General features: G+C 46.3%; 1 protein-coding gene and 1 long non-coding RNA gene across 2 annotated transcripts; both read left to right on the forward strand.

The window, feature by feature from the left end:
* The first annotated feature begins 2832 nt into the window (after window positions 1-2832).
* LOC123151487 (uncharacterized) lies at window positions 2833-9489 on the forward strand. The gene is made up of 3 exons (XM_044571183.1): window positions 2833-4227; window positions 4708-4815; window positions 9140-9489. The coding sequence occupies exons 1-2, from the start codon at window positions 2905-2907 to the stop codon at window positions 4810-4812; spliced, it is 1428 nt and encodes a 475-aa protein (XP_044427118.1). The 5' UTR covers window positions 2833-2904; the 3' UTR covers window positions 4813-4815; window positions 9140-9489.
* A 17551-nt stretch (window positions 9490-27040) lies between these two features.
* Window positions 27041-27838, forward strand: LOC123150493 (uncharacterized). The gene is made up of 3 exons (XR_006475121.1): window positions 27041-27142; window positions 27237-27295; window positions 27720-27838. It is a non-coding gene; the product is annotated as an uncharacterized lncRNA (long non-coding RNA).
* The last annotated feature ends 44251 nt before the right edge of the window (window positions 27839-72089 follow it).

A 72089-nucleotide genomic window follows, 5' to 3' on the forward strand; every position in this document is an offset into this window, starting at 1 on the left:
TTCCTGTCAGTTACACACAAACAGACACCACTGGAATCGTCTCGCATGCCAAGTATAAAGTTTGGTGAGTTTTCTTTCGTCAGGAGCTCAGCAATCACAGTAGTCTACCGAGTATCAACGTATATGAACTCAGGAAACCAAAAGAATCTTGTAAACACACCTACCTATTTGCCCAGTTTCGAGGGAAGGGGACTCCACGAGACAATATAAACCCATAAAACTCAAGTCATTGATGCCCCGCTCATTCTTTATATGCATCAAGATGCTCTTGAGATGTAGATGTTAGTTTATTTTGCACTGAAATATGTCAAAACACTGAAATGCTGAAAGAAAAATACATGATCTGCAATGAAACTTTTGATCCATATTTCATAGCATTCACAACTGCCTAAATAATATGGAATTGCCATTGGCCGCAAATTACAAAGTCTGCGCTAAATAAGCAAACCTTATACAATTCTAGTGCGCTACCATAATTTTTAGACTGCGGAATTCTACAAAATAAATGAATTTGGAACTGCCTAGTGGTCTACAATCCCAGTAATCAAGCAATCCATGCACACTTTGTATAATAAATGGATTTTGCTTGAATAACAAACTAACTTGTTGTACAGTTCTACAAGCAGACAAGATAACAAACCTATAAGAGAAGATATGGAACCATGGAAGTACAGGGAGATTGAAAACACAAGCCTGGCGTGTTCTTCACAGCAGATAATGTTGATTATTTCTTATAAACCGTACTTACTATGTTCAACTGAACTGAAGTATACTAATTAAATTTGGACTAACCATGCTGTCCTAATACATCAACCAGGAAACAATTTCAAAATATACAAATAAGATCATGATGAGTAGTTTATTTGTTAATCGCAATGGACACAAATTTCAAATTGGCTTCAAGAAATAACATCATTAGTACATCTATGACTTACGAACATCAGAGCAAATATTTTTATGATACCAGCCTGAACTTCAAACAAAATTGTCCTGACGAACAACTATCCAACTGTACCACCCTGCACATCAAGAAAAAAAACATCACATACTCACTGCATTCCTAGATTTAGAGTGTTTTTGTGGCTCTATTATGTGAAACACCTTCACTGACAGAAAGTAGTGGTGCCAGTTGTTTAAGGAGAATAATAATCCACACACCATAGCCAGGACATATTTTTTTCTTTCACATTTGCATACAAAGGAAAAAGCTCTGTAGAAAGATATTACCTGCACTTGGAAAGGAATCGATTGCAGTAGCGGTTGCATAAGAAATGATGCACTGATTTCTCTAAAACCTTTCCTGCTTATTCACACTTACAAAATTCAAATAAAGACCATCAAAAACAATTCGAACAGTCTGGTCAGTTCTAGAGGATTTTCCATATGTGACACTCTCCTGAATGTTGAATCTCAGCAATGTTGTAGAGGAGTAGACCAGTCTAATTAATTAGATTTACATGTTTGTAAGTCTCGATCCTAGAAACTTGCAAACCTACGGTTCAACAAAGGCTGCAATTTACTTTTTACTGAAAGATATGTTACCTATTGATCTCTCTCTATCTTATGGCTGAGATGAACATAATTGTGGAAAGAAGCCTCCACTGAAATTTTAGTCTCCACTGTGCGCCACCAACCAATTTCCGAACTAAGGAGGCGGAGGGGGAGTTGCATTACCAGATTTTGAAGCCTAGGACGGTGTGGTAGTGTGAAGCTGCTGCCCCGGCAGCAACTGCAAAATAAGGTACAATTATACACACCCAGCACATAACTTGGGATCAAAATTGTGAGAGTAGCGTATGATATAACAGCTATACACACACAAATAGTCATGGAGTAGCAGCTTAGGACATGCAGAGATAAGATGTGCAACTGAACATGGAGAAAGAAGGTTCCAGCGGTGGTGGAACTCACCTGCGATGCCGTTCTTGTCGCCTTTGCCATCACGTCGCCTCCTGGTTGTCCACTCGTGGGCTTCATGGGGGACCCTCGGTCGTGGCACCGGGCCTCGATGGAGTGCGGCAGGCTGCTGGCGGCAGAGCGGCTGACGCAGGGCGCCATGGCGCTGCGCAGGGACCCGACGACGCCCGACTTCCTGCTGCTCCCGCCGATCTTCTGGTTCCCGGCGCTCTCCTCAGCCTCGCGAATTGCAGGGGCGCCCGCCTCCTCCTCCTCCTCCAACCACCTCCCGCTCCACCGAAAGAGATCGCCGAGCGGAACACCTTCATTGCCGCGCGCCTCGCAGCCTACTCCCTGCCATGTCCGACCTCCCCGTCTACTGTTGCGACCCCTCGACGCTCACCAGCCCCGCGCCGGGCCAACCTCCGCAGCGTCTATCTCGGGGTGGATTAGGAAGCACGCCGAAGAGGAAGGGAAGGGAGGGCCGGCGGCGCAACGTTGCTACGGATCCGCATTTCTCAATCCAGGGAAAGATCGAAGGGGAATCGTGCCCAAAAATCACGGGGTTGTGGGGCGGGGCCGCCGGGATCAGGGACGTGGAGTGCTAGAAGAATCGCAGATAACGCGTCTGCTCGGCAGAACATTTCATCTCAGACGTTCATCTAGACGGCAGACCGTTCGCCTAATATAGGCAGTAGGATGTGCTTAGATTGATCTGATCTGACGGTACAGGTTATTCTGTGTATAGTTTGTTGTGTGGTTTTGGGAGAAGTCATGTTTGCTTTTTTAATAGTAGTATAGATTATGGGCCGGTGTCCTGCTGCGCTATACCCTTGATCAGTGCGACCCATGCACTCAGATGGGCGACAGGCCTGGGCCGTATCCGCTGGGATAAAACTCGAAATTTTCAGACGACGCGAGACCCATGGCCCCGTTCATTCGCCTTCCCCCACTGCACTACCCAGGTCTCGAGCTCTCCCTCAGAAAAAAAAACCTAGGTCTCGAGCGATGGCGCCGCCGCCGCCGCCGCCGGCGGAATGCCCAAGTCGAACCACCGTGCTCGATCTCGACGACGACCTCCTCCGCGAGGTGTTCCTTCGCCTCCCCGGCCTCCCGAGCCTCGTCCGCGCCGCCCTCTCCTGCCGCACCTTCCTCTCCGCGGTCCGTTCCTCCCCCGCCTTCCGCCACAGCTTCCGGGCTCTCCACCCGTCTCCCTTCGTCGGCCTCTTCGTCCAGCGCAGAGGCTTGAAGCCTGAGGCCTCCTCTTTCAAGGCCCACCACAGCCGCCCGGACCCGGACTTCGAGGCCGCTGCCCGCGGCGGCGATTTCTCCCTCAGCGGCCTCCCACTCCCAGGCGCCGACGGCAGCCAACACGGCTACAAGGAGGATGAGGGCATCGATGAAGAAGATAGCAACAACCAGGAGGAGCAGTGCGAGGAGGACGACGACGAGGATGAGGAGTACGAGGAGGAGGAGGAGGCCTCCCACGTGTGGGAGATTGAGCGATGTTGCGACGGCTACGTGGTCGTCTTCAACCAGAGGGCCAAGCAGATAGCTGCCTACAACCCTCTCACCCGGGCATTGCATCTCTACCCCTCGCCGCCCCGCCTCTTCTCCGATGCCATTAACTTCGAGTTCCACATTATCTCCTCCCAAGAGGACCCCGGCGCACCACCCCGCGTGCTGTGTTTTGATTTCAACTTGTTTCAGGAGAAGGCGGTCGTCCGCCTCATCTCGTCGGACAACAGCATCAAGTCCAAGTGCCGGAAGTTCCCTGGCACCGGGAGCGAGGTCACTGGCAAGATGGTGAATGGGTCTGTCTATTGGACGCACGCGGGGAAACCCTACATCACCGTGCTCGACACCGCGACACTGAAGTTCACAAAAATGGATCTACCGCCAATCTTGGCAGACCAGGAAGGCCGTAAGTGTGCTTTTGTGTTTGGTAATACCAAGGATGGGAGGCCCTGTATCGTTTCCCCAGATTTGTGGGGTGCTTGCTCGCTTGATGTCTTTTTCTGGAGACCCGAGGATGAGTATTATGACGATGGTCGCAATTACTGGCTGTACCAGACATTTCCTTTGAAAACAATTCGCCAGTTCGTTAAGTTCTCGAAAGGAGACGATGGATTTTTCATTGTGCGGCTTATGGATGTTATAGATGGAATCCTGTACCTGCGTACCGAGTATGACGGGTGTACCGAGGCTCCTCAGTTTTTGCTATCCTTTTGCCTCGAAACAGCAGAGCTGAAAATGATATGTGAAGATTATCACAAGCCTGTCCGTCCCTACATCATGGCCTGGCCTCCTTCTTTGGTACAAAATGATGAGGTAAGCGCATGTATATACAGTTTCTTTCCATGAGAGCACTGATTTAGTGAATTGTTGTGGAAATCGGCTATCCACTCTTACTGTACATGATTTCCATTTTGCAAATCTGATTCATTTGAAAATTGAAATTACTCAACCATATAAAGTCTAATACTCTTTGACAGTGCTATATCTGATATGGACAGTTCACAGTTCTATGCTCATAGTGTGCACATATGATATATCATACCCTTGTGGCACTGTATGTGGCTTGTTATGTTATTCTTTGCTTTCCCGCAAGAAAATGTTATTCATCGTTACTATTCTCATAAGCATATGTTCTTATACTTGATGTTGGGCTCAACATTCTGTTGGGTGCTTACCGCAGTGTATTTTCCATTGAGGTAACATCGGTGGATCTGTGTAATTTAATTTGAAGTAGAGAGACTGTAGTATTTGTGCTGTTCACAATACTTATATAGTAATCTGTAAATTCTTTAGGGTCCCTGTTCAAAAGATCAAGCTTTGTCTACCGCAAGCTCTGAAGGATGTGATGTGAAGGCTGGAGGTGGCCAAACATTGCCTGCATCTGTTGCGAAAGCATAATAGGTAACGCCATGGACTGAAGGTTATATATAAACTAGTTGAATGCCCGTGCGTTGCTACATGTAATAACACATATATTTTTTGTCTCGATGCTGATAATATAGGTGAATTAATCAAACAGATAATTAAATGACATAAGTAGACGATGGGAGCCACCCTCATAAGTTACATTCTTCCTCGTTTCTCCACTCAAATAGATATCTCAACATAGTTTCACCTATTTTTATGATTGTTCACGATGGATTGTGCAAACAAATTACTGCAGCATGTAGTTGCAATTAACATATAACGCCCCTGTAGACATAATGGGTCAGAGAAGGTCTACAAAATAGGGAATTCCTAATCCAGCAAAAAAAAACCAAAATTTCATCTACTGTGCAAGGATACTATTTCCCATTTCCGACCAGAAAATTATTGATATTTTAACCTTGTGAGATTTGTCATAATATGAGTTAGACAACACAATTTTAAAGAAGCATCTTTGCGTCGGTTAGCTAGAATAAACCAGTGTCGCTCGAATTTACTCGCTGCTGCTACTTTTCTAATTCTTTCTCACGCCGCTGCCTTTTTCTTCATCTACCCTATCAAGTCGCCTAAGTCTCCCTGCCTAGCAACCAGCCAGTGCCACCCATGATTGGCGGATGTTGACGTGGGCCGCTTGGCTGCCCCTTGCCCGAGTCACTGCTTTAGCTGGCGTCGTCCATCCCTTCAAACCTATCACCATCTCCGACGCCTTTGACCTTCCGCTTAGCCGCACTCTAATCTGTAAACCCACTATCTTTTTTTTTTCGTCCACCATATTGAAGCCCACCTCTCCCTGCCTAACCGCCCGCCACCGCCACCTGCAGTTGACAAGTGCTCACGCACTCCACCTAGCCCTTTGCCTGCTCGAGTCACCATCGCCGGCACCTGCCACCGCCACCCACAGTTGACGAATGTTGACACACGCCACCTCGCCCTTCCCCTATTCAAGTCACCGCCTCCATCACCGTCGTCAGCATGCCATCCCTCTAAACCCTACCATATACAGTGCCACTAACCTCCCGCACCCCTCACTCGAATCCTTTTATCCCGTGCCTCTCATGTGTCACAAGTGACATGGAAGGCGGCAATTTTTTTTTACCTCTAGCAAGGTCATGATGAATCGTTGTATGCCGCAGCCTACCGTCTCAGGATCAGTGCTAAGTGTGCATTGCACACACAAAAATACTAAAAATGTCCATTCCTGTACGAAAAATACAAATAAATGTTCTCACTGAGATCAAAGCATGTTTCAGATTCATCTTGATAAACATCAGTGTGTCGAAGCCTACTAAGCACCAAACATATCGTGATAAACCATGTTAACAACCGAGGCTTTTATTTAGAGAGCTAAAGATACAAAGTTTACACACAGTAATCTTTACTCAAGAAATCTTGAACTGACTATCGAGGATTTATTTAGCTGCATCCCATGCAGTCAGAAACTACAGATTGCCAAACAGCTTTTGCTTGTACTAATGTTCAACTACAGTATGATAAACCACAACTTTGACTATTGTATGATAAGCGACACTGCAACAGTAACTAACCATCCTCCATCGCCTCATATTTCTCACAACACCATCCAATCCTTGATGCACAAAACCAACCTTCATTGTTCTGCTCAGAGGAGAAGGAGACCGAAAAGGATATCCCAATTTTATTGTAGTAAGAAAACGAAACTAAGTAACAAAAGCAAACCTTCTCCCATTCACTTTAGTTAAATCCAAATGGCCATGTTGTGCTTGGAGGTCAAGCTAGAGAAGATATCAATATGATATTGAACGGACATGATGGAGAAAAGGTCTTCAAACTAAAGATAGCACACAAACAAAGATAAGCATCAGGTTGGCCTTCACACAGAGCATTGTCAGATTATGTGTTTAATCTACAGATGTCTGCTGCAACAATTCGAAGTCATATAGGAAAAAAATACATAAAACCAGATCGAGGGAAAAAAGCGAACACATCTTCAAATTAGAAAAAAAACATTATCTACAGATAATTTCTAGCATGATACACGGTCAAACCATAAATTAGATCACCAAACTACAATCCATATGCTACGTATTTTAGAACAACCTCTTACTTATATTTATAAGTGCATTAATATTCCAAATTGTGAACCTACTTTAGAGCTCTTGCAACACAGTTCGTAGTTGTAAGTATGTTATGGGCAATATGATTCTCCCCATTCCTTATGTAGCAAAAATCACGTGGTAGAGTCTTGCAGTGTCTTGGGCAAGAAGATTAACTTCCGGACAAGAAAATGATGATAGTATGTGTCAAATTCTTGCTAGTATAAAGAAGAGCAAGGACGTTACCTTGGTGTTTTTTTTTCAGGAATGTTACTTTGGTTTACACAAGCAAGTAATCATACGCGAGCCTCGCTGTATAAGTTAAGCTTGTTTAAATGTATGAACTTCATCATGAAACTATTATCAAGAAGTAATGATCATATTATGTCGATATATCTGTAAAAAAGCAAAGTTAACTACTACAGCATGACAACGGGCCGTTTAAACCTCCTCTGACTGAATTATATTATGAACTTAAATCACTAACGATAGTCAGCATAAAATTGCGCGTCATTGATCATGTTCAGAAAGAGGTTGCCTAAAATAATAGTGCAGATTTTTGGAAGCAAAATAAGTTAGGTTGCCTAAGATAGTAAGACCACTTACATCAAAATGCCCCTGGCAGATGCCTCATAGACCAGTCACCAGTATCATATTAGGGACCAGCCACATTACACATACCTAAGGTAGTAGGTAGATCAAAGTGAGCACACATATTCAGAATGGAAGAATATCTCGAAAATTCAGAACGTAAGAAGATCTCCAAGAATAGATAAGCTGATGTTCAAGTGTCCAGCTTAAGATATGTTTACTTGCCACTGTGCTTTCCTAGCCAATCCAAGCAGATGGGGTGGAACGGGAGTTTGAAGATCGCAACCTGAACGAAATAACTAAGAAAATCAGGTGAATAAACCCAACACATAATACATGATTAAAAACATCAATTACGTACAATGTTTGTGGCAAGTTAAAACCACAATTAGCAAACCTTGATCCCTAATGTGATGATCAGAAGGGAGCGGCAACCAGGCTGTTAAGGAGAAGTTGACACCATCGCCCCGGTGGGAAGATGACCGAGAGTGACGAGCCCCGGGCAACACGGGGACTCGACGACAGTGGCCGCTCTATGCGTGTACCTTATCGTGGTGCTGCTCCTCCATCGCTGTGGTCCTGTCCCCCCCCCCTCCCTGCCCCCCCAAGGCTTCTACGCTGCATAACTACACCCTCCTGGCCAAATCTGATCTGAGGGCGAACAGCATGCCGCGTGCACTCTGTCAGGGACAAGGAGCCTCTCCACGTGGTTGGGTTTTCTCCTATCTCTTTCTCTTCCATCACCGGCGCAAGGGACAATACGACCAAATTCTACCTTGGTTGGTCAATCACCACAGTAGTTGGGCTCCATCCCTTTGCACACCGACCTCGGACAGCGCCACGAGCGCCTCTTCCTCTGCAGCTGCTTAGGCCAGCACCACCGCCGTGCTCCTTCTCTGGATGGAAGGGACGGAACGGGAAGCAACCCCTCCTCTGGATCTAGATCAAGCGAGGGTGGGAAAAGGAAAGGAAGATATGGATACCTACAAACAAAAAATCTGGATGGGAGCGATCGTGGGAAGGATATATAGAGAAACTCGAAATACGAGGAGAGGAGTTTCCTTTTATTTCCTCCGTGTGAAGGTGGGATGAAACGATGCAAACGTACCACCCGATCATCACCAACAATAGGAAAGTTGTGAATGTGATGCGGAATGACGACGCAAAACGTTATGAATATAGATTGATTAGATTACATAGTTACATTAGGAAAGTGTGGTGAGGGATTGATGATTTTTTTCCACTGTTATTTGCCCACCGGTTTTGCAGCGGAGATGAAAAAAATCGGTGGGGAGGCTAACGAGACGAAATGACAACGGACTCTCCCATTAGGAGTAGAGATTCAGAAGGTGGATGGTTTGCATTTGTTACGATAGTATAATTGTTGATTCCGTTGGCCTGCTAGTTTTCTATGACCTTGCATCTCCAAACTTTGAAGAATGCACCTGAGATGATCTTTTTGTGTCTTTGCCTTTTAACAATTGGATGGTACATTTTGGATGCATGAAAGCCAGCCATTCTTAGATTTTTAATTAGCCTCATATTTACATGTGTTACGATCAGATGGTAGACTTGACTTAGACTTGCAATGCGCTATACTGATGAATGATGTGCACTTGTTTATCTTGTTTTTGTAGGATTACTTGGAGACCTGGTGAGATGGATGGTGGTGCTGTCTTTTGCCGATGCCGATACATGATGATTCAAGGCCTGTGTCTTGAGAGCCTGATGGCCTTGTATCAACTTAATGCGCCTTTTGCGTATGCAGTATTCTGGAACTTTACACCTACTTGAACCTCCTTGAACCATTATTCTGGTTGTCGATTGCTTGTCACTTAAGATGGTTAATGATCAGGTTATGAACAGCATGGTAATTCGAAGTTGTAAGCCTTGTTGCTGCTGGTTTGGTGCATACTGTATTGCTGGGTTGATAACTTGATATCTGTCTAGTATTACAGCTGCTAGTTAATTCTTGTTTAGGATTTTTTTTGCCAACGATCTGCATGCATGGATCTTGTGTGGTTATTTTGCCTGCTGCTCCCTGGTGCTGTCTATCCTCAGCCTTGCAAATCAATGCAGCGAAAAAGCCCAAGCTGAGCCTAACTGCCTAAGCCTCGTATTGTGTAGCACTATCAAGCTGCGCTAGTCTGCTTCGACTCAAATCCACCCCCGTCGACTGATTTTCTCATATGATAGGTATGGTTGGCGTCGACTGATTTTCTCATATGATAGGTATGGTTGGCGGCTTATTGCAATGATCTCAGCATCATGTGCTAAGTATTCTTTTCAAAAGCGATGTTCAAGTGTTCAGTTCAATAAATATAATACATTCAGTTCAACGATCTTCATCCTCTGCGACATCACCGTTGACCTCGGACTTCACAGCCAATCCAGAAGACGTTGTAGCGGACGGTGGAAGCCATGATCCGTTGACGGTTAGCGCCGCGCTGGGCGTTGACATGTGGTCGGCCGAGACAGATTGCCTAGGGCTTGCAGATCAGCACAGAGTACCTGTTTGTTTTCTCTCAAACTGGCGTGTATAGAACACACACACACACACACACACACACACACACGCACGCACGCATGCACACGTGCGCGCGCGCGCACACACACACACGATCTAATCCGGTTGCTGCCTGACAATTCCTATTTGGTATGCAGGGAGAACATATGAATTGATGGAGACTTATGATTCCTCGAAAAGGAGGGAATGACGTCCATGAGGCCGCTTAAAAAAAAGAGAAAAAAGGAAGAAAAATGAGAGAAAAAGGGAGATATGGTGCACACTACTATCCTATTATCATACTTGTCCTTCAAAGTAGCACTGTGCATTCTATATAGTCTCCATGAATTTCACTTTCATATACTAGTGACATTTTTACATTATTAGAACTTGACTTGTCTATTCTGATAATGAGCTTCACGACGAAGCAAGGCGGTAGCGGCTCACAACATCACGCCGAGATGGAAGTCGCACGCGGATTTGTAGATGGTTTAGGAGAGTTCCTATATGCCGTGTTCAGTGGCACCCTCTTCGTCGATGTCCAACTGCGAATCGCGCGACCACCCATGGCTCCCGCCGCTACGGGATAGGGTGCCCCAGTTGCCAGCCTGCTTATGGCGCCACGGCTCGACAGACTGGCCGCTGGAGTTGCCGGCCTCCACGTTGTGCCGGCCGTGCTTGCACAGCGGCGGCCACCACGTCCGCAACCTTCTCCCAACATGGTTGTGCTCGCTAGAGCTACGAGAAAATGCTGGCAGAGGGGAGGAGGAAAGCAGCAGAGGGGAAGAGGAACACGACGGATCTGATGTGAGACGGTAACCCTAAATCGCCGAACAGCCTCTTATACATATATGTTTTTTCTGCAGGCCCGGAGCGTGGAAAAGAAGAAGGCCCAAAACCTGATGGGCTGTCGAAACGGACGCACTTCGTGGGCCGGCCCACCATGCAGCACAGGCGACAGCGAAAAATGTGTATATTGTGTAAAAAGCCTCCTAAAGTTGCTTAGGACAGGATTCGAACTCGTCCCATTTACCCAGAGAACAAGTTGATTGAACCACTAGGTCAAGTAGGCGTTACTGACAAATTCCGGTGCGAAATGTTTTAAAATAAGGTAGCTGCGCTGTTTATTGCGCATAGATGGAAAAAGATGATATTCTCGGAAAAAGTATAAACACAATTTGAAACTTCATAGATTTCAAAAACAAATCACGAATTTTAAAAATTTCAGGTAATAAAAAAGGTGCACGAATTAGAAAAAGTTCATCAATTTAAAAAAAAAAACAATTTTCAAAAAAAGTTCACAAATTTGAAAATACTCATCAATTTCTCAAAACTTCATCAGTTTTGAGAAATTCCATCCATTTTAAAAAATCATAATCATGAAAAAAGTTCATCAAATTGGAAAAAAAGTTCATTGATTTGAAAAAGTTCATCAAATTCAAAAAAAAGTTCATCGATTTAAGAAAAAAGTTCATTGACTTAAAAAAAGTTCACTAATTTCGAAAAAAGTTCATCAAATTTCAAAAAAAGTTCATCAAATTTGAAAATAGTTCATCGAGTTTGAACAAATTCATCGGATTTGAAAAAGTTCACCGAATTTGAAAAAAGTTCATCAAACTTGGAATAAAGTTCATCTAATTTCAATGAAGTTCATAAATTTTGAAATAGATTCAACGAATTTGAAAACAATTCACCGAATCTGAAAAAAGTTCATTGAATTTGAAAAACTTCATCGAACTTGGAGAAAAGTTATTCAGGTTTGGAAAAGTTCATAGAAGTCGAAAAAAAGTTCATCGAATTTGATTTTTTATGGAATTAGGAAAAAACAAATTTCATTCAATTTGCTAAAGAAATCATGCATTTTTAAAAAAAGAAAAAGGAAAAGGAAAAAGAAAAACTAAAAATGAAAAAGTGAAAAGAAATAAGAGAAGAGTAAAAAGATGTAATTAATAACAGTTGGTTGGTTGGCAACCAGAATCCAAAATCTTCCCCGCCACCACGCTTATGCAGCCGCCTTTATGACTGTCAATTCAGACAAAAAACTATCAAAGATTTATTAATCATTATAGTTCCCACAAATACATAAATACGCACCAATCGTTTTATGATCGAAGTGATTGTGTACTCCAAGCATTCATAAATGGAATACTTTCTGTTGTAAGCAAACAAAGAAAGTCACTAATTATTTACTTTCATAACATGAGTCGATTCGATGGTATTCTGATGACCCAACATCTTAGTAAGTTTCACCCCGACTTAAAAGTGGATACTGTAATGCGAAATGGTATTATGTACGAGGTTGCTGTTTCTAGACGTGTTCAAGATGGTAGGAATAAATCACGCCTCCGTTTCAAAATGCGGTGTTCGTTGTTGATTCTCCCTGATTCATTAGCAAACTTAGCTAAACAATTGTGTTAGGAATAAGAAAGCGATGTTGGCGGAAGAAATACGAAGAAACCTATCACACTTTTGTAGTATAGACGCGGTGCACCTAATTTTATAGGCATCAGAATGGGTTTATCTTGGAAGATCTTGACTTCTCCGTGCCTTCTGCCTCCGACACATCATATCTCCTATGCTGACCTCGTACTTTTGATCACTTCTTCCTTACGAAATGTATCTATTACGAATTGTGTCTATAAGCTTTTTCTCTATTGATATTCATTTTTTCATCTATCTCATGAAATTTCCCTTCTATTAAGTGATAAAGAGCAATTGACGAAGTCAGCAGGAAGTTCGTCAGATGACGGTATGGATCAAAGGAATCCTCCTATCTAGTGGGCCAAACCAAACTGATAATTCGAAGAGACTTGCAAAGATAACTGTCTGTGTCAAAACCGGCGGATCTCGGGTAGGGGGTCCCGAACTGTGCGTCTAAGGCGGATGGTAACAGGAGGCAGGGGACACGATGTTTTACCCAGGTTCGGGCCCTCTTGATGGAGGTAAAACCCTACGTCCTGCTTGATTATTCTTGATAATATGAGTAGTACAAGAGTAGATCTACCACGAGATCAGAGAGGCTAAACCCTAGAAGCTAGCCTATGGTATGATTGTATGTTGTCCTACGGACTAAAACCCTCCGGTTTATATAGACACTGGAGGAGGCTAGGGTTACACAAGGTCGGTTACAAAGGAGGAGATACGCATATCCGTATTGCCTAGCTTGCCTTCCATGCCAAGTAGAGTCCCATCCGGACACGGGATGAAGTCTTCAATCTCGTATCTTCATAGTCCAACAGTCCGTCCAAAGGATATAGTCCGGCTGTCCGGAGACCTCCTAATCCAGGACTCCCTTAGTAGCCCCTGAACCAGGCTTCAATGACGATGAGTCCGGCGCGCAGTGTTGTCTTCGGCATTGCAAGGCGGGTTCCTCCTCCGAATACACCACGGAAGAGTTTGAATACAAGGATAGTGTCCGACCCTGCAAAATAAGTTCCACATACCATCGTAGAGAGAATAATATTTCCACAAATCTAATCCGCTGACACGTTTTGGCAGCATGACATCACGCCACGGCCCGGTAATTATTTGAACCGTTTTTCTTTAACCAGCCCCGCACATAACGCGAGGCGGTTTCTTGACACGTTTTGTCAAAGCAGAGATCGCGTTCCCCTTATCACGGGATTCTCATCAATACGAACGTGGGTAACCCAACCGTGCCTGTTGGTATGACTCCTAAATCTTAGGTAAGTCTCAAACGACCACGAGGAGGACGCCTGATATTCCTCCCCTTTATAAAGGGACAAGGCTTTTTCTTTTTTCCCTCTCGTGCTCAATCGAATCCTTCCCCCGCCTCGAGTTCTAACACCCAGAGCCCAGGTCAGGTGTTTCGGACCTTCAATCATGTCCGGATCCAGCCTTCAAGGCCGGTGGATGCCTTCCTCCGTCACGGAGGAGGACATCAAGAAGTTGAGGGAGGCCACATATCTGACCGCCGGAATTTTGCATAGGCGGCCCGCCCGAGGGCAGGTCGTCCCTACTCCTGAACCCAACGTGAGCGTTGTGTTCGTCTCCCACTTCCTCTGAGGACTAGGCCTCGCTCTGGATCCCTTTGTTAGGGGTCTTATGTTCTATTACGGGATGTACTTTCACGATCTGGCCCCGGATTCCCTTCTTCACATCTCGTCATTTATTATCGTTTGTGAGGCCTTCCTCCGCATTACCCCTCACTTCGGCCTGTGGCTCAAGACCTTCGATGTGAAGCCGAAGATGGTCGAGGGGCAGTACGCAGCGTGCGGAGGTGCTGTAATAAGCAAAATTGCTGACGCTCCATGGCCAAAGGGTTCCTTTCCAGAGGTGTCCGGATTGTGGCAACAGGAGTGGTTTTACGTCACAGCTCCTCGAAGTGCCAAGTGGGTAGCTGCCCCCACCTTTCGCTCGGGCCCTCCACCACAACTGATGTCATGGATCAGCAGGGGGCTGAGCTGGGGTCCAGCCAAGGACGTGCCATTGCTGTAGAGCCGTATCCGAGATCTCTTCAAGGGAGATTTCAGTCTGGTTATGGTAATGCAAGTTATGCTGGTTCGTCGAATCCAGCCTTTCAAACACCGACCCCTCCGCATGTGGGAATTCAACCCGGAAGGACTGCGCGCCATTCAGAATTTCCTTGGCATGACGCACGAGGAGATGTACAAATCGTTCTTCGGACCCCAAATAGAGTGTCCGGACACTATCGAGGACGTGGGCCTGAGCTGCAACCGCCCCGCTGACCAAGTAAGTAATCCCATGGCCGAACACATTGTCCTTTTATTTATCATGACATCATTCTAAAGAATCGCTCTTTGACCAGGACTGGATAACAAAGGCGAAGATGATCCGGTGTTCGGTCCCCCTTCCCGAAGGCTTGGACAATCCGGTGCTGGAAAAGATGCTCGAGTTAGCACCTTGTCTAGTGCCCTCAAAGGAAGATGAAGGGGGGAATAAAGAGGGCGAAAGCGGGCCTCCATTGCTATCTATTCCAATCGAGGGAATGAGTGCCTCCGCGAGGGAGGATAACCAAGGGGAAGAATCTGACATTCTCTCTCCCCGGGGAAGGAAGAGGACTACCTCTGAAGATCCGGAAACTAAGGATTCCAAACGGGAGAAGAAATCTCCGCCAGAGGGTCCTGCCTCGGAGGGTATTCTTGCCGCACAATGTCCGCGCGGGGATCAGCCCTCTACCGAGCTGTAAGTAATCAAAAAGTACTTAATAGTGAAGATATCCTACCTTACTTCCGAAGGCAATAACCGATGCTTGTAAATTGTAGTCTGGATTGCATCCCTTCTCGACAGAGTTCATCTTCGGGGGATCTTCTTCCGGAGATGATGGAGAGCGAAACGCCTCCCCCGGACTCCCCAGCTCAAGAAGCGGGCGACCTTGAAGTGTTGTCGCGAAGGGTATCTCCGGATCCAATATCGCTAGAGGATAACCCTTTGGCTGCCCGGCATCCCCAGTATCCGGCTCCTGAGGAGAGCGACAACAAGGGTCCATACTGTGTGCGGTCGGACGCACTGAAGGATCTTCTGGGGAAAGCTGTCGTCTCAGAAGCACATCGTACGCTAATGGGTATGGTAATTGAATGGATTTCATCCGCCGAAAGCGGTTTGCACGAAGCTTTTATGAGTCTGCTGAAAGGCTTTGAGGTGCGTAAAATAATGTATGCCTTTAATAGTACCGCATACGTTAGGTATGCTCATGCAGATAGTAGCCCCTGAGACTGGTTGTCGTCGAAAACGGCGGCAAACAGAGGATCATAGTCCTAGGTAATAACCAGACCGCCTTTATGTGCAGGTGGTTGAAGCTCCAGTGGCTAGCCGAACTGATGGGTTTGCCAAACAAAAGCGGCAACTGGATGCGGCAGATGCCGACATCGTGCTTGTCAACAAGAGGCTTGACGAGGCACATGGTGAGTGATTTTTCTGGTGATCATCACATAATAAGTGTATCATGATGCCAGTATCTTTAATATGTTGTGACTGCAGATGGAGCTGCCATCGTGGAGACCCTTCGGGCGGAGCTTGCCCGAGCCAAGGAGCAAGCAAGGAGTAGTAATGCGGCCGCTTTACGGACGGCCGAAGAGTTAAGGGCCGAATAGGCCGCTCATTGCGAGAGCAAAGAAAGAATAGCCAAGATGGCTGTAGAGTTAAAAGATGTTGCTGACCGTTACCGGCTTCTTTAAGAAGAAAACCGGGCGAAGACGATGGACCTGGAAAAGGCCCGGGTGGCTGTCAAGGAAGCCCGCTCCAAAATTAGAGCGACGAAGGAGGAGCTGCATCAAGCTGCGGATATTGTATCTGGGAAGCCCTTCTTGTTGGGGACTAAGTTCGGGGATCCAAAGTATGCGCCTCTGGACCGGCTATGGAGTTCTGCGGACGCCTACGTGGATTTGGCTGCCAGTGCTGCTGATGCAGCCGAGTACTTCAAGGATCGGAAATATCACGAAGTGGAAAAACTGTTTTGGTCACAGTTTCATGCTCCAGCCCGTCCGCTGCTGTTGAATGAGCAAATGGCCGAGTGGGCCGAGCTCCATAGATTATGCGGACTTGCTATGAGGTCCGTTGTGGATCATTTGTGGCCGGGAGGGCCAAGGCCGAATAACTACTTTAGCTTAGTGCAACAGTTCCTTGGTGATGTGCCACGCATCGATGCTGTAAAGAGGTCGGCGTGCATAGAAGGCTCACGGATGGCCCTTGCCCGTGTCAAAACATACTGGGCGGAGATGGATGCCACCACTGTTCCGACACAGGGTTCGGCCATAGGCCGAGTGTCTGCCGAGCACTACTTTGAAGAAGTTCTTGAAGTGCTCGAAGAATATTATGTTTGAGTGACATGTATTCCCATTGTAAAAACAATGTTTTATTGAGTTTATCAAGGCTGTATTTATACTTTTGCCCGAAAGTACTATGACGCCTCCTGTGCGGCCGTTTACGTATATATGTATATAACCTGAAAGATGGCAGTCGTCGGCTTTAGCCCCCACGCATATAATGCGGGGGTGTTCGTAGAAGACGCATGTTCATACTTGATCCAACGTCTTGGTCCATTAAGGAGGTGATAGCGCAGCGAACTAGGCAACCAGACTATAATGCTTTAACACTTTCACTTAGCCAGAGAAGTTTGACAGTGGGCCTACTATATAGCCCCTGGTGGCTCCGCACTCATCCGAATTCGGGGTGCGTACATGCCTGGCCAGGAAACGGCCCTTCGTTAAGGCAGAGGAATCCCGAAGATTCCGCTAGGTCATCGAGTGGTTGACCAGTCTCATGCTATATCATGACAGTCAGTTTTCGGCTTTCTCTACTAAGGTGCTCGTCCGGATGAACCAGGGCACAATCGCAGTAGTTTTCCTGGTGCCGCCTTAGCCGATAGAGCGGAACGTAAGGCAACAAAACACAGGAGCCGGGCAAACCCAACATTTGACCAAAGACATGATTCGGAGCTGATGCATATAAGGCTAAAATCGCGACGCCAAACACTCCCTAAGGTATTCGGTCTTTATGGTGTAAACCGGGCTTAAGCAGTGCCCTTTGTAATAAGCCCCTAGTGTCCAGGTACGTGCAGTATTCTGACGTGGACACATGCCAATACGTCAACATCCTTCTCAATTGTACTGAGAATCCGGGGGATGTGTATCAACAAGAGATAGTAAAAAAAGATTTACGCAGGGTCTTAATCTAAAAAGAATCCTTGGAACGGGTCCCTGCTGCACGTCTGCGCCTGTGTCTCCGTTGTGCCATATCTTGGACGGGTGCAGCACGATGGTCATCTATAAAAGAGAGGAACTTAGTTGAAAAGTTGTCGTGCAAAAAGGTAGGTTATACTAAAGAAACCATGTATAGTTCAAGATGAGTAAAGTTGATCCTAATTGCCACTTGTTTGCGCGCGTTGAGCCCCTTGTGTTGTAATAGGGGTATAGCCATCAAACCTGTATCAATTACATATAGCTGCGCCAGACTTGTCTAACCGCGTCCGTGGTCTTAACGACCTGTCAGGTGCTTTAGTTGGTGAGGCCGATTAGTGGGAGGATGCCAAGGCAGCCGCACGGTCTTCCACGCGCAAGGAGCGCTCCATATTTCCATTTACTGTAATGATGCCACATGGACCGGGCATCTTAAGCATGAGAGAAGCGTAATGCGGTATTGCGTTAAAGCGAGCGAAATCTTCGCGCCCGAGTAGTGCTTGATAGCCACTTTGGAACGGAGCGATGTGGAAGGTTAACTTTTCGCTGCGGAAGTTATCGGGAAAGCCAAATATAACCTCTAGTAGCAGGGAGCCCGTGCAATGGGCTTCTGGGCCTCGCGTTACTCCTTTAAAGGTAGTATTGCTATGGCTGATTTTTGTTGGGTCTATCCCCATTTTGTGAACTGTATCATGATATATCAGGTTTAAACTGCTGTCGCCGTCCATCAGGACTCGTGCGAAGTGGTATCCATCAATTATTGGGTCTAATACCAAGGCAGCCCATCCTGCACGTCGGATACTTGCCGAGTAATCCTGATGGTCAAAGGTGATGGGTTAGGATGACCAGTGGCAGAACTCCGCGGTGATAGGCCCTGGGGCATGTGTCTCTAGGAGTGCTGCTTTGTTTCTCCCCTTTGTCACGTGTAACACGTTTACTGTTTTGACTTTTGGTGGGAATTTCTTTTGTTCCCCAGTGCTTTGCTTGCGAGGCTCATTGAGGGAGTCCTGGATTAGGGGGTCTCTGGACAGCCGGACTATATCCTTTGGCCGGACTGTTGGACTATGAAGATACGAGATTGAAGACTTCGTCCCGTGTCCGGATGGGACTCTACTTGGCGTGGAAGGCAAGCTAGGCAATACGGATATGCATATCTCCTCCTTTGTAACCGACCTTGTGTAACCCTAGCCTCCTCCGGTGTCTATATAAACCGGAGGGTTTTAGTCCGTAGGACAACATACAATCATACCATAGGCTAGCTTCTAGGGTTTAGCCTCTCTGATCTCGTGGTAGATCTACTCTTGTACTACTCATATTATCAAGAACAATCAAGCAGGACGTAGGGTTTTACCTCCATCAAGAGGGCCCGAACCTGGGTAAAACATCGTGTCGCCTGCCTCCTGTTATCATCCGCCTTAGACGCACAGTTCGGGACCCCCTACCCGAGATCCGCCGGTTTTAACACCGACATTGGTGCTTTCATTGAGAGTTCCTCTATGTCGTCACCGTTAGGCTTGATGGCTCCTCCGATCATCGGTAGCAATGCAGTCCAGGGTGAGACTTTTCTCCCCGGGCAGATCTTTGTATTCGGTGGCTTCGCACTGCGGGCCAACTCGCTTGGCCATCTGGAGCAGATCGAGAGTTACGCCCCTGGCCACCAGGTCAGGTTTGGAAGCTTAAACTATACGGTCGACATCCGCGGAGACTTGATCTTCGACGCATTTGAGCCCCTGTCGAGTGCGCCACACGGTCACGATGAGCATGATTTAGCTCTACCATCGGACAGTGTTCAGGATACCGCACTGGCAACCGCTCCGACCTTCAATTCGGAGCCAATTGCGCCATGCATGGGCGGGTGGATAGACCCCGCCATGGAGGCTGCATTCTCAATGGCGATCGAGCCAAATATCGACCTTACCCTTCACGAGAGCCGTGACACCAAATTGCCAGATTCTTCCCCGGCCACGGACTCCGAACCGCCTGCGCCCGTGCCTATCGAATCCGACTGGGCGCCGATCATGGAGTTTACCTCCGCGGATATCTTTTAGCACTCGCCCTTCGGCAACATACTGAACTCATTAAGGTCTCTCTCCCTGTCAGGAGAGTCCTGGCCGAACTATGTTTGGCAGGATTGGGATGCGGATGACGAAGAAATTCGCCGCCGACCCACCACCCACTTAGTAGCCATTGTCGACAATTTAACCGACATGCTCGACTTCGACTCCGAAGACATCGACGGTATGGACGACGATGCAGGAGACGAACAGGAACCACTGCCCATAGGGCTCTGGATGCCCACGTCATCACATGATGTATACATGGTGGACACACCCAAAGAAAGCGACAACAAGGAACGGAAGGACGCAGCGAAGGATCGATCCCTCGAGAAGCAGTCAAAGCGGCGGCGTAATCGCCGCTCCAAATCCCGCCTTGGCAGAAACAGAGATCATATAGACCCAGCGATAGAGCAGGGTGAACCAGCGGACGACGAACACGACATTGGACCAACGTCCGATCACGGCAACACGGAGAATCAAACCAAACAACCTGACTCCGTCGAAGATAACAGTCCGGACGACATCACACCGGACAGGCACCCGGAGCAACAGAATGCCCATCAAAGGCTTGTTGCCACTGCGAGGAGTCTAAAAAAGCAGAAGCAAGGGCTCAGGACTGCACAAGACACACTCAAAATCAGATGGAGTGAAGTTCTCAACACTGCAGCGAAGTACGGCGGTAATCGCCACACCAAGAGCTACCCGAAGCGAAAGTTGCTACCTGAATTTGACGAGGAGGCCTTAGATCCCCCGCAATTAAAAACAAAATGGCCATCCGGTCGGATAGACGACCTCATGGCCAACATAGAGCAGCAAACGACGCCGCACATAAGCCAGTACCCGATCCATCTACGGGCCACGCAAGCGCGCTCTAGCATGCAATGCAACACAACAAACATCCCAACACCACGGTACACCCAAATACAGGGGTGCCGCACACCCCTATGTTTCACCGATGAGGTGCTGGACCATGAATTTCTAGAGGGATTCAAACCCGTAAACATAGAGGCGTACGACGGAACGACAGACCCTGGGGTTTGGATTGAAGACTACATCCTCCATATCCATATGGCACGAGGAGATGATCTCCATGCCATCAAGTACTTACCCCTCAAGCTCAAAGGGCCAGCTCGGCACTGGCTTAAAAGCCTCCCTGAAAACTCCATTGGAAGCTGGGAAGAGCTCGAAGACGCTTTTCGGGCAAATTTTCAAGGGACTTATGTCCGACCACCGGATGCAGACGATTTGAGTCATATAACTCAACAGCCCGGAGAGTCAGCCCGAAAGCTTTGAAACAAGTGCCTCACTAAAAAGAACCAAATAGTGGACTGCCCGGACGCCGAAGCCTTAGCAGCTTTTAAGCATAACTTTCGAGATGAATGGCTTGCCAGACACCTCGGCCAAGAAAAGCCGAGAACAATGGCAGCATTAACAAGCCTCATGACCCGCTTTTGTGCAGGCGAGGATAGATGGTTAGCCCGATGCAGCACCAACGACCCAAGTTCATCCGAAGTCAGGGACGAAAACGGGAAACCACGACACAGCAAAAACAAGCGCCGGAATAAAGAAGACAACCCAAAGAGCACGGCGGTAAACACCGGATTTAGAAGCTCTCAGCCAGGTCAACAAAAGCTGCCCTCCAAAGGCAATAGAGACGAACTATCCAGCCTAAACAAGATTCTGGATAAAATATGTCAGATTCACAGCACCCCCGATAAACCTGCAAATCATACCCATAGAGAATGTTGGGTCTTCAAGCAGTCCGGCAAGCTCAACGCCGAACATAAGGGGAAGGATACACCAAGCGAAGTCGAGGACGAGCCTCGCAAGCAAAGCACTGGGGAACAGAAGAAATTCCCACCAGAAGTCAAAACAGTAAACGTGTTACACGTGACAAAGGGGAGATACAAAGCGGCACTCCTAGAGACACATGGCCCAGGGCCTATCACCGTGGAGTGCTACCACTGGTCGTCCCAACCGATCACCTTTGACCATCAGGATTACTCGGCAAGTATCCAACGTGCAGGATGGGCTGCCTTGGTATTAGACCCAATAGTTGACGGATACCACTTCACACGAGTCCTGATGGACAGCGGCAGCAGTTTAAACCTGATATATCAGGACACAGTTCGCAAAATGGGGATAGACCCAACAAGAATCAGCCATAGCGATACTACCTTTAAAGGAGTAACGCCAGGCCCAGAAGCCCATTGCACGGGCTCCCTTCTACTAGATGTTATATTCGTCTTTCCCGATAACTTCCGCAGTGAAAAGTTAACGTTCCACTTCGCTCCGTTCCGAAGTGGCTATCAAGCACTACTCGGACGTGAAGCTTTCACTCGCTTTAACGCAATACCACATTACGCTTCTCTCATGCTTAAGATGCCCGGTCCACGCGACATCATTACAGTAAAAGGAAATATTGAGCGCTCCTTGCACGCGGAAGACCGTGCGGCTGCCTTGGCATCCGCACACTAAATGACCTCACCAACTAAAGCATCTGACAGGTCGTTAAGACCACGGACGCGGTTAGACGAGTCCGGCGCAACTATATGTAATTAATATAGGTTTGATGGCTATACCCCTATTACAACACAAGGGGCTCAAAGCGCGCAAACAAGTGATAATTAGGCTCAACTTTACTCATCTTGAACTATACATGGTTTCTTTAGTATAACCTACCTTTTTGCATGACAACTTTTCAACTAAGTTCCTATCTTTTACAGATGACCATCGTGCTACACCCGTCCAGGATACGGCACAACGGAGACACAGGCGCAGACGTGCAGCAGGGACCTGTTCCAAGGATTCTTTTTAGATTAAGACCCTGCGTAAACCTATTTACTGTCTCTTGTTGATACATATCCCCCGGATTCTCAGTACAATTGAGAAGGATGCTGACGTATTGGCATGTGGCCACGTCAGAATATTGCACGTACCTGGACACTAGGGGCTTATTACAAAGGGCATTGCTTAAGCCCAGTTTACACCATAAAGACCGAATACCTTAGGGAGTGTTTGGCGTCGCGAGTTTGGCCTTATATGCATCAGCTATGAATCATTTCTTTGGTCAAATGTTGGGTTTGCCCGGCTCCTGTGTTTTGCTGCCTTACGTTCCGCTCTATCGGCTAAGGCAGCACCATGAGAACTACTGCGATTGTGCCCTGGTTCATCCGGTCGAGCACCTCACTGACTGTCATGATATAGCGTGAGACTGGTCAACCACTCGATGACCTAGCGGAATCTTCGGGATTCCTCCGCCTTAACGAAGGGCCGTTTCCCGGCCAGGCATGTAAGCACCCCGAATTCGGATGAGTGCGGAGCCACCAGGGGCTATATAGCAGCCCCACTGTCAAACTCCTCTGGCTAAATGAAAGTGTTGAAGCATTATAGTCCGGTTGCCTAGTTCGCTGCGCTATCACCTCTTTAATGGACCAAGACATTGGATCAAGTGTGAACATGTGACTTCTGCGAACACCCCCGCATTATATGCGTGGGGGCTGAAGCCGACGACTGCCATCTTTCAGGTTATATACATATATACATAAACGGCCGCATATGAGGCATCATAGTACTTTCGGGCAAAAGTATAAATACAACCTTGATAAACTCAATAAAACATTGTTTTTACAATGGGAATACATGTCACTTAAACATAATATTCTTCGAGCACTGAGCCTCTATCGAACGAGCGCCTTCAAGAACTTCTTCAAAGTAGTGCTCGGCAGCCACTCGACCTATGGCCGAACCCTGTGCCGCAACAGTGGTGGCATCCATCTCCGCCCAGTATGTTTTGACATGGGCAAGGGCTGTCCGCGAGCCTTCACTAGTAGAAAAAAGGTCAAATGAGAAGAACATTAGTGCCGGTTTGAATTTGAGCTGGCACTAATGTGACCATTAGTGCCGGTTCCAACGGCTAGGCGGGCGGACATCATTAGTACAGGTTTATGGGCAACCTTTAGTACCGGTTCATGCCACGAACCGGTACTAATGAGGCCAGTGCGGCTGTGGTCAGGCTAGGGCCCCCACGAAGACCTTTAGTACCGGTTCATGGCATGAACCGGTACTAGAGTTTCTTAGTAAGCTGATTTTTAGTCCCACCTCGCCAATGGAGAGGCAGTATGAGCGGTTTATAAGCCGTGAGTGCAGAGACAATAACGAAGAGGCGCAATGCTCACCTGCACGTTGATTAGCTTCAAGCCTTTCGGAATAGCATAGATTGCACTGAGCTATGTGCAGTGCAGTCTACACTATTCCAAAAGGCTTGAAGCAAATTAACCAGCATTGCGCCTCTTTTTTATTTTTAATAACTTAGTTGAACTCCGGACTTCTTGTCTGTTCAGTATGCAGCATTCAAAGCCACATCATCAATTTCCAACATGTTCTGACATCATTTGCTGTTTTTCAGTCATTTACCTAATTGTTTAGAGAGCTAAATGACCGTGAAATTGAAAATCACTACAAAATAAACTGTGAAAATGTTGAAACTTGGCATGGTATCATCATTTCACCCGCATAGCATCTGCGAAAGAGTAGAGAGGGCCACGGCAAAAACTGGACGCATTCGTGTACAAACTGGACAATCTCTTTCGGAGTATCAGGGTTTCGGACGAGAACTCATCTGTTACACATGCACTTCAATGTTTTTTAAACTTATTTGAACTCCAGACTTATTTTGCGTTGAGTATGCAGCATTCAAAGTGACGTCATCAATTTCCAACATATTCTGACATCATTTGCTGTTTTTCAGTCATTTACCTAATTGTTTAGAAAGCTAAATGACCGTGAAATTGAAAATCACTAGAAAATGAACTGTGAAAATGTTGAAACTTGGCATGGTATGATCATTTCACCCGCATAGCATGTGCGAAAGAGTAGAGAGGGTCATGGCAAAAACTGGACGCACTTCGTGTACAAACCGGACAATCTCTTTCGGAGTATCAGGGTTTCGGACGAGAACTCATCTGTTACACGGGCACTTCAATATTTTTTAAACTTATTTGAACTCCGGACTTTTTTTGCGTTCAGTATGCAGCATTCAAAGTGATGTCGTCAATTTCCAACATGTTTTGACATCATTTGCTGTTTTTCAGTCATTTACCTAATTGTTTAGAGAGCTAAATGACCGTGAAATTGAAAATCACTACAAAATGAACTGTGAAAATGTTGAAACTTGGCATGGTATCATCGTTTCACCCGCATAGCATGTGCGAAAGAGTAGACAGGGTCACGGCAAAAACTGGACGCACTTCGTGTACAAACTGGACAATCTCTTTCGGAGTATCAGGGTTTCGGACGAGAACTCATCTGTTACACGGACACTTCAATGTTTTTGAAACTTATTTGAACTCCGGACTTCTTTTGCGTTCAGTATGCAGCATTCAAAGCGATGTCATCAATTTCCAACATGTTTTGACATCATTTGGTGTTTTTCAGTCATTTACCTAATTTTTTAGAGTGCTAAATGACCGTGAAATTGAAAATCACTACAAAATAAACTATGAAAATGTTGAAACTTGGCATGGTATCATCATTTCACCCGCATAGCATGTGCGAAACAGTAGAGAGGGTCACGGCAAAAACTGGACGCACTTCGTGTACAAACTGGACAATCTCTTCCGGAGTATCAGGGTTTCGGACGAGAACTCATCTGTTACACGGGCACTTCAATGTTTTTTAAACTTATTTGAACTCCGGACTTCTTTTGCGTTCAATATGCAGCATTCAAAGCGACGTCATCAATTTCCAACATGTTCTGGCATCATTTGCTATTTTTCAGTCATTTACCTAATTGTTTAGAGAGCTAAATGACTGTGAAATTGAAAATCACTACGAAATGAACTGTGAAAATGTTGAAACTTGGCATGGTATCGTCATTTCATCCGCATAGCATGTGCGACAGAGTAGAGAGGCTCACGGCAAAAACTGGACGCAATTCGTGTACAAACTGGACAATCTCTTTCGGAGTATCAGGGTTTCGGACGAGAACTCATCTATTACACGAGCACTTCAATATTTTTTAAACTTATTTGAACTCCGGACTTCTTTTGCGTTCAGTATGCAACATTCAAAGCGACGTCATCAATTTCCAACATGTTCTGACATCATTTGCTGTTTTCAGTCATCTATACCTATACTAATTAGCGACTCCCTAGAAATTACCACGTTAATTAGAAATTACCGTCCGTTCATATATGTGGGGCCGAATTATAATGGTTTAGATTAACCCTTATAATTCTTCGTTAAAATTTGTTTAGTTCCACAAGAAAAAAAGTCCATAGACCTTTCACGGTTATAAGATGCAAAATATGAGCTGCTGATATGGTGGGTCCACATGAGCCTCCACGATTCAATATTTTTTTCTTTAAACGTCCTAGGTCTTTTCAATCTGATCGTACTTAGATCCCCTAGCAGTCCACGTTGCCCCTACTCTCACGTTTCCTTCCAGGAAACACCTCCTCCTTTCTCTATCCTTATTTGTGCTGCTCCGCCGCATCTCCTAGGGGCGATGGTTTCACCATGATGGCTAGGTCTCCTACAAAGCATTGGCAAGGTTCCTGATCAAGGTACTCACAATCTAGCCTCTCCATCTATCACCATAGCATGAGCAGTTGATTGGTCTAACAGGATTTCCCCGTACACTAATTTAAGTTTGATCACCTTGCCAATAGCTTTCTCTCACATTAGCTCTGGCCATCATTCCATTCTTTTGTACGTGTCTCCTTTTCATGCGAGGCTGCAATCTCAGCAAAGGCTCAGCTCCTAGATAGCTTTTGTTGTAAACCAAGGTATTTGATTGCAATTGTTTTGTCTCAGAATAGGATAATAAGTTTGTTATTACAGTAAGATTATATTTTAATAGTTATTAACTAACGAATTTTTCTGCAGTCTACCTACGATCCAATCTTTTAGCTTTAATCTTGACTGCCATCTATGAATTTTTGATATGTGTTGATGGCAATCCAATAGAAATTGTTTCTACCAACTCTGTTGCAGCTTTTCAATCACTAATCTTGAATTGAAGGCCTTTGTTGATTAATCTCTATCAACTTTGTTGCTTACTTTGGGCATTCACTACAGACTGAACTTGAATTAAAAATCTGTTGATTAATCCGCAGGTGCTTGGATGTCAGTCTGTCTATAACGTAGATGTTTGAATGATATGAAGAATGACATGGCACCCTGAGTGATCTGATGTTGTGTGTTGGAATGGTGACATGTGGTTGTGGGGTTCAGGGTCAAGGATGGTTATCAGAATTACATGAAGGTGTCTTCCTGGAGCTGAATGCCTACTTATTTTCCGCCATATAACGAGCTACAACTGTCAGGTTTACTCTATCCAAATTGCATGTTTTCCAGTTTACATTTTAGACTCCACATTTTCTTGACGTCCTGGAAGTCAGTCATGTCATTTCTAAGGTTTCCCCCTCATGCTCTCTGTTGATTCTTCTTAATTTCTTATTTGATATAGAATTAACCTCTGAAGTATTTACTTATTCATCTATTTTTGTAGGCTTACTCCCAGCTTTCTTATTCACCGAGGAATTTGGCTCATGACTAAAGAGGAGAAAGGTAAATTTTCCAAAACCACATACAATACTAATATGAAGCTTTGTAGTCGAGTTTAAGGTCTTATTTTCAGCTCAAGCAATCTTTGAGTTATTGCCTAGAAATATTTTATCGATTGCGTGTTTTCAATTTCACATGCATGCTTCCATACCTATTAAAAGAAAGTGGTCCCAAGAAATTCAGTAGCTACTCATGGGATTATTTATGTTGTTCGAATTTCAGTCTGATCGGACCCTCTCTTGATGTCTTGGGAGTTTGTTAACTGTTCGCAGATGCTAGGTCAATAACATGGCTAATCAAAACCTTGCTGCCTTCATGCTTTGTGATGATCCAATTCTCCTTTGTTACTGCCGAAGTTTTTATGTTTGATAGCTTTTCCCCTGCAAATAGTCATCTTACAGAGGGTCTATGTTCATTTCATTTGTAGGATCCCGGTTGTCCTCAGTTTGCAATTTTACTCGGTCACCAATATGCTGGAATTCAAATATTTGAAAGAGATAGGGATACATGATGTGGTTTAGAACAATGGTAGGTTGTGAACATGAGCCCGATTTAGTCTACTATTTGTTCAACTCTGTAATATATTCTTAGAACTAGAAGTATTATCTATTATGTATCTATTTTTTTAGTCCTACTCTTATCTTTTATTTGGTTTTTACCATGAAGTTTTTCTCATGACTAACTTTACAAAAGGTAAATCCTTTAAAACCACGCATAGTATAAATATGTAGGTTAGTTCAGTTTGTGGGGAGTAGGGTGTTTTGGTGCCCAGGCTCATCTGCACTCGGTTAGAAAAAAATTCGTAAAAAATTCAAAACAAATTCAAAAAATTTCAAATAAAATTTGTATGGTATACAATTTGATGCCCGAGGCCCGCTCCAAATTTCAAGTCATTTGGACATATGAGCAGCTCTCAGCAAAAAAGACAAATCTCGCCAAAACAGTATATCTTATCTTATCTATACTAATTGGAGGCACCATACGAGACTACACGTTAATACTTAATAAGTAAACAAATTGACCGTCTGATCTGCTGATTAATTATCTACAGCCGTCTGATGTGTCTCAAGAGTCCTTGGTTATTGTCCCACGTCCACCTCTTTAGAAAAATGTAAAAAAATCGTCTGATGTATCTCAAGAGTCCTTGGTTATTGTCCCACGTGCACTTCTTTAGGAAAAGGTAAAAATCTTTCCTTGCAGATTTCTTCTCCAACGAGGCACACAATCACAGAGCCCTAGCACTCCTCCTCCTCCTCCTCCTCATCTGGTCCTCTTCCTCTCTCCCATGTAAAGTGAGCCAACCAGCTATTCCCAATATCTTTCCTCTATGACCATTGAATCTCAATGATATAAGTCCCCAACCACGATCCAATCTATGTGGGTTTGGGATGAGGTCCTCCAATCACTCAGCTTCTAGGCCCCGATGAGTTGTAATTCACGTTGGTTGATGCAGCGGAGAAGGAGGTGCATCAAAGGTATTTGACACAGATCAGCTAGCCGCCATTGTTGGTCCCTTTTGACAGAAAACTTCTCTGGCCTAATTTCCTGTAGATCGCCCCTCCTACTGTCGTCATGCCTCCCTGTACAGTCTAGCCTAATTTCCTGTAGATCGCCCCTCCTACTGTCGTCATGCCTCCCTGTACAGTCTAGCCTCTCCCAATCCGACTAACCTCTCCCCATGTGACGTCGGTCTATCACACGGCAGGCCGAAGTTGTCTTCTCCTCCTCGGCCTGCAGGATTCCGAGTTAAGCAGCAGTCCCGGAGGAACTGAGCATGGTTCTGGTGGCTTTTGATATTATCCCATTGGCCCCTTAAGATTATGTTATACTCCCTCCATCTCAAAATATTTGTCTTAGATTTGTCGGAATACGGATGTATCAAGTCACGTTTTAGTATTAGATACATCCATATCTAGACGAATCTAAGACAAAATTTTGGGACGGAGGGAGTAGTTCTGAAGTGACAAGGGCGAGGTGAAGTAACATGCGTTCCCCAAGGTTAGGTTGCCTCTCCATGTCCCTGACTCCCTGCGCATATGAACACAGCTATTATCTGATTCCTGTGATCTAAGAAAGGATGAAGTTGATGGTTCCTACCTGACATACTGCTCTAATTATGTTTTCGTTTGATATGTATTTTGTATGAAATTACAGTATTTGATGCAATGTGTTATCTCTTCAAATTTAAGAAGCATGGAAGAATCTGAATATCACATGTTGTGGTTTGTTCATTTCGAAGCACTCTGCCGTTATATTCAGCATCTGCTAATAGTCCATGTTGCTTTCGGCATATACAGTTTGGCTTATAGTTTATAGCAACCCAAATTAAGGATTTTGTGTTCATCTCTGCTGTGCTTAATGATGGTCGGTATTTAGTTTCTCTAGCGGAAGTTTGCGATGCTGTAGTACTAGGAATGATTATCCTGATGTGAGAGTGTCTTTCTTGATGGAAGCAAGATGTGATACTTTAATTAGTATTTCATGCAGAGAAGATATGTATACAATTAAGGTATATGACTTGATACTTACTGTGCTTGGAGATTAAGGTTCCACAAGACTAATTGATCTGTTAAATTGTTTTCAGTTTAGGTGTACAAGGTGGAAACTTGATGACAACGATAATGTCTATTTCAGTTTTTTCTGTGAATAGAAGAAAGAAAATCCTCAGTTTGACCCTCATTCAAAATTAGGAATTGGAGCAACACCTATCAGGGAATTTGAATTAAACCAAAAGGTACCATATATGTATAGACTATGCTACTTCTAATTTTTGCTAAGTCCACCATGTTTTAGTTTATTGTTGGAAATATCAGGATCGCCCTCAGTTTCTATTATTTATTAAAATAAAATTGCAGACATTGTTCATAGCGTCATGACTCGGACAAACTACAGTCTGTACTGGATATTTTGTTTTTCTAATAGTACAAGTCAAACCTGCAGTAGCATAAGTATTTTTGATTACTAATGGTTCAATAATTCAGTTTTAGTATAAGTTCAAATCCGCATTCCACAGTATATATACAAAGATACTGAGAGAAATCAATTCATCATGCAGAACTGCTCTATTATCCCTCCGATGTTGCAAGCAGGACACACATACCCCAAGCCAAAATCTTACATGTTCATCAAAGCTGAACCACCGATCAGTACACATCCCAGTAAGCTAATTTAGTTGGTTTTGTGATGGGGTGAGCATAGATGCCACTTCAGGATTTCAGATCTTTCAGCTGTTCTTTTGGTTTATACCTAGCGTTTACTTATTGTTTTGTGTGCTATTCTCACTGCTAGAGGGGTTGTCGAATTAATTTGTAATGTGTTTGTATCATAAATCTACTGCAGATTTTCAATCTGAGAGTTAAAACAAATAATAATTGATTATTTTCTATCTTCCCAACGTAATATGAATATTTGGTCTAATAAGTAACACACATGCTCAATCTAAAATTTTCAGCGTGAATGCCAAGCAACAAAAGTTTGCACTATTCAGAGAATAGCATTATGGTAATTGTGGGAACGGATGAAGGCAAGGTATTCCCGTCAAGAGATGGATGACTACATATAAAGCAAGGTATGCTAGGATGATGCATTGCTTAATGCCTAATCGCCTAACTATTATTCATGTGCTCAGTTATGTTAGTATACTTATACAACAGTTAACAAACAAAAGTAGTCTAGCAACGTATCTCTGTTTAATTTTGACTCTAGACTTCTCAATTTGAGGTGTTGTTACCGAAAAAATAAGACTGATTTTGGTTCACTGCCATGGACGTAGTTTTTCCGTTAGTGGGTTTCATTCATTTCATTCGTTGCCACGACAAGAGTGGGAGGACCTCATGTTCTATATCTTGCACAACATCAAGGAAGTTGAGGAAGTGTGGATGAGGTAATACCACTACACCATTCCTTTATGTCTTCCACATTATCATGTTTCATGTTCACTTAGTCCCGTTCTAACACCGCTTATCTTTTTTTATTGATTTCGTTCAAGAGGAATGGACGGGAGTGAATCCTCCTACTGAGGCGGAGGCACTTACTCTTCTCCGTCATGGAAACCCTGGACGTAAAAATTTTGTTGCTTGGTTCATGGAGAAAGTAATTTTCCACACTCCCCTATTAAATACCTACTTCAACATTTATTAGTTAACCAAACTAATGCACGCAACAATTTCCATTATACTTGTAGGGAAAAGATCTGAACATATCTATGGATGATGAATTGAGATGGGTTTCCATGGGTTTTGACCCTGCCGTCATGACATGTAAAAAGTATGATGTGAATGGGTATCCCTTCCATACAGAGGAGCACCAAAACAGCCGCCCCGATCCCAAAATTATAAATACTGAAGTGTACACCCCCGGTCAAAATTCAGTAGACTACTATGGAAGGGTACAAAATATATACGAGGTTAAATTCCGCCAGGGGCGTGAGACCCTAAGTCTGCCTGTGTTCAAATGCCGATGGTTCGATCCGCGGGAGGGGGTAAAACATACGCCTTCCATTGGTTTGGTCGAAGTTAAACCATCAACCATCTATGCCGGAGCCGATCTCTTCATTGCGGCTACCCAAGCTACACAAGTATATTATCTGCCTTACCCATGCCAGAAAGTGTATCTAAAGGGTTGTGAAGTTGTGTTCAAGGTGTCGCCACATGGTAAGCTACCAGACCCGAATGAAGACGATTACTATAACATTAACCCCATGACATACGAGGGAGTGTTCTATCAAGAGCAACCTGATGATGATGATGATGTGGTTAGAAACGATGACGCTAGACCATTGGGTGATGATGATGTGGACCCAAACGTCCACGATGCACGGAATGATGGTGAGACCATTGTCAATGAAAATGACATACTTATGCTAGAAAAGTTAAACGAAGACGCTGACGACGAGGAAGAGCCTCCACCTCCGTCGGACAACGAAGATGATATGATTGATAGTGATGATGAGACGGACCGAGAAAGAGGTTACAACAGTGATGATTCATATGGGTTCTAGCAGATGTACGTTTCAAGTATTTTTTTCTATAGTTTAGGAATATGCCTTTTTATGCATTTTTAATGTGTTTATTATCATGCCTTTTCCTTCATTTCATTAATTTACTAATTGCTTTTTCTCTTTTCAATGCAGGTTCGTGGAACATGGGCAAGGGGAAGGCCGACGACGTGGGTTTCCTACGCAAGGTCGTCGGCCTGCCTAGTCGGAGTGGTCGAGCACGTAATCCTCCCCCTCGGCTACTTGACGATGACTCCTCACAGGGAGGTCGAGGGAGAGGTGCCCCTAGAGGAGGAGGGGGCGGGGGGAGAGCCTCTAGAGGACGAGGTGCTGGGGGGAGAGCCACTACAGGGGGTCGCGGCCAGAAAGAGCGCACCCTCACCAACTTAGGGGTGTTGTCTTCGAGGCCCTCCTCTAGTGAGGTACCCTCCTCTAGTGAGGCAGGCGAGGAGGAGGAGGAGGAGGAGGAGGAGGAGGTGGTGGAGGAGGAGGCAGGCGAGGAGGAGGAGGAGGAGGAGGTTGGGGAGGAGGTTGGGGAGGGGGAGGCAGGCGAGGAGGAGGGTGGTGGCGGGGATGATGGTGGTGACAGGAAGGGGGTTGACACAAAGGGGTGGCTGCGTGGCAACTCAAAGCTACCAAAGCAGGTTCCTGCTACTGAGGAGCAGAAGTGGCTCATTGAGCCCACGGGAAAAGAGTAAGTGGTTCATTATGTTGCTTGTCACATGCTTATTCCGGTTGTTATTTATTTTTCTTGTCACATGCTAATAGTTCATTCTTTTGCAGCAACTGGATATATTCTAAAGGGGTCCGTATTCCCAACGGCCTCATCACCGTCTTGCTGAAGTTATATTGGCCGGGGTTGTACCGTCCTGATCCAGTCAGGCAGCCGGACCGTCGGGTTTTGGCCACGAGCTGGGACCACTGGGAAGAGGCCCGCCACGCGGACCATGAGACCCATGCCAAGGCCGTGATCACTACTTTCTGGGTGAGTTCTCTTCAGAAGCACAAGTCCATTCTAGTTTCATGAATGATTTAACTCATGGCTTCTCCCATTCTTGTTTCATGCATGATTGTAGAAATTCTATCGAGTTCTTCCGGAGCACAGGGCTAGAGCGGACCAGATCATGTTGCGCCAATGCAAGAAGAAGGCCCGCCAGATGCAGTACGAGGTGCGCTATGTGGCCATCTCCACATACTACCACGACTATCTTGGTGTGAAGATGACCACGACTAACTGTATCATGATATATCAGGTTTAAACTGCTGTCGCCGTCCATCAGGACTCGTGCGAAGTGGTATCCATCAATTATTGGGTCTAATACCAAGGCAGCCCATCCTGCACGTCGGATACTTGCCGAGTAATCCTGATGGTCAAAGGTGATGGGTTAGGATGACCAGTGGCAGAACTCCGCGGTGATAGGCCCTGGGGCATGTGTCTCTAGGAGTGCTGCTTTGTTTCTCCCCTTTGTCACGTGTAACACGTTTACTGTTTTGACTTTTGGTGGGAATTTCTTTTGTTCCCCAGTGCTTTGCTTGCGAGGCTCATTGAGGGAGTCCTGGATTAGGGGGTCTCTGGACAGCCGGACTATATCCTTTGGCCGGACTGTTGGACTATGAAGATACAAGATTGAAGACTTCGTCCCGTGTCCGGATGGGACTCTACTTGGCGTGGAAGGCAAGCTAGGCAATACGGATATGCATATCTCCTCCTTTGTAACCGACCTTGTGTAACCCTAGCCTCCTCCGGTGTCTATATAAACCGGAGGGTTTTAGTCCGTAGGACAACATACAATCATACCATAGGCTAGCTTCTAGGGTTTAGCCTCTCTGATCTCGTGGTAGATCTACTCTTGTACTACTCATATTATCAAGAACAATCAAGCAGGACGTAGGGTTTTACCTCCATCAAGAGGGCCCGAACCTGGGTAAAACATCGTGTCGCCTGCCTCCTGTTACCATCCGCCTTAGACGCACAGTTCGGGACCCCCTACCCGAGATCCGCCGGTTTTAACACCGACATTGGTGCTTTCATTGAGAGTTCCTCTATGTCGTCACCGTTAGGCTTGATGGCTCCTCCGATCATCGGTAGCAATGCAGTCCAGGGTGAGACTTTTCTCCCCGGGCAGATCTTTGTATTCGGTGGCTTCGCACTGCGGGCCAACTCGCTTGGCCATCTGAAGCAGATCGAGAGTTACGCCCCTGGCCACCAGGTCAGGTTTGGAAGCTTAAACTATACGGTCGACATCCGCGGAGACTTGATCTTCGACGCATTTGAGCCCCTGTCGAGTGCGCCACACGGTCACGATGAGCATGATTTAGCTCTACCATCGGACAGTGTTCAGGATACCGCACTGGCAACCGCTCCGACCTTCAATTCGGAGCCAATTGCGCCATGCATGGGCGGGTGGATAGACCCCGCCATGGAGGCTGCATTCTCAATGGCGATCGAGCCAAATATCGACCTTACCCTTCACGAGAGCCGTGACACCAAATTGCCAGATTCTTCCCCGGCCACGGACTCCGAACCGCCTGCGCCCGTGCCTATCGAATCCGACTGGGCGCCGATCATGGAGTTTACCTCCGCGGATATCTTTTAGCACTCGCCCTTCGGCAACATACTGAACTCATTAAGGTCTCTCTCCCTGTCAGGAGAGTCCTGGCCGAACTATGTTTGGCAGGATTGGGATGCGGATGACGAAGAAATTCGCCGCCGACCCACCACCCACTTAGTAGCCATTGTCGACAATTTAACCGACATGCTCGACTTCGACTCCGAAGACATCGACGGTATGGACGACGATGCAGGAGACGAACAGGAACCACTGCCCATAGGGCTCTGGATGCCCACGTCATCACATGATGTATACATGGTGGACACACCCAAAGAAAGCGACAACAAGGAACGGAAGGACGCAGCGAAGGATCGATCCCTCGAGAAGCAGTCAAAGCGGCGGCGTAATCGCCGCTCCAAATCCCGCCTTGGCAGAAACAGAGATCATATAGACCCAGCGATAGAGCAGGGTGAACCAGCGGACGACGAACACGACATTGGACCACCGTCCGATCACGGCAACACGGAGAATCAAACCAAACAACCTGACTCCGTCGAAGATAACAGTCCGGACGACATCACACCGGACAGGCACCCGGAGCAACAGAATGCCCATCAAAGGCTTGTTGCCACTGCGAGGAGTCTAAAAAAGCAGAAGCAAGGGCTCAGGACTGCACAAGACACACTCAAAATCAGATGGAGTGAAGTTCTCAACACTGCAGCGAAGTACGGCGGTAATCGCCACACCAAGAGCTACCCGAAGCGAAAGTTGCTACCTGAATTTGACGAGGAGGCCTTAGATCCCCCGCAATTAAAAACAAAATGGCCATCCGGTCGGATAGACGACCTCATGGCCAACATAGAGCAGCAAACGACGCCGCACATAAGCCAGTACCCGATCCATCTACGGGCCACGCAAGCGCGCTCTAGCATGCAATGCAACACAACAAACATCCCAACACCACGGTACACCCAAATACAGGGGTGCCGCACACCCCCTATGTTTCACCGATGAGGTGCTGGACCATGAATTTCTAGAGGGATTCAAACCCGTAAACATAGAGGCGTACGACGGAACGACAGACCCTGGGGTTTGGATTGAAGACTACATCCTCCATATCCATATGGCACGAGGAGATGATCTCCATGCCATCAAGTACTTACCCCTCAAGCTCAAAGGGCCAGCTCGGCACTGGCTTAAAAGCCTCCCTGAAAACTCCATTGGAAGCTGGGAAGAGCTCGAAGACGCTTTTCGGGCAAATTTTCAAGGGACTTATGTCCGACCACCGGATGCAGACGATTTGAGTCATATAACTCAACAGCCCGGAGAGTCAGCCCGAAAGCTTTGAAACAGGTGCCTCACTAAAAAGAACCAAATAGTGGACTGCCCGGACGCCGAAGCCTTAGCAGCTTTTAAGCATAACTTTCGAGATGAATGGCTTGCCAGACACCTCGGCCAAGAAAAGCCGAGAACAATGGCAGCATTAACAAGCCTCATGACCCGCTTTTGTGCAGGCGAGGATAGATGGTTAGCCCGATGCAGCACCAACGACCCAAGTTCATCCGAAGTCAGGGACGAAAACGGGAAACCACGACACAGCAAAAACAAGCGCCGGAATAAAGAAGACAACCCAAAGAGCACGGCGGTAAACACCGGATTTAGAAGCTCTCAGCCAGGTCAACAAAAGCTGCCCTCCAAAGGCAATAGAGACGAACTATCCAGCCTAAACAAGATTCTGGATAAAATATGTCAGATTCACAGCACCCCCGATAAACCTGCAAATCATACCCATAGAGAATGTTGGGTCTTCAAGCAGTCCGGCAAGCTCAACGCCGAACATAAGGGGAAGGATACACCAAGCGAAGTCGAGGACGAGCCTCGCAAGCAAAGCACTGGGGAACAGAAGAAATTCCCACCAGAAGTCAAAACAGTAAACGTGTTACACGTGACAAAGGGGAGATACAAAGCGGCACTCCTAGAGACACATGGCCCAGGGCCTATCACCGTGGAGTGCTACCACTGGTCGTCCCAACCGATCACCTTTGACCATCAGGATTACTCGGCAAGTATCCAACGTGCAGGATGGGCTGCCTTGGTATTAGACCCAATAGTTGACGGATACCACTTCACACGAGTCCTGATGGACAGCGGCAGCAGTTTAAACCTGATATATCAGGACACAGTTCGCAAAATGGGGATAGACCCAACAAGAATCAGCCATAGCGATACTACCTTTAAAGGAGTAACGCCAGGCCCAGAAGCCCATTGCACGGGCTCCCTTCTACTAGATGTTATATTCGTCTTTCCCGATAACTTCCGCAGTGAAAAGTTAACGTTCCACTTCGCTCCGTTCCGAAGTGGCTATCAAGCACTACTCGGACGTGAAGCTTTCACTCGCTTTAACGCAATACCACATTACGCTTCTCTCATGCTTAAGATGCCCGGTCCACGCGACATCATTACAGTAAAAGGAAATATTGAGCGCTCCTTGCACGCGGAAGACCGTGCGGCTGCCTTGGCATCCGCACACTAAATGACCTCACCAACTAAAGCATCTGACAGGTCGTTAAGACCACGGACGCGGTTAGACGAGTCCGGCGCAACTATATGTAATTAATATAGGTTTGATGGCTATACCCCTATTACAACACAAGGGGCTCAAAGCGCGCAAACAAGTGATAATTAGGCTCAACTTTACTCATCTTGAACTATACATGGTTTCTTTAGTATAACCTACCTTTTTGCATGACAACTTTTCAACTAAGTTCCTATCTTTTACAGATGACCATCGTGCTACACCCGTCCAGGATACGGCACAACGGAGACACAGGCGCAGACGTGCAGCAGGGACCTGTTCCAAGGATTCTTTTTAGATTAAGACCCTGCGTAAACCTATTTACTGTCTCTTGTTGATACATATCCCCCGGATTCTCAGTACAATTGAGAAGGATGCTGACGTATTGGCATGTGGCCACGTCAGAATATTGCACGTACCTGGACACTAGGGGCTTATTACAAAGGGCATTGCTTAAGCCCAGTTTACACCATAAAGACCGAATACCTTAGGGAGTGTTTGGCGTCGCGAGTTTGGCCTTATATGCATCAGCTATGAATCATTTCTTTGGTCAAATGTTGGGTTTGCCCGGCTCCTGTGTTTTGCTGCCTTACGTTCCGCTCTATCGGCTAAGGCAGCACCATGAGAACTACTGCGATTGTGCCCTGGTTCATCCGGTCGAGCACCTCACTGACTGTCATGATATAGCGTGAGACTGGTCAACCACTCGATGACCTAGCGGAATCTTCGGGATTCCTCCGCCTTAACGAAGGGCCGTTTCCCGGCCAGGCATGTAAGCACCCCGAATTCGGATGAGTGCGGAGCCACCAGGGGCTATATAGCAGCCCCACTGTCAAACTCCTCTGGCTAAATGAAAGTGTTGAAGCATTATAGTCCGGTTGCCTAGTTCGCTGCGCTATCACCTCTTTAATGGACCAAGACATTGGATCAAGTGTGAACATGTGACTTCTGCGAACACCCCCGCATTATATGCGTGGGGGCTGAAACCGACGACTGCCATCTTTCAGGTTATATACATATATACATAAACGGCCGCATATGAGGCATCATAGTACTTTCGGGCAAAAGTATAAATACAACCTTGATAAACTCAATAAAACATTGTTTTTACAATGGGAATACATGTCACTTAAACATAATATTCTTCGAGCACTGAGCCTCTATCGAACGAGCGCCTTCAAGAACTTCTTCAAAGTAGTGCTCGGCAGCCACTCGACCTATGGCCGAACCCTGTGCCGCAACAGTGGTGGCATCCATCTCCGCCCAGTATGTTTTGACATGGGCAAGGGCTGTCCGCGAGCCTTCACTAGTAGAAAAAAGGTCAAATGAGAAGAACATTAGTGCCGGTTTGAATTTGAGCTGGCACTAATGTGACCATTAGTGCCGGTTCCAACGGCTAGGCGGGCGGACATCATTAGTACAGGTTTATGGGCAACCTTTAGTACCGGTTCATGCCACGAACCGGTACTAATGAGGCCAGTGCGGCTGTGGTCAGGCTAGGGCCCCCACGAAGACCTTTAGTACCGGTTCATGGCATGAACCGGTACTAGAGTTTCTTAGTAAGCTGATTTTTAGTCCCACCTCGCCAATGGAGAGGCAGTATGAGCGGTTTATAAGCCGTGAGTGCAGAGACAATAACGAAGAGGCGCAATGCTCACCTGCACGTTGATTAGCTTCAAGCCTTTCGGAATAGCATAGATTGCACTGAGCTATGTGCAGTGCAGTCTACACTATTCCAAAAGGCTTGAAGCAAATTAACCAGCATTGCGCCTCTTTTTTATTTTTAATAACTTAGTTGAACTCCGGACTTCTTGTCTGTTCAGTATGCAGCATTCAAAGCCACATCATCAATTTCCAACATGTTCTGACATCATTTGCTGTTTTTCAGTCATTTACCTAATTGTTTAGAGAGCTAAATGACCGTGAAATTGAAAATCACTACAAAATAAACTGTGAAAATGTTGAAACTTGGCATGGTATCATCATTTCACCCGCATAGCATCTGCGAAAGAGTAGAGAGGGCCACGGCAAAAACTGGACGCATTCGTGTACAAACTGGACAATCTCTTTCGGAGTATCAGGGTTTCGGACGAGAACTCATCTGTTACACATGCACTTCAATGTTTTTTAAACTTATTTGAACTCCAGACTTATTTTGCGTTGAGTATGCAGCATTCAAAGTGACGTCATCAATTTCCAACATATTCTGACATCATTTGCTGTTTTTCAGTCATTTACCTAATTGTTTAGAAAGCTAAATGACCGTGAAATTGAAAATCACTAGAAAATGAACTGTGAAAATGTTGAAACTTGGCATGGTATGATCATTTCACCCGCATAGCATGTGCGAAAGAGTAGAGAGGGTCATGGCAAAAACTGGACGCACTTCGTGTACAAACCGGACAATCTCTTTCGGAGTATCAGGGTTTCGGACGAGAACTCATCTGTTACACGGGCACTTCAATATTTTTTAAACTTATTTGAACTCCGGACTTTTTTTGCGTTCAGTATGCAGCATTCAAAGCGATGTCGTCAATTTCCAACATGTTTTGACATCATTTGCTGTTTTTCAGTCATTTACCTAATTGTTTAGAGAGCTAAATGACCGTGAAATTGAAAATCACTACAAAATGAACTGTGAAAATGTTGAAACTTGGCATGGTATCATCGTTTCACCCGCATAGCATGTGCGAAAGAGTAGACAGGGTCACGGCAAAAACTGGACGCACTTCGTGTACAAACTGGACAATCTCTTTCGGAGTATCAGGGTTTCGGACGAGAACTCATCTGTTACACGGACACTTCAATGTTTTTGAAACTTATTTGAACTCCGGACTTCTTTTGCGTTCAGTATGCAGCATTCAAAGCGATGTCATCAATTTCCAACATGTTTTGACATCATTTGGTGTTTTTCAGTCATTTACCTAATTGTTTAGAGTGCTAAATGACCGTGAAATTGAAAATCACTACAAAATAAACTATGAAAATGTTGAAACTTGGCATGGTATCATCATTTCACCCGCATAGCATGTGCGAAACAGTAGAGAGGGTCACGGCAAAAACTGGACGCACTTCGTGTACAAACTGGACAATCTCTTCCGGAGTATCAGGGTTTCGGACGAGAACTCATCTGTTACACGGGCACTTCAATGTTTTTTAAACTTATTTGACCTCCGGACTTCTTTTGCGTTCAATATGCAGCATTCAAAGCGACGTCATCAATTTCCAACATGTTCTGGCATCATTTGCTATTTTTCAGTCATTTACCTAATTGTTTAGAGAGCTAAATGACTGTGAAATTGAAAATCACTACGAAATGAACTGTGAAAATGTTGAAACTTGGCATGGTATCGTCATTTCATCCGCATAGCATGTGCGACAGAGTAGAGAGGCTCACGGCAAAAACTGGACGCAATTCGTGTACAAACTGGACAATCTCTTTCGGAGTATCAGGGTTTCGGACGAGAACTCATCTATTACACGAGCACTTCAATATTTTTTAAACTTATTTGAACTCCGGACTTCTTTTGCGTTCAGTATGCAACATTCAAAGCGACGTCATCAATTTCCAACATGTTCTGACATCATTTGCTGTTTTTCAGTCATCTATACCTATACTAATTAGCGACTCCCTAGAAATTACCACGTTAATTAGAAATTACCGTCCGTTCATATATGTGGGGCCGAATTATAATGGTTTAGATTAACCCTTATAATTCTTCGTTAAAATTTGTTTAGTTCCACAAGAAAAAAAAGTCCATAGACCTTTCACGGTTATAAGATGCAAAATATGAGCTGCTGATATGGTGGGTCCACATGAGCCTCCACGATTCAATATTTTTTTCTTTAAACGTCCTAGGTCTTTTCAATCTGATCGTACTTAGATCCCCTAGCAGTCCACGTTGCCCCTACTCTCACGTTTCCTTCCAGGAAACACCTCCTCCTTTCTCTATCCTTATTTGTGCTGCTCCGCCGCATCTCCTAGGGGCGATGGTTTCACCATGATGGCTAGGTCTCCTACAAAGCATTGGCAAGGTTCCTGATCAAGGTACTCACAATCTAGCCTCTCCATCTATCACCATAGCATGAGCAGTTGATTGGTCTAACAGGATTTCCCCGTACACTAATTTAAGTTTGATCACCTTGCCAATAGCTTTCTCTCACATTAGCTCTGGCCATCATTCCATTCTTTTGTACGTGTCTCCTTTTCATGCGAGGCTGCAATCTCAGCAAAGGCTCAGCTCCTAGATAGCTTTTGTTGTAAACCAAGGTATTTGATTGCAATTGTTTTGTCTCAGAATAGGATAATAAGTTTGTTATTACAGTAAGATTATATTTTAATAGTTATTAACTAACGAATTTTTCTGCAGTCTACCTACGATCCAATCTTTTAGCTTTAATCTTGACTGCCATCTATGAATTTTTGATATGTGTTGATGGCAATCCAATAGAAATTGTTTCTACCAACTCTGTTGCAGCTTTTCAATCACTAATCTTGAATTGAAGGCCTTTGTTGATTAATCTCTATCAACTTTGTTGCTTACTTTGGGCATTCACTACAGACTGAACTTGAATTAAAAATCTGTTGATTAATCCGCAGGTGCTTGGATGTCAGTCTGTCTATAACGTAGATGTTTGAATGATATGAAGAATGACATGGCACCCTGAGTGATCTGATGTTGTGTGTTGGAATGGTGACATGTGGTTGTGGGGTTCAGGGTCAAGGATGGTTATCAGAATTACATGAAGGTGTCTTCCTGGAGCTGAATGCCTACTTATTTTCCGCCATATAACGAGCTACAACTGTCAGGTTTACTCTATCCAAATTGCATGTTTTCCAGTTTACATTTTAGACTCCACATTTTCTTGACGTCCTGGAAGTCAGTCATGTCATTTCTAAGGTTTCCCCCTCATGCTCTCTGTTGATTCTTCTTAATTTCTTATTTGATATAGAATTAACCTCTGAAGTATTTACTTATTCATCTATTTTTGTAGGCTTACTCCCAGCTTTCTTATTCACCGAGGAATTTGGCTCATGACTAAAGAGGAGAAAGGTAAATTTTCCAAAACCACATACAATACTAATATGAAGCTTTGTAGTCGAGTTTAAGGTCTTATTTTCAGCTCAAGCAATCTTTGAGTTATTGCCTAGAAATATTTTATCGATTGCGTGTTTTCAATTTCACATGCATGCTTCCATACCTATTAAAAGAAAGTGGTCCCAAGAAATTCAGTAGCTACTCATGGGATTATTTATGTTGTTCGAATTTCAGTCTGATCGGACCCTCTCTTGATGTCTTGGGAGTTTGTTAACTGTTCGCAGATGCTAGGTCAATAACATGGCTAATCAAAACCTTGCTGCCTTCATGCTTTGTGATGATCCAATTCTCCTTTGTTACTGCCGAAGTTTTTATGTTTGATAGCTTTTCCCCTGCAAATAGTCATCTTACAGAGGGTCTATGTTCATTTCATTTGTAGGATCCCGGTTGTCCTCAGTTTGCAATTTTACTCGGTCACCAATATGCTGGAACTCAAATATTTGAAAGAGATAGGGATACATGATGTGGTTTAGAACAATGGTAGGTTGTGAACATGAGCCCGATTTAGTCTACTATTTGTTCAACTCTGTAATATATTCTTAGAACTAGAAGTATTATCTATTATGTATCTATTTTTTTAGTCCTACTCTTATCTTTTATTTGGTTTTTACCATGAAGTTTTTCTCATGACTAACTTTACAAAAGGTAAATCCTTTAAAACCACGCATAGTATAAATATGTAGGTTAGTTCAGTTTGTGGGGAGTAGGGTGTTTTGGTGCCCAGGCTCATCTGCACTCGGTTAGAAAAAAATTCGTAAAAAATTCAAAACAAATTCAAAAAATTTCAAATAAAATTTGTATGGTATACAATTTGATGCCCGAGGCCCGCTCCAAATTTCAAGTCATTTGGACATATGAGCAGCTCTCAGCAAAAAAGACAAATCTCGCCAAAACAGTATATCTTATCTTATCTATACTAATTGGAGGCACCATACGAGACTACACGTTAATACTTAATAAGTAAACAAATTGACCGTCTGATCTGCTGATTAATTATCTACAGCCGTCTGATGTGTCTCAAGAGTCCTTGGTTATTGTCCCACGTCCACCTCTTTAGAAAAATGTAAAAAAATCGTCTGATGTATCTCAAGAGTCCTTGGTTATTGTCCCACGTGCACTTCTTTAGGAAAAGGTAAAAATCTTTCCTTGCAGATTTCTTCCTCCAACGAGGCACACAATCACAGAGCCCTAGCACTCCTCCTCCTCCTCCTCCTCATCTGGTCCTCTTCCTCTCTCCCATGTAAAGTGAGCCAACCAGCTATTCCCAATATCTTTCCTCTATGACCATTGAATCTCAATGATATAAGTCCCCAACCACGATCCAATCTATGTGGGTTTGGGATGAGGTCCTCCAATCACTCAGCTTCTAGGCCCCGATGAGTTGTAATTCACGTTGGTTGATGCAGCGGAGAAGGAGGTGCATCAAAGGTATTTGACACAGATCAGCTAGCCGCCATTGTTGGTCCCTTTTGACAGAAAACTTCTCTGGCCTAATTTCCTGTAGATCGCCCCTCCTACTGTCGTCATGCCTCCCTGTACAGTCTAGCCTAATTTCCTGTAGATCGCCCCTCCTACTGTCGTCATGCCTCCCTGTACAGTCTAGCCTCTCCCAATCCGACTAACCTCTCCCCATGTGACGTCGGTCTATCACACGGCAGGCCGAAGTTGTCTTCTCCTCCTCGGCCTGCAGGATTCCGAGTTAAGCAGCAGTCCCGGAGGAACTGAGCATGGTTCTGGTGGCTTTTGATATTATCCCATTGGCCCCTTAAGATTATGTTATACTCCCTCCATCTCAAAATATTTGTCTTAGATTTGTCGGAATACGGATGTATCAAGTCACGTTTTAGTATTAGATACATCCATATCTAGACGAATCTAAGACAAAATTTTGGGACGGAGGGAGTAGTTCTGAAGTGACAAGGGCGAGGTGAAGTAACATGCGTTCCCCAAGGTTAGGTTGCCTCTCCATGTCCCTGACTCCCTGCGCATATGAACACAGCTATTATCTGATTCCTGTGATCTAAGAAAGGATGAAGTTGATGGTTCCTACCTGACATACTGCTCTAATTATGTTTTCGTTTGATATGTATTTTGTATGAAATTACAGTATTTGATGCAATGTGTTATCTCTTCAAATTTAAGAAGCATGGAAGAATCTGAATATCACATGTTGTGGTTTGTTCATTTCGAAGCACTCTGCCGTTATATTCAGCATCTGCTAATAGTCCATGTTGCTTTCGGCATATACAGTTTGGCTTATAGTTTATAGCAACCCAAATTAAGGATTTTGTGTTCATCTCTGCTGTGCTTAATGATGGTCGGTATTTAGTTTCTCTAGCGGAAGTTTGCGATGCTGTAGTACTAGGAATGATTATCCTGATGTGAGAGTGTCTTTCTTGATGGAAGCAAGATGTGATACTTTAATTAGTATTTCATGCAGAGAAGATATGTATACAATTAAGGTATATGACTTGATACTTACTGTGCTTGGAGATTAAGGTTCCACAAGACTAATTGATCTGTTAAATTGTTTTCAGTTTAGGTGTACAAGGTGGAAACTTGATGACAACAATAATGTCTATTTCAGTTTTTTCTGTGAATAGAAGAAAGAAAATCCTCAGTTTGACCCTCATTCAAAATTAGGAATTGGAGCAACACCTATCAGGGAATTTGAATTAAACCAAAAGGTACCATATATGTATAGACTATGCTACTTCTAATTTTTGCTAACTCCACCATGTTTTAGTTTATTGTTGGAAATATCAGGATCGCCCTCAGTTTCTATTATTTATTAAAATAAAATTGCAGACATTGTTCATAGCGTCATGACTCGGACAAACTACAGTCTGTACTGGATATTTTGTTTTTCTAATAGTACAAGTCAAACCTGCAGTAGCATAAGTATTTTTGATTACTAATGGTTCAATAATTCAGTTTTAGTATAAGTTCAAATCCGCATTCCACAGTATATATACAAAGATACTGAGAGAAATCAATTCATCATGCAGAACTGCTCTATTATCCCTCCGATGTTGCAAGCAGGACACACATACCCCAAGCCAAAATCTTACATGTTCATCAAAGCTGAACCACCGATCAGTACACATCCCAGTAAGCTAATTTAGTTGGTTTTGTGATGGGGTGAGCATAGATGCCACTTCAGGATTTCAGATCTTTCAGCTGTTCTTTTGGTTTATACCTAGCGTTTACTTATTGTTTTGTGTGCTATTCTCACTGCTAGAGGGGTTGTCGAATTAATTTGTAATGTGTTTGTATCATAAATCTACTGCAGATTTTCAATCTGAGAGTTAAAACAAATAATAATTGATTATTTTCTATCTTCCCAACGTAATATGAATATTTGGTCTAATAAGTAACACACATGCTCAATCTAAAATTTTCAGCGTGAATGCCAAGCAACAAAAGTTTGCACTATTCAGAGAATAGCATTATGGTAATTGTGGGAACGGATGAAGGCAAGGTATTCCCGTCAAGAGATGGATGACTACATATAAAGCAAGGTATGCTAGGATGATGCATTGCTTAATGCCTAATCGCCTAACTATTATTCATGTGCTCAGTTATGTTAGTATACTTATACAACAGTTAACAAACAAAAGTAGTCTAGCAACGTATCTCTGTTTAATTTTGACTCTAGACTTCTCAATTTGAGGTGTTGTTACCGAAAAAATAAGACTGATTTTGGTTCACTGCCATGGACGTAGTTTTTCCGTTAGTGGGTTTCATTCATTTCATTCGTTGCCACGACAAGAGTGGGAGGACCTCATGTTCTATATCTTGCACAACATCAAGGAAGTTGAGGAAGTGTGGATGAGGTAATACCACTACACCATTCCTTTATGTCTTCCACATTATCATGTTTCATGTTCACTTAGTCCCGTTCTAACACCGCTTATCTTTTTTTATTGATTTCGTTCAAGAGGAATGGACGGGAGTGAATCCTCCTACTGAGGCGGAGGCACTTACTCTTCTCCGTCATGGAAACCCTGGACGTAAAAATTTTGTTGCTTGGTTCATGGAGAAAGTAATTTTCCACACTCCCCTATTAAATACCTACTTCAACATTTATTAGTTAACCAAACTAATGCACGCAACAATTTCCATTATACTTGTAGGGAAAAGATCTGAACATATCTATGGATGATGAATTGAGATGGGTTTCCATGGGTTTTGACCCTGCCGTCATGACATGTAAAAAGTATGATGTGAATGGGTATCCCTTCCATACAGAGGAGCACCAAAACAGCCGCCCCGATCCCAAAATTATAAATACTGAAGTGTACACCCCCGGTCAAAATTCAGTAGACTACTATGGAAGGGTACAAAATATATACGAGGTTAAATTCCGCCAGGGGCGTGAGACCCTAAGTCTGCCTGTGTTCAAATGCCGATGGTTCGATCCGCGGGAGGGGGTAAAACATACGCCTTCCATTGGTTTGGTCGAAGTTAAACCATCAACCGTCTATGCCGGAGCCGATCTCTTCATTGCGGCTACCCAAGCTACACAAGTATATTATCTGCCTTACCCATGCCAGAAAGTGTATCTAAAGGGTTGTGAAGTTGTGTTCAAGGTGTCGCCACATGGTAAGCTACCAGACCCGAATGAAGACGATTACTACAACATTAACCCCATGACATACGAGGGAGTGTTCTATCAAGAGCAACCTGATGATGATGATGATGTGGTTAGAAACGATGACGCTAGACCATTGGGTGATGATGATGTGGACCCAAACGTCCACGATGCACGGAATGATGGTGAGACCATTGTCAATGAAAATGACATACTTATGCTAGAAAAGTTAAACGAAGACGCTGACGACGAGGAAGAGCCTCCACCTCCGTCGGACAACGAAGATGATATGATTGATAGTGATGATGAGACGGACCGAGAAAGAGGTTACAACAGTGATGATTCATATGGGTTCTAGCAGATGTACGTTTCAAGTATTTTTTTCTATAGTTTAGGAATATGCCTTTTTATGCATTTTTAATGTGTTTATTATCATGCCTTTTCCTTCATTTCATTAATTTACTAATTGCTTTTTCTCTTTTCAATGCAGGTTCGTGGAACATGGGCAAGGGGAAGGCCGACGGCGTGGGTTTCCTACGCAAGGTCGTCGGCCTGCCTAGTCGGAGTGGTCGAGCACGTAATCCTCCCCCTCGGCTACTTGACGATGACTCCTCACAGGGAGGTCGAGGGAGAGGTGCCCCTAGAGGAGGAGGGGGCGGGGGGAGAGCCTCTAGAGGACGAGGTGCTGGGGGGAGAGCCACTACAGGGGGTCGCGGCCAGAAAGAGCGCACCCTCACCAACTTAGGGGTGTTGTCTTCGAGGCCCTCCTCTAGTGAGGTACCCTCCTCTAGTGAGGCAGGCGAGGAGGAGGAGGAGGAGGAGGAGGAGGAGGAGGAGGTGGTGGAGGAGGAGGCAGGCGAGGAGGAGGAGGAGGAGGAGGTTGGGGAGGAGGTTGGGGAGGGGGAGGCAGGCGAGGAGGAGGGTGGTGGCGGGGATGATGGTGGTGACGGGAAGGGGGTTGACACAAAGGGGTGGCTGCGTGGCAACTCAAAGCTACCAAAGCAGGTTCCTGCTACTGAGGAGCAGAAGTGGCTCATTGAGCCCACGGGAAAAGAGTAAGTGGTTCATTATGTTGCTTGTCACATGCTTATTCCGGTTGTTATTTATTTTTCTTGTCACATGCTAATAGTTCATTCTTTTGCAGCAACTGGATATATTCTAAAGGGGTCCGTATTCCCAACGGCCTCATCACCGTCTTGCTGAAGTTATATTGGCCGGGGTTGTACCGTCCTGATCCAGTCAGGCAGCCGGACCGTCGGGTTTTGGCCACGAGCTGGGACCACTGGGAAGAGGCCCGCCACGCGGACCATGAGACCCATGCCAAGGCCGTGATCACTACTTTCTGGGTGAGTTCTCTTCAGAAGCACAAGTCCATTCTAGTTTCATGAATGATTTAACTCATGGCTTCTCCCATTCTTGTTTCATGCATGATTGTAGAAATTCTATCGAGTTCTTCCGGAGCACAGGGCTAGAGCGGACCAGATCATGTTGCGCCAATGCAAGAAGAAGGCCCGCCAGATGCAGTACGAGGTGCGCTATGTGGCCATCTCCACATACTACCACGACTATCTTGGTGTGAAGATGACCAAGGAAGAAGCGCGGAGGATGGGCATTACCTTGGAGAGGCCCGAGTTCTTGGCGGTAAGTATAAAAGATTTTTCATTATGCTTTCATATATTATGCTTTCATTACCTTGTGGTACATTATGCTTTATGCTTTATGCTTCCATAACACCAATTTGGACACACCTACATGCCATTATACTTTTATTATGTAGGTGTGTCCAAATTGGTGTTATGGAAAAGACGAGTCCTGGGCGGCATTGGTGGATCTTTGGTGTGATGAGGCTGGAGCCTGGGCGGCTATGAGAACCAAAAATAAGGCTAACCGAGGGACGGAGGGAGTACATGCTCAGGGAAACCGAAACCACTATCTCCACAAGGCAGTTAATGTATGACTAACCCCATTAAACATTCTTCTTCTTCTATTTACCATCACTTTCTTATGTATGACTAACCTCTGTTTGGTGGTGCAGGAGGAGAAACTGAAGTGGCCGCTCTCACACATGCAGGCGTGGGAGATCGCCCATACCCGGAAGGACCCCAAGCCTGGCGAGCCCAAGTACTACGGCAAGAAGACCGCAGGGAGGAAGAAGGCCTACTCCGAAGCGTATCTGGAGTTACATCCTGACACACCTGACCCCATTGCGGCGCCTCTGGACGACATGGTGGTGGTGAGGATGGGGCCCAAGGAGCACGGTCGGGAGGCGGTTCTCGATGCTGTGATCACTCCTAGTATCTCCTACACACAGCTTCGTCGGATCGACCCGAGCCTGAGCCAGCGCACGAGCCAACCAGTGACTAGTACACAGTACCTCTTTCAGGAGCAACAATCTGTAAGTATTTTCCCTCTTATCTTCATTTCTCACTTCATTTTCCGCATTTAGTAGTTTTATGAGTTCCATCATGTCATACCGTAGGCCTACATGGAGTACACACGCCAGGAGACCATGGCGTGGCATCAGAGGCTTTATGAACACCAAGTGCAGAGGGATAGCCAGATGCAGCAGGCTTTTCAGGATATGGCGGCCGACAGGTGTCCTCAGTTCCCTCCAGCACAATGCCCTCCAGCACAACTAGTGCTGATGAGCTTTGAGGAGTTTGTGGCACTGAACGCTGGCCTCTCGCCGGTTAGTTCATCCCCAATCTATTCACCCAAAGCATGGCATGCCTTTCAACACAATCATATATCCCATGCATATGTCTTTTCAACATCTAGGGAACAGGTGGATCTACCGTTGGCGGTGGTCTTCGCAGCACTCCGGAGACACGGAGCCCGACCACTCCGATCCACGGAGGCGGAGGCGGAGGAGGAGGCGGTCTTGGCGGTAGCGCTGCCGCTAGCAGTGACGACCTGGGCTTCGGCGGTCTTGGCGGTGACGACCTCCGTGATGCTCGACGTCCTGGCGCTTAAGCCTTTGGGTCACATTGTGGAGGTCTTGGTGGTGATGATACTTATATGCTTGTGATGTTTCTTATTGTTGTTTGTGAGATTCTTATGCTTGGTGGTGATGATACTTATATGTTTATGCTTTGTGATGCTTCTTATGATGTCTGATGATGAATTTGTTCTGTGATGCTGCTGGGCCAGCTGTTATGTGATGCATATATTTGTTGTGTGCTATATATATTCAAATGAATTGAGCTGAAAATAAATAGAAAAAAGAAAAAAAAAACAGACAGAAACTATGCCGACGGCAAGGCCGTCGGCATAGAGCTGCCGTGAGCTCCCAGTGGCTTAGCCGTCGGCATAGTTTCAAACTAAGCCGACGGCTAAGTCGTCGGCATAGGCCTGCTCCAGGAGCTCCCAGTGGCTGCCACGTGGCAGGTCTATGCCGACGGTCTAGCCGTCGGCATAGTTTCAACCTAAGCCGACAGCTATGCCGATGGCTAGGCCGTCGGCACAGACCTGCCACGTGGCGAGCAAGCATTGGTCAGCACTTGACGGCGGCCGCCGTTAGGCGATAACGTTGCCGACGGCCGGGGCCATCGGCATAGATGTACGGACACCGTCGGTATAGGGCCTATGCCGACGACCTTTCTATGCCGACGGCCTTTCTATGCCGACGGCATTCCTGGCTACGCCAACGGATATGTTGCCGACGGCCCTATGCCGACGGGTGCCCGTCGGCATAGGCCTGTCCCGACGGCCATTCAGGGATATGCCGACGGCCCTAGCCGTCGGCATAGGGTGCGATTCCGGTAGTGTTGGCGTGGGAAACGCCATGGGTCTGGACTGTTGGAAATATGAGCAAATTACTACGAGATTTAATCCGAATAAACAGAAGATAAATCATGACCACAGTAGCAGAGATTAAACTAATCATGCGAACTAGTATAGCAGATGAACATATCACATCTAGGGCACATACTAGAAGCATGAATTCTACTCAAACAGGAAGGATAGAATCACATATGGTGCAACGGGTGCAGCACCGCCGGCGTTGACGTTGTCGCCCATGTCGTCGAGGACGAGGTTGCCGAGGTCGGGGAAGAAGTCGTCGTTCGCGAAGTCGTCGCTGCCAGCAGTTGCGCGAGTGCGCTCCCCAAAAACCTGATCGCCCCTCTCCCGTACAGGATCACGAGAGGCGGGGTTCCGGAGGCCTGCTGTCCCTTCTCGCGGTGCACGCCGGAAGAAGGGATGGAGAAGACTTGCTTGGCGGCGCAATGATCTGGAACGGTGGTGAGAAACCATATGAAGTGGCGGACTATATAGTGCGAGCCGGGCCCACGTCCGAGTCGTCACGATCCAAAAGAATCAGAAACGGTTCAGTAATTAATGACTCATTAATTTTCCCATGCAGCAAAAATATAGACAACGTGCATAGCTCTGTCCTCGGCTTGGCTCAATCCCGCAACCCGCGGCGCGGCGTGACGAGGCGAGGCGTGGCATGGCGAGGCGAGCGAGGAGGAGGAGCGCGCGTGTAGGTCTCCTCTTCTCATGCTCATACAAGTGGTAGAAGAGCTCACCTTATAAAAAGGTGCAACTTTCTCTCAACTTTCAGGGTGGGACTAAACTTTAGCCTCACTCACTCCACTCACATGTGTGCATGAATGGGCCAAGAGAATTTCAGAATTTTAGTTGGGCTTTGGGCCAAAGGCCTACTAGCAAAATTCCAACAATCCCCCACAAAGTCTCATTGGCACATCTCATCATTTAGTTCCAAAACATTGTTTTATATATCGGTGCTTAGTGGAGACTGTGAAGTTGAACTTCCACTTAGAAATTTATGCTACACTAGATCACAACTTGAATAGTGGACTATGCCTTGAACTACAAGTTTTATGTGAAACTAGTTTCACACAAATTCTTGACCGTTACTGGGCTGCCGCAAGGCTTCCCCGCGGGTGGAGCGTATACGTCATACTCCAGGGCCTTTCATGAATTTATTAGAGAACACCCAATTCTCACAGACTGTGACGTTAACAGTCAAATTCATGTAGGTGTGTTCCTCAGAAGATGTTTTGCAGGACAACATCTCTGCTTACCCGAATAAGCCACTTGGAACACATTAAGATAAGTATAAACCTGCCATGCAGATCAGGAGAGTATTGCATCTTCACGGAGTGGGATAATTAATATAGGGATACTCTCCTCTCAGCTGACCAACAGCTTGTCTCCCACTTCTACTTCATGGGATCTCCGATCACATAGAGTGGGTTACCACTATGGACAACTCATGCGGTGGGTCTCAAACCCATCTCCATCGATGCATTATCTATCACATTACGTGATAGACCCTTTGTGAAGGGATCTGCCAAGTTTTTCGATGTTTGGATATAATCCAATGTAATAACTCCGGAGTTCCTCAATTTTCTGACAGATTTTAGTCTCCTCTTCACATGCCTTGAGGACTTCATATTGTCCTTAGAACTGTTTATCTTGATCACAGTTTGATTATCATAGTTCATCAGGATAGGGGGTATTGGGTTTTCAACCATAGGTAAGTCCATCAAGAGTTCACAAAGCCACTCTGCTTCAACAGTGGCAGTGTCTAATGCTGTGAGTTCTGCTTCCATAGTTGACCTTGTTAAGATGGTCTGCTTGCAAGACTTCCAGGAAACAGCGCCACCACCAAGTGTAGAAACATAACCACTTGTGGCCTTAATCTCATCAGCATCAGATATCCAGTTTGAGTCACTATAACCCTCCAGTACCCTTGGATACCCGGTGTAGTGAATCCCATAGCTCGCGGTGCCTTTCAAATAGCGCATAACTCTCTCAAGCGCATGCCAATGATCATCTCCCAGTTTTGACACAAACCGACTCAGCTTGCTCACAGCAAAAGAGATGTCAGGCCTCGTGGCACTCGCCAAATACATAAGCGAGCCAATAATCTGAGAATACCTCAGTTGATCTCTAGCAATCCGTCGATTCTTTCGAAGCAACACACTAGCATCATATGGAGTTGGAGAAGGCGTGCAGTCGCTATACCCAAAACGACTCAAGACCTTTTCCACATAATGAGACTGAAGCAGTGTGATCCACCATTCTCATCTCTCAACAGCTTGATGTTTAAGATAACGTCAGCTACTCCTAGATCCTTCATCTCAAAACAGCAAGATAAGAAATCCTTAACCTCCTTGATTAAATCAAGTTTGGTTCCAAACATCAATATGTCGTCGACATACAGACAAAGAATAACTCCTTCGCCCCCACCATAGCGATAGTACACGCACTTGTCACCATCGTTTACTACAAAGCCGGCAGTAGTTAATGTTCTTTCGAACTTCTCATGCCACTCCTTAGGAGCTTGTTTAAGGCCATATAAAGACTTTAATAACTTGCACACCTTTCCTTCCTGACCAGGTACTACAAAACCATCTGGCTGATCCATGTAAATTTCCTCCTTCAACTCTCCATTGAGGAAAGCCGTCTTAACGTCCATTTGATGAACGAGAAGACCATGCGAGGCAGCCACTGATAGTAGCACCCAAATTGTGGTCAGTATAGCCACGGGTGAGTAAGTATCAAAGAAGTCTTCACCTTCTTTCTGGGTATAACCCTTGGCCACAAGCCGTGCCTTATACTTTTCAATCGTACCATCAGGTCTAAGCTTCTTCTTGAACACCCACTTACATCCTACATGTTTGCACCCATAAGGACGGTCAGTGATCTCCCAGGTACCGTTAGCTAAGATGGAATCCATCTCGCTACATACAACTTCCTTCCAGTAGTCAGCATCAGGAGATGCATAGGCTTCTGAAATAGTCCTGGGTGTGTCATCCACGAGGTACACAATGAAATCATCACCAAAAGACTTTGCAGTCCTCTGTCTCTTACTCCTCACAGGAGTTCCATTGTTACCCTCAACAGGATTCTCAACGTGTTCCATCGCAATGGTGGGTTCAGGAATTACAGTGAATTCCTCACTAGATGGAGTATGTATCTCCTGATTTGATGAACTCGACATATCCTTCATAGGAAATATGTCCTCAAAGAAAGTTGCATCATTTGATTCCATAATCGTACCAACATGCATGTCGGATACCTCAGATTTTATTATCAAAAATTTATAGCCGATGCTATGAAAAGCATAGCCCAGAAGAACACAATCCATGGTTTTTGGTCCAAGCTTGCGCTTCTTGGGAATTGGTATATTGACTTTCGCCAAACAACCCCAAGTACGTAGGTAAGAGAGTTTCAACCTTTTCCTTTTCCATTCCTCAAATGGAGTCATGGTCTTATGCTTTGTGGGAACTCGGTTTAGGACATGACACACAGTCATTAGCGCCTCCCCCCACCATTCCTTAGATAGACCCGAAGTGTCTAACATGGTGTTAACCATATCAGTTAGAGTTTGGTTCTTTCTTTCGGCTACCCCATTTGACTGGGGTGAGTAGGGAGGCGTCCTCTCATGGATTATACCATGTTCCGCACAAAAAGGATCAAATTCATTGGAAAAATACTCTCCACCACGATCGGACCTAAGCCGTTTAATTTTTCGATCAAGTTGGTTCTCTGCCTCAGCTTTATAGTTTTTAAAGAAAGTCAAAGCCTCATCTTTTGATTTCAGAAGATACACATGACAATATCTAGTGGAGTCATCAATAAACGTCATGAAGTATCTCTTTCCACCTTTTGTCAACATGCCATTCATCTCACAAAGATCATAATGTATAAGCTCTAGTGGCGCCAAGTCTGTTGCCTCTGCAGTCTTATGGGACTTGCGAGGTTGCTTAGCTTGCACACATACTTGGCACTTGAAGCCTTTGACAGTAGAGATTTTCGGAATTAAATTCATATTGGCTAACTGCGTCATGCAACCAAAGTTAATATGACAGAGTCGTGAATGCCAAATATCAGACTCATTATTGTGGCAAACATTATTAATAACTTTAGTGCAAATATCTGACAAAGATAGGCGGAACAAGCCTCCGCACTCATAGCCTTTTCCAACAAATTGTCCACACTTAGAAATTACAACTTTATTGGATTCGAAAACCAACTTAAAACCATCTCGACATAAACGGGAACCGCTAACGAGATGTTTATTGATGGACGGCACATGATGAATGTTCTTCAGACGCACAGTCTTCCCCGAAGTAAACTTCAGATCGACCATACCAACACCTCGAACGATGGCATGTGACTCGTTCCCCATCAGCACGGGTGAAGTCCCTGTTGCCTGGTAAGAAGAAAACATGGAGGCGTCAGCACAAACATGTACATTGGCACCGGTGTCAATTAACCAATCAGGGGATTGAAATACTGAAAGGATGGTAGGAAAAATACCGTACCCTGATTCCTTCATATCAGTATCACCGATGACAACATTAGCGGACTTGCCGCTCTTCTCATGTTCGCGCTCCTCAAAGCGGTTAGGACACTTCGGAGCCCAGTGATTAGGATCACCGCAGACATGGCAAAGTCCCTTCCCCTTCTTATGAGAATTCTTCTTGAAGTTGGTAGAATGTGATGGCTTGTTCTTTGTATCAAATTTGCCTTTGCCCTGAGTTTTGTTCTTATTGTTTTTGAACTTGTTGGGCTGGGAGTTCTTCTTCTGTACCATGTGGGCACTAGAACCTCCCTCAGCAACTCGAGCACGTGTGTCCTTTGCTCTCGCCTTCTCTTCAACATCAAGAGTACCAATGAGATCCGCAATGAAAAACTCCTGTCTCTTGTGTTTCAGGGAAGTAGCAAAATTGTTCCACGAAGGTGGAAGCTTGGCAATGATGCCTCCGGCAACAAATTTGTCCGGCAACACACACTTGAAGTACTCAAGTTCTTTTGCGAGCGACTGTATCTCATGAGCCCGCTGTACAACAGGGCGCTCATCAGTCATCTTGTAGTCATAGAATTGCTCCATGACGTACAACTCACTGCCGGCGTCCGAGGCACCAACCTTGGCCTCGAGCGCAGCCCACATGTCCTTGCCGTTGTCAAATGACATATACGAATCCACAATGGAGTCATCAAGAACACTCAAAAGAGCGCCTTTAAAGAGGGTATCGATCTTCTCAAAAGCTTCCAGCTGTGCTGGATTAAGATCGCCCTCAGGCTTGCCCTTGGTGGCATCATAGCAGCCCATGGTCTGAAACCAGTAGACTGCTCTCGTGCGCCACCTCTTATATTGCGCCCCCTTAAAGGCAGGCGGCTTCAGATGCGCAGCAAAACCACTCGGAGTAAATTGCCTATAATCAGGTTTTTGGATTGTTGGAAATATGAGCAAATTACTACGAGATTTAATCCGAATAAACAGAAGATAAATCACCTGATCGCCCCTCTCCCGTACAGGATCACGAGAGGCGGCGTTCCGGAGGCCTGCTGTCCCTTCTCGCGGTGCACGCCGGAAGGAGGGATGGAGAAGACTTGCTTGGCGGCGCAATGATCTGGAACGGTGGTGAGAAATCATACGAAGCGGCGGCGGCTAGGGTAGACGTCTGCCTGACTATATAGTGCGGGCCGGGTAGGTCGTGGGAGTAAACCCCACGTCCGAGTCCTCACAACGTGCATAGCTCTGTCCTCGGCTCGGCTCAATCCCGCAACCCGCGCCGCGCCGAGGCGAGCGAGGAGGAGGAGGAGCGTGCGTCTAGGTCTCCTCTTCTCATGCTCATACAAGTGGTAGAAGAGCTCACCTTATAAAGAGGTGCAACTCTCTCTCAACTTTCGGGATGGGACTAAACTTTAGCCTCACTCACTCCACTCACATATGTGCATGAATGGGCCAAGAGAATTTCAGAATTTTAGTTGGGCTTTGGGCCAAAGGCCTACTAGCAAAATTCCAACATGGACTTCGAAGACCAGTTGCGCAGTGTTCTTCGTTCGCCTGTCAATGCTTTCTCCCCGGACGACGGGGTGCGCGTCTTACTCGTCTTCCTCAGTACCAGCCTGCCCCTCGACCCCATGATCGCTGCAGCCCTCCTCCAAGCTTCTATTGGTGGCTGCGCTGCACTCTTCCGAGTGCATGCGGTGTTCTCATTTGCGGTGGCAAACGCAGCTGTCGCCAACGCCATCCTCTCCCAGCGTGCAGTTCTGCATCGAAATTTTGCTTTCTCTTTTGTTATCCACCCACCTCTCCACGATGCGCTCATCTCTGATGTTGTCCACTCTTGCATGCCGCTCCGGGAGCTCATCCGAGCTCGCTCCGACCTTGCGACTCACTTCGAAGTCAAGGCATGGTTGCGGTTGCAATCCTTCGTCACCAACGATCCGTCAGCCAACCCCTATGGTTGCCGGATGTCGGCCCGGCTCATTCAGCTTCCTTTCGAGGTCAACGCCAGACTCCTCGACTTGCTCCTCGCATGCATCATCGGCGGCGAGCCCGCTCACTTCAATACCACCATGGACGACGAGGCGCGTTTTTCCTTCTCGGTTGCCTGCCGCGCAGTCGCCGAGCTCATCATCTGCCATGGCGACTTCGCTCGCCTTGGGGTGCTCATTCGTTTCTACCCGCTCGCGTCCACCTGCGCCGTCGACGCTGCCTCCTCTCCGGCAATGCTGCAACAACACTCGCCGGGCCCACGATCGCCGTCTGCCGCCCCACTGGCCGGCGATCATACTGCTTCGACGGATGTGGCTCCTGCAACCTCGGTTTCAGCGTCTCCACTCCTTGATCAAGCAAAGGTTAGATGATCTCGTCCAAGTGTTAGCTTCTATTACCGCATGCTAGATATCTGTCACCCTACTACCCGTAGTCTATGGATTGCCAATTACACACTGCAAAAATGTCAGTTTTGGGTCTCTTTCATGCCAATCAAAGCTAACCCAGATAACATGCTGGTTAACTCTGCTCTAAACCACTGTTTTTCGGTTAAAATGGATTTCCAAGCGATCCAAGTTCATCAGTGCATTTTCAAATCGGGTGTCCTCTATCCTTTCATCAGATTTCAAATTAAAAAGCTTAAACAACTAAACTTTAGTTGCTTCCGTCTCTTCCTGTTCCCTTCCCTTGACCAAGCGCTCGACCATTTCCAAAATTTCGTAAAGATTATCGCTTTGTTGCCTTAAAATCAACACAGCCATCTGTTCAATCCATACTAGGCCCATATCGACGTCCCCCTCAACCACAGTTCCACGCCACACATCTCACGCACTCTGATTCTGGGACTGCGGCGCGGTCAAACCAAGACCCGCCAGGCAACAACAAGAACGCTTGCTCGGACTACCATGCTCTGCCACAACCCAACAACGTTTCAGATATAGAAATGACCGACCATGGCACTGCACGGCCACAACCCAACAAAGATACAAGCTTAGAGCTGACCAACCGGGGCACTGCACATCTGACAGACGAACCGCTCTCATCCCCCGACCAAACCCCACCTGCCCCGGCCGCTGACCACCTTCCCAGCATGGCCTTGCATGCCACCACCAGTCCGCGCCCTACCTCCCACCGCCCACGCCCTTCCTTCTCTTCTTCCCCGCACAACCTGACCAGCTCACGAGCCACTCCCATGCCATCTCAACCGCTCAAAACTGACGCCCACTCCTGACCAGTCTCCTCCGCCAACCCGCACCACATCAGCCCCTCCTATCGCCAAGCCACAAACGCTAACAGTTCAACCTGACACCCACGCCAGCCCTATCGTCACGACACAGGCATCGCCAGTGCTCCGGACAGCCATGCCGCGCCAGTATCAGCTCAGCCCATGATACACCGGTCATACTTGGACGACTCCGAGCTAACAGACCACGGCTGCTATGTCCCTCTCACTCGCACGCCCATATAAATCCTCGCTACCCCTCACCCATGAATCCACACAGCCTCTTCTCTACAACCTCTCCGTGCCGAACATGCTGCTTTCGCTGCCTAGCCTTAGATCACAAAGTCGACCAGTGCCGCGACCCGGTCCGCTGCTCTAGGTGTTGGCATTCCGGTCATCGAAGCTTCGACTGCAGGTTGGCTCGTTTGCTACCCTTCTTTCTTGCAATGCCCGCCGCTCCCTCTCACAACCCCGCCTTCTCCCCCATTTGCAGGATGGACAGCTCCAACGTCAACAATGCCATGACCATGCCACGCCAGTCACTAGCTCCTCTGCCACCCGTCATCATTGCCGAACCTTTCCCAGCCCTTTGCGTCCCCACTCCACACCCTCCCTCCTACATAGGAATGCCGGAGGACTCTCTTCGCTACCCCCCCGGCGGCTGACTCCCCTAGCCTGACTCACGCTCCGCCTGCACCACCGGCTTCCACTCCCTATGCCACGCACACACCATCTTTCCCCGTCGACGCTGCTGCCCTTCGCGCACGTCTCCAAGACGTATTTTCCGCCGCCCAGTACGTCCGGGGAACCACCGCCTCCACCATATCAGTTGACGACGCCCAAAACACTCATGAGGCCGGCCTCCTTCCTCCCTATGGCGACATGCTCCTCGCTGTTGCTCCGCCTTGCTTCATCCAATGCCCCAAGCGTTTCGCCTTTGCTCACCTTGCCACTCCAACTCACAACCCAACCCCTATCATCCGTCGTGCCATCCAAACCCTCGCTGGAAACCCGGCGTTCATCATGGGGGGGGGGGGGGGGGGGTCCTGGCGTGGTGTCACCTGCCTAACCTTCTCCTCCCCTGAGGCGCGCGAGAGCGTCCTCTGCCGTGGGCCTCTGGCGTTCGAGGGCAACACTGTGACCCCCGAACCGGTCGAGCTCGCCGATCGCTCAATCGCTGTCTTCTCCGAACTCGTCGAGGTCGAGGTGTCCGAGTTCCCCCATGAACTTTGGCATGACGAGGGCATTTGCTCCGTCCTAAGGTACCTCGGCGATGTCATCGCCATCGACCACTTCTGCCTCGATGGCGTCGACTACACCTCCGTCCGCGCGCTTGTGCTCGCCCAGGCCGGCAAGCCTTCTCCGGACGGCGTCATCGTCCAGCTTCCTCCCATAAATGAAATCAAGATCGCCAAAGTCGCTGAACTGACTCGGTGGGCGCACGGTGTTGACTCAAACCCCTTTGGGTCCTCTGACGGTGACTCGGCGCCGCCCTCCCAGCGGGGTTCGTCGAGATCCTCTCACGTTGCGTCTCTCGACCCCGTCGTCGCCGATGTCCAGGCCTCCTGGCGCGCTGACCCCTCCTATGGGGGCTCGCGCCCCGTCGCCTCTCCTCGTCTTGCCCACGACGCGGCCGCATCCGACTCCAGCAGCTTCGCCGTCCTCTCGACGGGTCCGGTGGACCTCTCCCCCGGGGGCTCCGCTGCCGTGCCCCTGTGCATCTCTTCTGATGAAGGCACGGGGGGCTCGGTCGAGTCGCTCCCGGGGGAGCCACATGCAGCCTCGCTGCTGGTGCACCTCGGCGTGGAACCAGTCCATGCACCGGCCCTCGGGGCCACTCCGCTGGCTCCAATCGTCGCACCCTTCACCTCTGCCTCAGCGGGGCCGGGGCTGCTGGATGGGCCTGCATGCGTCAACATGCTCCCGTCCCAACCTACTACTGACGCCTGCATCACCATCTCGCCCTCGCCAAACTCCGCTTTCACTGCTTACGACCCACCTGCCATTCCATCCTTGCTAGCTGGTGGGTTCACCTTTGCTGCTAAGGCCTCGTCCTCTGTTCAGGGTAAGTCCAAAACAATTCAGTCTTCTCCCTGTACTTCTCTGAACACTAACGACAACCAACACCCGTTGCCCATACTCCCTTCTTCAGCCATGCCGGTCTCTGACCTGGAGCCACACGAGTGTGCGATCCGTCACCAGCACCGCAAGGCCTCTCGCGACCACTCCTTCTCTCGCGACAAAGTGCGCCGCAGCGCCCGCCTCGCCGACAAGGAGCCAAAGTCCTACACCAACATGACTCTGAAGGCCGTCAAGGCCAAGGCGGCTCCTCTCAACGGTGCGGACGATGCTCTGGCTCTCGATGAGGCTATTGCTGCCACCCGTCTGGATGACAATGGCGCTCCTCCTGCCTCTGCTGACGACCTGGCGGCCATCGCCCTCCTTTGTGGCGCAGATGATGCTCAGGCCAAGGAGATCCTCGACTCGGCCTCCGACTCAGGTGTGGATGGCGCCCCATGATCCGCATCCTCCACATGCCATGCCGATCGGTGCTCGGCCTCTCGCGTGGACGCACCGCTGCTGCTCGAACCCTTCGGCCTTCTCTTAGGTTTTTAATTTGTAGCCTAATTATCAAATCGGGCCCTTTCCCGTCCCACCGGTCCCTCTGCCCGTCCACTACTATTTCCCTGTTGCGTTCAGTCTTTCCCTTACTGTTAACTAAGGCCGGCGGCCATGTAGTCTATAGGTGTCACATTAGTATCTCATGAGTACTGTAATCTCGGTTTCTTCTTGGAATGTGAGAGGTCTTGGTGATAATGAAAAATGTGCTAATGTTCTCTCTGAGTTAATCTCTATCAACCCCCACCTGGCCTTATTGCAAGAATCCAAACTGCAACACATAACTGACCAAAAACTCCGGACTTTCATACCCCGCTCTCTTGATCACTCTATCTTCCTCCCTGCTAACGGAACAACGGGCGAAAGTTTCGGCTGCCAACTCATCTCTGATCAACATCATCTCCTCCACTAACCACACCTATGCCACTAAGCTCACCATCAAAACCTTGGCCCTTGGACAAAACATTGCAATTACTAACGTCTATGCACCCTCCTGTTGTTCCCAAAAACAATCCTTCTTGGACGAGCTTTTATCCATCAAGCAGGATGATTCGACCCCCTGGCTCTTGATCGGTGATTTTAACTTGCTTCGCTTCTCGGACGAAAAAAATAAACGAAACTTTCGGCAAAGCGAAGCTACGGCCTTTAATGACACTATGAATGAACTAGCCCTAATTGAACTCCCACTTCTGGACTGCCGTTTCACTTGGTCAAATAATCGAGACTCCCCTACTTTAGAACGACTTGATCATTCTTTTATCAACTTGGCCTAGAATGACTCCTTCCCCGACACCACTCTCTCCTCTCTCACTCGTTTCACCTCCGACCACGTCCCCTTGATCGTTCACATTAACACCCAACTGCCGCGGTCAAACTTTTTCAAATTCGAGCCCGGCTAGGCTCTCTACCCAGCATGCACCCAAATTGTACAGCGCTCTTGGTCTGTACACCGGCCCGCCTCAAACTCGGCCGCTGCCCTAGCCTCCTCGCTCAAAAAACTAGGTCTGGCCTCAAGCGTTGGGCCTGCTCAAGAATCTCGTCTCCCTCACGTGAAGTATGGTGTAAAAGGATCATTGGAATTATCAATCGATTAGAGGAATCTAGACCCTTGTCTAGGCCCGAGCATTGCACCAGGAAAATTATCATCTCGCTCCTCCAAACAACAATAAGAGAAAAAATTGCTTTCTAGCGTTGGTGTGCCAAAATCAAATATGCAGTTGATGGTGGCGAAAACACACACTTCTTCCATGTCTCTGCCTCCCAACGGCTTCGAAAAAACAAAATCCACTCCCTATCCCACCTTGGCGTCGAATATACCTCCTACCATCAGAAAGCTTCTATTCTAAAAGACTTCTTGTCAAACTTACTCGGAACGCCCTCTCCAACCTCATGGAATTCAATCCACAAGAATACTATCCTCTGCCCCTATCACCTCTTCACTCCCTGGATGCCCCTTTCTCTGGGGTTTCCAAATGAACCCAATTGCAAGCCCTGGACCGGACGGTTTCAGGCCTATCTTCTATAAAAAATTCTGGCTCACTCTCAAACCTCATATCCTCAATCTCTTCAACGACTTCCACCTTGGCCTCTGCGACACCAAACGGATCAACCGAGCCCACATAGTTCTCCTACCCAAAAAAGAATCGATAGTTTCACCTGATGCTTTTACACCAATCTCACTGCAAAATTGCCCCATCAAGATTGTCGCAAAACTTCTGACTAACCGTATTAAGCCGCTCATACCCCTACTTGTCCACGGCAACCAGACTGGCTTCATCTCTGGCAGAAACATAGCGGAAAACTTCGTCTTCGCTGCTGACCTCACAAATTCTTGCCACACTAGAAAACTACCCACTATGATAATCAAACTTGACTTCAAGAAAGCCTTCGACTCCATCTCCTGGACATCTCTGGACAAAATATTAGCAATCAGAGGCTTCCCTGATAAATTCAGGTTTTGGATACAAAATATCCTCACCACTGGAAAAACGGCGATACTTCTAAATGGCCTTCCAGGCAGCTGGATCACCTGCAAAAATGGCCTCCGTCAAGGCGGCCCTATATCCCCCTATCTCTTCATAATTGTCGCAGACCTCCTACAACAACTAATCTTGCAGAACAAAGAACCCACATCCCTTCACCATCCAATTTTCTCTCATCTCCCACCAACAGTCCTTCAATATGCAGATGACACACTAATCGTTGCCACCGCCTCCACTCCGGCCGCCTCCGCGATCAAAAAAATCCTAGACAATTTTGCACTTGCCACCGGTCTCTCTATCAATTTCTCCAAAACGACCCTTGCAACACTTCACACCGACCAGCACACCTCAAATGCCATTGCATCCATCCTCGACTGCTCCACCGCCTCTTTCCCCCAAACTTACCTCGGGCTGCCTCTCTCCCCACCCGACCATCAGCAAACGCCTTCCTCCCTGTCCTTGAAAGATGCAAAAAAATCCTATCAGGCTGGCTGGAAAAAGTCCTATCAAAAGGAGACAGGCTCATACTCATCTCCTCAGTCCTCGACTCTATCCTAACTTACTACATGTCCGTCTTCCTTATCCCCAAAAAATTCCTAAAAACAATTGATGCCATTCGCCATGCTTTCTTCTGGACAGCAGAGGACACTTGCTCACTTGTCGAGTTCTTAATCGCTTGGAAAAAAGTTTGTAAACCAAAAAAGTTTGGTGGTTTAGGCTTAAAAAACCTGCATGTTCAAAATAAATGTTTACTCTTGAAATTTGCTGCCAAGTCTCTACTACCCTCAGACACCCCTTGGCAAGACTGGCTTACCTTACAACACCCCAATGCCTTTGTAGCTCCAGATTCCAACCAATCCTACCTTTGCAGAACAATCAACCTGCAAATGCCCACGCTCCATAAAATAACCTTTGTCCTCACCAACAATGGAACCTCAACCTATTTTTGGCTTGATACTTGGCTAACGCAGCTACCGCTCGCTCACACCTTCCCGAACCTATTCTCCCACTCCCTTGTTCCACTAGTTAGGGTGGAAAATATCATGCATTTCGGTTTGGACTATAACCTGAGGGATCGTTTAACCTTTGTGGCCACACAAGAATTGGTTTCGCTTTTGTCTTTGCTGCAGGACTTCATGCCATCGCCAGAACAGGATGAACGCTTCCTCCTGGGGGGGCAGCCGCTTCTCCACCAAAGAAGCCTATGCTGTTCTTCTACATGAGACGGACAACGATTTAAATTCAACCCTCATTTGGTGCTCGCGTGTGCCAAACAGGATCAAGATTTTCGCATGGCTCCTCTTCCGGGACAGACTAAACACGCGTGCAAACCTCGTCCACAATCATATCATCACAGACCCGGCATGCCCGCGATGCCAGGCTCTACCTGAAGACGCCAGTCATCTCTTCATCTCATGCCCATATGCGGCCCGCATATGGCAGCGACTCGGCATCACCCCCACCTCCCCTGCCATCGGTGAACTTTGGGATGCCCAACTCCCATCGGCCACACAGGACCACGTCTGGCCCTTTCTGCTTCTCACGATCCTGTGGAAGATATGGGAGGCACGGAATGATAAACTGTTCAGATCGCTTGATAGACGTTCTACCTATACATGTAAACTAATCCTTTCAGACCTTGACCTTTGGTCTCACAGGCTTCTCAAAACCGGTGATAGGGAGGCCGTCTCCTCGTGGTGGTCTTTCCTCTCTGCTCGATGTTCTTTGCCTATGTAACTCTGTAACACAGCTTGCTGTGACTCTTTTGAGTAATATATTCAGGTGGGGGAGCTCCCCCCGATGATTCTCATACAAGAAAATGATGAGCTAACTTTAGCATATTGCTTGCATCCGACATGTCGTCAGCCTTGCAGAGCAGTGTCGAGTAGACGTATCGGCTCGGAGTGGCGGCCGCCGAAGTACTCCGGGCGAAGATCGCCTCGCCTTGACCGATGTTCTTTTGGCGACAAAAATATGCACGTAGTACAATCCAATTGATTTCGCTGAGATTCGCAAGTGCGAGGCAACACACTGACACTAGAAGAAAAAGGGGCTTTTGTTCGGGCCTGGCCAGCCCATTAGTCCCGGTTCTTCCATGAATCGGGACCAATGGATGCATTTTTCCCGGTTCGTGAGCCCAGGGGGCCGGTCGGGGCCCCGTGTGCATTGGTCCCGGTTCGTATGGACCCATTTGCCCCGGTTCTAGGAACGAACTGGGACCAATGGGCCTCGCTCCTGGCCCACAAACATTTGTCCCGGTTCGTGGCTGGAACCGGGACAAATGAGTTGCCTATATATACCCCTTCACCGCAGCAGAGCACTCCACATTGCTCTGTTTTTTCTGGCGGGCGAGGAGAGGGCATTTGGGTGCTCTAGCTCACCTCCTATGCACACGAGTTGTTCAATGAAATACCCGAGCCACGCTAGTTAAGCTTTCTCCTCATGAAACTCGACCTCCAAGTTCCATTTTCCCCGAGATTTGTCTAGGTTTAGCTGTCTGTCACGTTTCGTCCCCGTCTCATCGCCGTCGATCACCTGCGCCGATCTCGTCGCCTGCACCACCGTGGTGAGCCTCTTATCTTCTTCTGAAAGAAAAAAAATTCTTACTTTACATAGATACTTGTCTAATTTTCGTACTTTTATTATTGCTTGCTATTATATAGTGCGATGGTTTTGGCATCCGTCCCCATTGGCCCTCGTCCTGGCTATGATTCGGATGTGGTATATATTATCTTTTATAACTACTTGGTTCATTTATTGTTTATGACAATTATGCCCATCAATTTGACATAGATTTTATTTATGTAGGAGGTAGTTGAACCAAAAATTCCAACCGACCCTATTGTCGACAGGTTAAATTTAATTGAAGAAGAAAACAATTACCTGAAGGAAAAAAGAAAAAAATTGAAGAGGAGAATATGATATTGGAGTTGCATGTTGCGGATGTCGTCGATGATCACAAGATCAAGATGGATGCAATGCGGTTGAAGATTAGAAATAATAGAAAATATGCCATTCATACCGAGGCTTGGTATCATTATGCCGTTGGATCAGTTTTTACCTTGGTTGTGATTATAATCGCATTTGTTGTTGCATTGAAAGGTTTTACATAGTTTCAATGTATGGTTTAACTAGATGCTGTGGAGAGCTATATGTTGTTCAATGAGAACTATGTATGTACTTTGTTTTAATGTGATGATGAACTTCTATTAATTTGGTCACTTGTCTATTCATGAGAGCTATATGTACTAAATTTATGGTGTGGCTTTGAATGGTGCATTTTGAACACAGAAAAAGTATGGAGTTCAAATAAGTTCAAAAAATGAAATCCCTTTGTAACTTCCGTATGAAACCCTGATACTTCGAAAGAGATTGTCCGTTTTGTACACGAAATACATTTAGTTTTTGCCGTAAGCCTCTCTACTTTCTTGCACATGCTATGTGGGTGAAATGATGATACCATGCCAACTTTCAACCTTTCCAGAGTTCCTTTGTAATGCTTTTCAATTTCAGGGTCTTATAGCTCAAAATAATCAGTAAATGCATGAAAATTAACAAATGAAGTCAGAAAGGGTTGAAAATTGATGATGTGGCTTTGAATGGTGCATTTTGAACACAGGAAAAGTATGGAGTTCAAATAAGTTCAAAAAATGAAATCCCTTTGTAATAGACGAGTTTCCGTATGAAACCCTGATACTTCGAAAGAGATTGTCCGTTTTGTACACGAAGTGCATCTAGTTTTTGCCGTAAGTCTCTCTACTTTCTTGCACATGCTATGTGGGTGAAATGATGATACCATGCCAACTTTCAACCTTTTCAAAGTTCATTTGTAGTGATTTTCAATTTCAGGGTCTTATAGCTCAATATAATCAGTAAATGCATGAAAAATAACAAATGAAGTCAGAAAGGGTTGAAAATTGATGATGTGGCTTTGAATTGTGCATTTTGAACACAGAAAAAGTATGGAGTTCAAATAAGTTAAAAAAATGAAATCCCTTTGTAACAAACGAGTTTCTGTATGAAACCCTGATACTTCGAAAGAGATTGTCCGTTTTGTACACGAAGTGCATCCAGTTTTTGCCGTAAGCCTCTCTACTTTCTTGCACATGCTATGTGGATGAAATGATTATACCATGCCGACTTTCAACTTTTTCAGAGTTTATTTGTAGTGCTTTTCAATTTCAGGGTCTTATAGCTTAAAATAATCAGTAAATGCATGAAAAATAACAAATGAAGTCGGAAAGGGTTGAAAATTGATGATGTGGCTTTAAATGGTGAATTTTGAACATAAAAAAGTATGGAGTTCAAATAAGTTCAAAAAAATGAAATCCCTTTGTAACAGACGAGTTTCCGTATGAAACTGTGATACTTCGAAAGAGATTGTCTGTTTGTACACGAAGTGCATCTAGTTTTTGCCGTAAGCCTCTCTACTTTCTTGCACATGCTATGTGGGTGAAATAATGATACCATGCCAACTTTCAACCTTTTCAGAGTTCATTTGTAGTGCTTTTCAATTTCGGGGTCTTATACCTCAAAATAATTAGTAAATGAATGAAATATACGAATTTCAGGGTCTTTCAGCAAAAAGAATTATCATAAAATAAAATAAATTAGTAATCTGAAACAAAAATTATCAAAGTATTTTCTGTTGAAAACATTATAAGCAACCTCTAAAATTTATGAAACTAAAATTATATAAGATTGATGCAACTAAAATTATCAAAGTATTTTCTCTTCAAAATCATTAAAAGCAAAAAGAATTGTCATAAAGAACTTTTTTTGTTATTAACTTTAATAGCAAAAAGAATTATCATAAAATAAAATAAATAAGTAATTAGAAACAAAATAAAATGAAATAAATAAGTATTTTGTTGTAAGTAGAAACAAAACAAAAAATAAACCAAAAAAGAAAACAAAAAAATGAGAAAAAATAAAAAAATTGCCACCTACTGGGCCACCACGGCCTGAATACGACTAGAAACCCATCCATGGGCCAGGATTCAGGCCCGCAGAAGGGCCAGTAGGCCCATCAGGCATAGCAGTCACAATTAGGCCCGTAAGTCTGCAATGGAGAGGAGCTCAAGAGGGGTGCGACAGTGGGGCTTATAAACCACTGCGCGCCCCTCTCGACTAGCGAGGTGGGACTAAACTCGCACCACCACCCCGCTGTGCAAGGCCTTTGGTCCCGGTTCATGGCACCAACCGGGACTAAAGGGTGGCATTGGTCCCGGTTGGTGCCACGAACCGGGACCAATGCTTCGTATATATAAGAAAACACTTAGTAGTTTCTGCAAAAATCACTTCTTCTCCGCCCCGACGCCCCCACTCTGCTCCTCGTCACCATCGCCGCCGATCCCCTGCCCCGACGCCGTCAGGCTGCTCCACCTCACCGTCGCTGCCGAGCCCTGCCCCGACGCCGTCCGGCTGCTCCACCGCGTCATCGCCGACGCCGTCGCCACTGCCCTCTGCCCCGACATCGCCGCCACTCCTCGGGCCCCTGCTCGCCCCAATGCCGCCCGCCATGCCGCCCTGCTCCTGCCCCGACGCCGCCGTCTGTGAGCACCGCGCCCCTGCTGGCTCCGCTGCCGCCGTGCTCTTTAATTATACATGCTAATTTTTACATGTTTTTAGATTTTCATATATCTATGTATGTATTTTTTAGATATATGTATTTTTTTATGTATCTTCATATATGTACGTATGTATTTTTTACATCTTTTTTGTATGTATGTATTTTTTACAATTGTAATGTGCATGATGTTTTAAAAATACATATATGAAAAAGTTAGATTTTTAGAAAAGTTTTATCTATATATGTTCTCTGATTTAGTACATTAATTTTAGGTTAGTTTCATTTTTAGAAAAGTTTTGTATATTAGGAAGAAGGAAGAGAATGAAGAAGGAAGAAGGAAGAAGAAGAATAAGTTTTATATATGCAGAAGTTACATTTTTAGCAAAGTTTTATATATCTAGCTAGGAAAGGAAGAAGAAGAAAAAGAATGAAAGGAAAAAGGAAAATAAGAATAGAAAGAAAGGAGAAGAAGAGGAGAAATAAATAAGAAGAGGAAAAAGAACAAAAAGAAGAGGAGAAGAAGAAAAAATAGTCCATTTTTTCTTCTTCTCCTCTTTTTTCTTCTTCTCTTTTTTCTTCGATCTTCTCCTCTATTCCTTTCTTCTTCTCCTTTTTTAATTTCTTCCTCGTCTTCTTATTTTTTATCGGGTATGTTGTTGTCGATATACCCCCTCCCGATAACTTCAACACGAGGGGGGTGGGTTGATATACCCCCTCCCCGATAACATTATTTTCCCATGTATGTATGTCGTCATTGTCGATATAAGCGGCCCCCTCCCTGATAACTTCGACATGAGGGGCGGTCGATATATATATACCCCCACTCGACCGTGATAACTTATACCACGGGAACACACCCCCCCCCGGCCCTCTCGCTCGACCAAAACTCCCGAGGACACCCAAACCCTAGAAAATAACGATGTCGGTCTCCTACCCCCTCCCACCGCGCCCCTACCCGATCGATACACTCTCTAGAGGCCGCCCAAATTTACCAAGTTAAAAGAGCGTTGTCGTCGAGGCCACCCCAAACCCTAGAGAAGCGTTGAGGCCAGGCCACTAATATGATTCCTTATTGTGCTTAGCTAGCTAGTTCAATGTTTGCCACTAATATACCCATCTGTCATGTTTGAATAATAATTGCCATGTTGTAAATATTTGCAAAAACTATGGATCCGCACCCCCGAGACGAAGCAAAAGAAGTGGTGTTGGGGGAGATAATCGCACACGGAAGTGATGCCGTCTTGTCGTTTCTCAACGTCACATGCACCGATGGTCTGGAAAGACATGATGAAGAAGCAGGGTACGACGATGATCAAACAATGGAGGAGGAAGGACACCGTGATGACGGCTCCGGTGACGGAATGGAGCGGGAAGGACACCGTGATGACGGCTCCGATGACCGAATGGAGGGGGAAGGACACCGTGACGACGGCTCTGGTGACCGAATGGAGTCTTGCCAGGTATATATATTAATTAATTAAGCATGTGCTGACTATAGCTAATTGATGCATTAATTGTTTTTGTTATGTACACATATTAATTAACTCCTTTTTCTTCTTTTCTAGCCCTCGAGATCGAGCAACACTTTGGTAACGAGAGGAGCCCCAAAGAGAAAGTTGCGCGCGGATGAAAGGTACACGATCATCGAAATTGATCGCGCTAGCCAACCGATTGAACCCCTCCGGACCAAGCAAAAATTTAATGTTCAGTGCGGGGTTCTAGTTAGGGACATGATCCCGATCAGCATCGAGCAATAGTTGAAGCCTAAGGACAAAGACTCTCAGGTGTCTGATGTCAGCAATAGGCAGAAAGCTGATCTTTGGACCGCGCTGCAGGAAAATTTCACTTTCCCGCCAGAGGAGGATGCGGAGAATCCAGTTAAAAAGCCAATGAGCAAGGCTTATGCTCCTAAGAAGATGGCTGAGCTATTTAGGAGGTGGAAGAATGAGCTGAAATCATCGTTTGTCGACCAAGACAAGACTCCAGAATTCATTGGCCGATTTGAGAAGATCAAAGATCAGTGACCCGCATTTGTCACCAAAAATAAATCACAGAGAGCAGCGAAGATGTCAGCGACAAACAAGAAAAATGCTGCAAAGAAGAAGCATCACCATCGCACGGGGTCAGGTGGCTACCGTTGTGGGACAAGGCTGAGAATGACCTCATTGATAAAGGGATCAAACCAGAGACGCGACGCTGGCCAGACCGTTGCAGGACTTGGTTCTTCGGGGTTGGGCGAAAATTGGACCCTGTAACAGGGAAGTGCGTTTGGACCAACGAGCAGCTGAACACACCCATCAAGAAGCTTCAGGAGTATATCGAAAAGGCACATCAAGGGATGTTCGTTCCGGATAGAGAGAACAACGTGCTCATAGAGGCCCTCAGGAATCCTGAGCACCGTGGACGGACCCAAGGCACGCCAGGCTCCCTTTCGTGGAAGGTTGGATTTCCCAACGCAGGCGGTTACAAATGCTGGGAGAGGAAGAAGAAAAAGGAGTTGACCCTACTATAGGCGTTGCACGCAAGGGTACAAGCGCTAGAGGAACAAGATGAGGCCCGCATCGTGCGACCTGCCGAAGCTACACCCGAAGCTACACCGCCATCTTAGCGGAGAAGCAACATGGCTTCCACGGAGCTGCTTGAGGAGCCTGTCTTCATGGCTCCTGCTAGCTACCCCGTGGATGCTATCACGGAGTCTCAGAATTGCCACCTTATAACGCAATGGATGGAATTGAAAGTCAAGGCGGCTGTTCGCTCTGTTGCACCTCCTGAACCTGGCGCAACTTTTCACTGCCGGCCGATTCCAGAAGGATATGCTAGGGTGATGGTGGATGAAATCACAGAAGGATTTGAGGACCTCCAGCTTGACCACCCTACGGGTGACGTGGAGACTCGGCTGGGTTCTTGTCTGAAGACTCCATGCGTATGGCGGAAGGAGATCATCAACCTTCCGAACTGGACGCCTCCGCCTCCTCCTCCTCCTCCTACGGCGAGTCAGGGCACTCTGCCTCCTCCACCGCCTCCTCCTCTAGTGAGTGATCAGAGCACTCAGCCTCCTTCTCCGGCGCGTGGCGGCACTCCGCCTACTTCTCCGCCTGCGCCGGCGCGTCCGAGCAGCCACCAGCCTCCTCCTTCTCCGCCTCGCCAGCAAGGGCGTATGAGACCCACCGCCGCCCGGCTGCTCCAGCGCGTCGTAGTCCTCCTCCTCGTAAGCAAGGAAAGAAGACAGCCGCAGCCGCTCCGTCTGCTCCGGCGTCTAGCAGTACATCCAGAGGCGGGAGGCAATACAGATTCGGTGCTTCTCTGAAGACTCCAGAGAAGT

This window comes from Triticum aestivum, chromosome 7A (genome assembly GCF_018294505.1).
Source record: "Triticum aestivum cultivar Chinese Spring chromosome 7A, IWGSC CS RefSeq v2.1, whole genome shotgun sequence".
Classification (NCBI taxonomy): domain Eukaryota; kingdom Viridiplantae; phylum Streptophyta; class Magnoliopsida; order Poales; family Poaceae; genus Triticum; species Triticum aestivum.

Excerpts from the sequence above, each read along its gene's own strand:
- LOC123151487 (XM_044571183.1), top strand. The coding sequence starts at position 2,905 with ATGGCGCCGCCGCCGCCGCCGCCGGCGGAATGCCCAAGTCGAACCACC. Across the intron at positions 4,228-4,707 it reads CTTTGGTACAAAATGATGAG|GGTCCCTGTTCAAAAGATCA; the intron begins GTAAGCGCATGT and ends TAAATTCTTTAG.